At 39.5% G+C, this 66,289-nt stretch overlaps 1 protein-coding gene across 1 annotated transcript; it reads left to right on the top strand.

Moving 5' to 3' along the window:
• The first annotated feature begins 17,699 nt into the window (after positions 1 to 17,699).
• Positions 17,700 to 31,986, top strand: LOC133651585 (arrestin domain-containing protein 2-like). The gene is made up of 5 exons (XM_062049563.1): positions 17,700 to 17,800; positions 17,874 to 17,934; positions 17,996 to 18,267; positions 30,645 to 30,901; positions 30,965 to 31,986. Exons 3-5 carry the CDS (start codon positions 18,000 to 18,002, stop codon positions 31,085 to 31,087), a joined length of 648 nt encoding a protein of 215 aa, XP_061905547.1. The 5' UTR covers positions 17,700 to 17,800; positions 17,874 to 17,934; positions 17,996 to 17,999; the 3' UTR covers positions 31,088 to 31,986.
• Positions 31,987 to 66,289: the final 34,303 nt, after the last annotated feature.

The raw sequence follows: 66,289 nt of genomic DNA, 5'->3' as shown, positions 1-66,289 counted from the left end.
ACATACACTACTGAAACACTCTTATAAACACTACTGAAACATTCTTACATACACTACTAAAATGTTTTTGTCTCACGCACACACACACACCTGGAATTATTTTTCACTAGTATGTATAAACAGGTTTCACCTGTGTGTGTGTGTGCTTTTTACATGTGTGTGTAAGGGACAACAGTTTCAGTAGTATGTGTGCAAAGATTTCAGTTATGTGTATGAGCGCATCTTACCATTGTGTATACGAGCATTTTACCACTATGTGTAAGAGCATCTTACTAGTGTGTGTGAGCGATGTTGCATTCCGGTTCCGGTATAATCCCCGCCCCTTTTCAGACAAGTTTATTTTTATTTTTTGTAAAGCCAAGTTGTGGACAAAATGTCTGCCGACAAGTAGCTTAACCGCGGCGGGAGCTCCACTTCATAATTTGAGGGCTTCAGCGGAGAATATAATAACACTTTCAATGCAACAAGGGTCGGACTGCCGCCATGGGTCTCCCCCGCAGGACGCGGCACCTGAGCGGCCACACAGCGGTGCCTTTCTCCTCCCGACAGCCGCAGCCTGGAGCACTCGTTCCATTGCGAGTTTGCACCGCACACATGCAACGTTTCAGTTCATGGACATCGGGGCAAAAGGAGGAAAAGGTAATTAGACATTATTTATTTCTAAATGATTGTTGAATCACACGAAATGTAAGACAACATGGCATTGTAGTGAGCTACAATGGTAACATGTCGAAATGTGAGTCACGTCGTGTTACGTCAGTAGCTAATCATATACTAATGATAATGGATTGCATTTATTTAGCGCTTATCATCGACTAGATAAGGGGTCCCCAAACTACGGCCCGCGGGCCGGTTACGGCCCTCCAAAGTCCAACATCCGGCCCGCTGGGAAAAAAAAAAAGTTTGTTTTATTATTTTCAATCTGTCTTTTCTAATCTAATCCATTTTTTGGTGTTCCCTAGCCGCTCAGGCAAATCATATTGTCTACAAATGCATTTCCCTGCATGACTTATATTGTCTTAGCTGTTTTCATGTGATCTGATTGTTACATTCTTATTTCAGAGTCACCACAAAGCTGCATGACCATTTCAACAAGGACGGAATAAACAACCTCTGGATTCATGGAACTTCTCTGCACACAAATATATTAATTGGAATATTCAATACATTTCTCATAAACATATTAAATATATTTTTCTTTTTTTTCTCAAAAAAGGTTCCCTATGCCTTATTATTTATATACTTTTCAATGCTTCTTGTAGTCAGACAATAGATATTGTTTGTCTAAAATTATAGTTTAAGTTAATGTGTTAATATTTACACTTAGCCCCTAACCTAAATAAAATAATCATAAGACAAAAAAATTGTGTATCACAAGCGTTTGGGACAAGTTTGGGGAGATTTTGACAAAGTGTGTGTGTGGGTGGGGGCTGGATGACATTACTAGTCAGAACATAAAATAACTTAAAAACATCAACCGTAGAAACATAAATGTTCACAGCACAAACGTATTGTGGTGTTATTCTGATATTTGCAATAATAAAGTGGGCAACTTCATACAGGTCTGTATAACAGGTTCCTTATTTATTTATTTTTTACAAAATGTTTAAACAAAATGTTAATTTGCAGAATACACTGCACAAGTGAAGAAAACATTTTAACAAACCTTATTATTCCCATGTTGTCCACTGAATAAAGTGCAGAATTGAAGTGAAAATGTCTATTCCATAGTTGCCATCATTTTCAAGTGGGTTCACTTGTTGAAAAATGTTCATTGTTGTCTCATTAATGTTTACATCTATGTCTGGAATTACACACCGACAAGTATTGAAAGGATATGAATAATGAGACATAAGGAACCTTTCTGAGCCAAAAAAGGTTGTTTTCAACACACTGTTGAAAATAATATTCACGATGTTTCTATGTGAAATTTATTGAATATTCCAATTAATATATTTGTGTGCAGAGAAGTTCCATGAATCCAGAGGTTGTTTATTCCGTCCTTGTTGAAATGGTCATGCAGCTGTGTGGTGACTCTGAAATAAGAATGTAACAATCAGATCACATGAAAACAGCTAAGACAATATAAGTCATACAGGGAAATGCATTTGTAGACAATATTATTTGCCTGAGCCGCTAGGGAACACCAAAAAAATGGATTAGATTAGAAAAGACAGATTGAAAATAATAATACAAAAAAATTGTTTTTCCCAGCGGGCCGGATGTTGGACTTTGGAGAGCCGTAACCGGCCCGCGGGCCGTAGTTTGGGGACCCCTTATCTAGTCGATGATAAGCGCTAAATAAATGCAATCCATTATCATTAGTATATGATTAGCTACTGACGTAACACGACGTGACTCACATTTCGACATGTTACCATTGTAGCTCACTACAATGCCATGTTGTCTTACATTTCGTGTGATTCAACAATCATTTAGAAATAAATAATGTCTAATTACCTTTTCCTCCTTTTGCCCAGATGTCCATGAACTGAAACGTTGCATGTGTGCGGTGCAAACTCGCAATGGAACGAGTGCTCCAGGCTGCGGCTGTCGGGAGGAGAAAGGCACCGCTGTGTGGCCGCTCAGGTGCCGCGTCCTGCGGGGGAGACCCATGGCGGCAGCCCGACCCTTGTTGCATTGAAAGTGTTATTATATTCTCCGCTGAAGCCCTCAAATTATGAAGTGGAGCTCCCGCCTCGGTTAAGCTACTTGTCGGCAGACATTTTGTCCACAACTTGGCTTTAAAAAAAATAAAAATAAACTTTTCTGAAAAGGGGCGGGGATTATACCGGAACCGGAATGCAACATCGCTCACACACACTAGTAAGATGCTCTTACACATAGTGGTAAAATGCTCGTATACACAATGGTAAGATGCGCTCATACACATAACTGAAATCTTTGCACACATACTACTGAAATTGTTGTCCCTTACACACACGTGTAAAAAGCACACACACACACAGGTGAAACCCGTTTATACATACTAGTGAAAAATAATTCCAGGTGTGTGTGTGTGCGTGAGACAAAAACATTTCAGTAGTGTATGTAAGAATGTTTCAGTAGTGTTTATAAGAGTGTTTCGGTAGTGTATGTAAGAATGTTTCAGTAGTGTTTATAAGAGTGTTTCAGTAGTGTTTATAAGAGTGTTTCAATAGTGTATGCAAGAATGTTTCAGTAGTGTTTATAAGAGTGTTTCAGTAGTGTATGTAAGAATGTTTCAGTAGTGTTTATAAGAGTGTTTCAGTAGTGTTTATAAGAGTGTTTCAGTAGTGTATGTAAGAGTGTTTCAGTAGTGTATATAAGAGTGTTTCAGTAGTGTATGTAAGAGTGTTTCAGTAGTGTATGTAAGAGTATTTCAGTAGTGTTTATAAGAGTGTTTCAGTAGTGTTTATAAGAGTGTTTCAGTAGTGTATGTAAGAATGTTTCAGTAGTGTTTATAAGAGTGTTTCAGTAGTGTTTATAAGAGTGTTTCAGTAGTGTATGTAAGAATGTTTTAGTAGTGTTTATAAGAGTGTTTCAGTAGTGTATGTAAGAATGTTTCAGTAGTGTTTATAAGAGTGTTTCAGTAGTGTTTATAAGAGTGTTTCAGTAGTGTATGTAAGAGTGTTTCAGTAGTGTATATAAGAGTGTTTCAGTAGTGTATGTAAGAGTGTTTCAGTAGTGTATGTAAGAGTATTTCAGTAGTGTTTATAAGAGTGTTTCAGTAGTGTTTATAAGAGTGTTTCAGTAGTGTATATAAGAGTATTTCAGTAGTGTTTATAAGAGTGTTTCAGTAGTGTTTATACGAGTGTTTCAGTAGTATGTGTAAGAGCATTTCAGTAGTGTTTATAAGAGTGTTTCAGTAGGGTGTGTGAGAGAAAAAGATTTCAGTTGTTTATGTGAGAGCATTTCAGTAGTGTATGTAAGAGCATTTCAGTAGTGTTTATAAGAGTGTTTCAGTAGTGTGTATAAAAGAAAAAGATTTCAGTTGTTTATGTGAGAGCATTTCAGTAGTGTATGTAAGAGGTAATTCTGAATAATGTTCCTAACGGCCCCTCATAGTGACGTGCGCATTTTCTGCGCATGCGTATTAGGAGGGGGTCTTAAACGACCATTGTGTGTGTGGAGAAGGATGGGGTTAGGTGGGATTTACCCTGGATAACCTTAGCCGGCCTAGTGTAGAAGGGGCCTTAGTCACTTCTCGTGTGCCTTTTGTGTGTTTTCTCCCTTTTGACAAGTTTTGTCCATTTCTGTAATTCAATGAGAGTCCCAAAAAGGCAACAGACCAGCATGGAAAGGAGGGAATCGCTGTGGAGTCGAAAAAAGTTATCTTTTCGAGGAGTACACAATGGTGCTCACAATTATGGAAGAATCATCGATCAAGTTTAATCTGTGATGAGACCGGACTATTCTGTAAACAAATTGCCAAAGCAGACTTATTTCACTGCAGAGAAAAGAGCTGCTCTCATTTAGCACTGCGTCTTTCAAGACACAGTGCTCCTCGTTCTCCCTCCGTCTGCTGCTTCCTTTCTCCTCACCTCCTCCTTGCCGATAATAAAGTACGTTAATTTTACTTTTTAAAATGTTCATAATGGTAACAATATGGTTCTTAAAGGTACGGATTTTTGTGATTTCTGATTGTTTGTGAGGTCGCCATAGTGACTTCTGTGTGTGTGCGTGTGTTGGCAGAGCAGCGCATCCAGCACAGTTCAGCCTGTTGTTTTGGCTTGTTGATAAAGACATAGTTGATTCAACACATGCTTGTTATTTTTGTTTGATGTACAGTACTGTATAACACTTTATAATGTGTTCAATGAGTACAAACTTTCACTAAAATATGGAGTTTTGTCGAGGCTGGAACCCATTATTCATATTTACGTTGTTTCTAATGGAGAAATTTGCTTCATTATACAAATTGTTTCATTTATGAACCCTGTTCAAGAACCAATTAAGTTCGTAAATCGACGTTTCACTGTACTAAAAGAGATGTTGAAGTAAAGTGTCTCATTTTATTATCAAATTGTCATTATGGGACAAGGTTGGACTCAAATAGACTTTTGAACTATTTGCTTTTCCCTATCTCTCACTACACTATGTCCCTCTAGCAGGGGTGACACACTCACTTTAGCTCAGGGGCCGCATGGAGGAAAATCTATTCCCGCGTGGGGCCAAACTGGTAAAATCATGGCATTAAAACTTAAAAATAAAGACAACTTCAGATTGTTTTCTTTGTCTTACTTTGGCCAAAAATAGAACAAGCACATTCTGAAAATGTGGACATTACGAATAATCCTCTTGGAAAAACACTTCAAGTCAGTTGAAAATTCTGAGGAAAAAGATTGGGCAGTTTCAAAAGCCCCATGAAGACCACAATGAACTTAGACTTTCTCTGAGTGTTTTTACAAAGTCATTAAACTTTAAGCACTTCCTGTTTAGGATTCTCATGTTGGCAGTTCACCAATAAAAACGTTTGGAAAAGTGTTTACTCAACTCGCCGCATAGGTGACATCCACAACTGCCACAACGCATTCATTTATCCATCCATCCATTTAATATCATTCAAATATTACAATTATAATATAACCAAAACAATTATCAAAATGACACCATAGCTGAAATCAGGGTAACATAACTACAAACTTAACCAATGTGAACATAGTAGATTTAAGCACAAAATAAAATAGAACACACACAACAAATGTAGAAACACCTTTTTACAATGGAGTTAAGGGTGCACATCGTACATTCAACCAATTGCAAGCGTTGCATGGAACTCTAACTAAAAAGATGATGGTTAAGTTGACTTAAGTTTTTGTTATTTTATCCATTGAGTAGATAATTTACAATGAAAGAAGGTATTGTGTGTCACTACTGCATCAGTCTGCCGCCATCTGCCAGCCAAAACAGGAGCAGTTGATTGCTTGCACCTGCGTTGACTGGAGTAGCGACAGCCAATCCACAGGGCGCCTAAAGTCAGCTGACACATCATCTTTCAACACTTTCATGTGGGTTACAATTGAATTGCTAATGCGACATCTAATGGACACATTTAGAACAGCAGTTAATTTCCTTAAAAAATGCAGCTCATTCTTATATTTAGCAAACTCATCTTGCATGCCGCCGGCCGGGTTAAACCGTGCCGTACGTTTGACACTCCTGCTCTAGTCTCTCTCTCTCTCTCTCTCTCTCTCTCTCTCTCTCTCTACCCAAGTAGTCAAGACAGACGGCCACCCCACAGAGGTGGCCGTCTGTGCACGGTTCCTCATGTGGGGTTCAGTTGCTTTTTTCTTTCTCTTCTTTTTAGAATGCTGCTTATGGCACAGGGGTGGGACGAGATAAGCTGTGCTTCTACCCACTCTTTTTCAACCGTCGATCACTTGAGCAAAAATGTGTGCTTGTGAACTTTCAACATGTTCCAAATAAAATAAATTAAAGTGGTCATATTATGATTTTTTGTTTATACATCTAAAACCATTCCTTGTGGTCCACATAACATGTAATGGTGGTTCTTCAGTCCAACTTTTGCATTGATTTTGTTTTACAGACCGTTTTCAAGCTGCTTTCTGAACCATCGTGAAGTTGGCCACACGCATTGTGCTGTTTTTGTTTTTGAGTTAATAAAGATTACTTTGGAGGTCAATCAAAGTTCACCCATCACCCCTATTTTCTCCAAATGAAACAAAAGTGATTTCACCAGTGGAACTGGTTTTCTGTTGTTGCTGCCTGTTACTTGTTGCGCGCGACCTGTCTTCCTCTCAGGGAATAAAACACACTGGTCAATCCCAAGTTCTTTTGGATGACATATATGTTGAGTAAAAAGGACCCCAGAGACAAAATGGTACCATACCACGTTTTACTGAAGCTTCAGGAGACCAGCCCTTACAACAGACCTGGGCATTCTGCGGCCTGCGGGCCGCATCCGGCCCTTTGTGCGTCCCTGTCCGGCCCGCGTGAGGCCAATTATAAATTACAAAATACATTTTAAAAAGTATCTATGTCGAGTGTGCAATACAACGGTGCTGCTTTTGTTTTGAAAATCGTTATTTGTATTACTTCCGTGTGGACGTATGCGTGTGCGTGATTGTGAACAGCTGCAATCATTAATTACAAAATAAAGTTGAAAAAACATCTATGTCGTGCGCGCAATACAACTGTGCTGCTTTTATTTTGAAAAGTATTATTTATGGGTGTGTGTCCGTGTGTAACCTGCGAGTGAAGGTGCACATGCAGCGACAAGTGATGCACGGTTTACACCCGAGACGCTAAAAAGAGAAAAGTTGATGAAGAATGGCATGTTTCCAACAAGACATGGACTGCAAAGCAACGTCCCCTCTAAGGTGCGTGCCTGCGCAATTGCGCACTGCTCAAGCGTCTGCTGCGCGCAGCAAATATATGCCGCGCACCAAATCAAATCCCATCTGAATTCTAAACAAAATAAACATATTTATTCTATGCAATTTTGCAATGCAACTTTGAGTGACAGTGACAACAAGCGGCCCTAACGGTGTTCGTCAACACCGTTCAATTGAACACCGTTCAATTATTGTAACGTCTATCGAGATGCTTCGAGGACAGGAATTATATCGATCACTTTATTGAGCAAAACTGTTTATATTCGGACATAACCACACCAAAAACATGAGTAAAACAATTCTATCTCGAAAAACTACTCATTTTCTGCCGTACAAACCAGGCCAAAACCAACTTGTCATCTGTCACCAACACGCATAGCACTAAACCACTGGTGCGTTTACGGCCACACAAAAAGTCGGACAACTCAAACACCACACAAAGTTACACTATGACTCCTCAGTCATACGTGTGCTTATTTTACTGTCATTTATTATTAATGTTAATTTATTTATATTAGTCATGGAATGCTGTTACACACACTATGTTGAAGTATTACTATTATTATTAATTACTATTATTATTATTATTATTATTATTTATCTTACGGTATATATAAAAAATAATATTGAGCAAAATGTAATTGAAATATTGTCGATGTGGCCCTCCAGCAGTGCTCGGGTTGCTCATGCGGCCCCCGGTAAAAATGAATTGCCCACCCCTGCCTTACAATGTTACAATAGCATCAGAAGAGGTCTGAATCCAAACAACAATAGTCAGCTTATGTAGAGTGAAAACATACCCTCCCGCCCAGAAAGGATCACAGCTGCTTCTTCAAAACAGATAAGGAACTGGCCAAAACAGCTCTATGAGCCGATAAACAGGAGACCTTAAGAGCAGACATAAGATCAAAGCAAGGAGGTCACGAGAAGACGCACTACATGGGAAAATACTAGCTGCTTTAAACATGACTATGGAATGAAAAAGAACACTTAAAAATATGTCATTCTCACACACTACACGATCGGTACCGGAAAACACGATTGGTCCACGCATGCGCGAATCCTACATCACTTCCTGTCAACCTATTTTATGTCAGTTACGTTCCTGCACGTCTCTCTTTTTTTTTTTTTTTTTTTTAGTAATCTTTATTTCAATAACAATGTAAAACAAAACATTACATTCAAAATAAACATTATTAAAGATTAAAGTGTTTATTTCTAAACTGTACAAAAAAACGGAACAATCTGGACCCCAACCTGGACTTAGATATCGTGGTTGTTTTTATTTCTTCTTTTATCCTTTTTTATTTATTTATTACATTTTAGTATTTTAGGTGATATATTCTGCACTTCCTGAGATAGGCTCCAGCACCCCCCGCAATCTTGAAAGGGACAAGCGGTAGAAAATGGATGGATATTCTGCACTTCTTTTAAGGTATATTTTACTACTGTATTTTATTCATCCTTCCGTGTTACGATTTAAATGAAGTTAAAAAGTTAACGTACCAATTATTGTCAATGTGACACTATGTGCTCATTTTCTTATGTCTGTACAGCACTTTGGCCAACTGGGGTGGTTTTTTAAATTTGTTATATAAATAAATGAACTGAACTGAACTGAACCGAACTACTAGATTTACATTAAATACATCAATTCACAATACTGCTAATTGCAAATTCTATGTTTTGCTAGCCTCCAGGTATAGATTTAGATAAATAGCCTAATTAAAAAAATGAACATTTAATCAATATTACTCTCTGCGCCCCCATGCTTCATTCAGGGCAATGACAGTAGCGTGAAAGTGATTGAAATTGTGGCGATGATACTCCCTTTTTTTATTTACCCCTCATTTTCATATGATTGTTTTCTTTTCCTACTATTTTAGCTTTTTGTTTCATACAAAACACGAATTAACCATTTAATTTTACAATGGAATGGTAAATAAAATTAACCATTTAAATATCACAGCCCAGGTTGAAGAAGCTGTTTATCATTTAAAAAAAAAAGGGGAGAAAGGAAGTTGCATAGTTTTGGCGCTTGCGTGCACCAATCATGTCTTCTAGTACTGATCGTGTAGTGACACTGCCGTCATGCTCGTATACTATGAACTTTAATTTGCACAGGTGTACCTGTCCAGGATCGTGTATAAAGAGAGTATGGCCAACCCGGTCTCAGGCAATCTCTTTGCCGATCGGTCAAAAGGCTCTCACGTGACTACAGGGCGCCATTACTGCTACTAACTCTCAGCTGATGCTATGTGGTTGCAGAGCTTTCTCGTTAGGTTTTGGAGGTGTATGAATGCCCTGTTGTGCAGCACCTGAGTGAATTGTGGCACAACCCGGAAAGAAGACAAGTACGGGAAGTGAAGGTTTGTTATCGACACTGGAGAGCCACTAATAAAAATAATAAAAGAATAAATGAACAAATGAAAAAGATGGTTTGACAAAAACAGACTCTCTGAATCTCAGTAAAACTAAAATAATTATATTCGGTAACAGCAGAAGAGAAAGTCAAACAAATACAAATAGACTGACCTTGGAAGAGTAAAAGAAGCCAAATTGTGGGTGTAATAATAGATGAGAAAATGAACTGGAAATGTCATAAAAAACATAACATAAAATGGCAAGAAATATGTCAATAAGGAATAAAGCAAATTAAAAGTCAGTCCATATTCTCTACTGCTTGTCAGTGTTACTGTGATGGACCCGAGTGGTGGAATATTAAAATCTAGTAAAAATGTTGCTTAAAACCAATATAAATATTAAGAACCCAATGCAGTGAGAGCAGCTGTCCAAAATAAGGGAAGATGATTTTGCTCATTCACAATTTATTATAATCTGAATTTAAAAAAACAGTCCAGTTGACAACACTAAAAATACCATTATGGTGAGGGTACAGCCGCGACAGGCTTAGGGGGTCAGCGTCCTGGCTCCGCACCATACTTGCCAACCTTGAGACCTCCGATTATTCGGGAGGTGTGTGTGTGTGTGTGTGGGGGGGGGGGGGGTGGGGGGGGGGGGGGGGGGGGTGGGGGGGGGGGGTGGGGGGGGGGGGGGGGGGGGGGGGGCGGCGCGTCAGCGTGGGTCGGGGGGGGTGGGGTGGGGGGGGCGTGGTTAAGGGCGTGGTTAAAAGGAGAGTATATTTACAGCTAGAATTCACCAACTCAAGTATTATATATATATATATATATATAATACTTGACTTTCAGTGAATTCTAGCTATATATATATATATATATTTTTTAAATTTTTTATTATACATATAAATAAAATAAATACTTGAATTTCAGTGTTCCGGAGGCTATCCAGTAGATGGCAGCATTGTCCTGTTTAACTTCTCAGTTCATGTCTGAGTATATCATTTCGGCCACCGTGTTCAATGGAGAAGTCTGTTCTACAAAATGTACAGGCAACATACATACCCCTTCCCTTTCAAACTGTCCTGGATGAACTTAAATTCTTGTTTCCATTCGTTTTGGAACTTGCAAGCGTATTTCTTCATCTTGCTTGTCGACGGCGTCGCCATGTCTGTAACTTCCTCGTTCTTCTGCTTCGTCTCCTTGTTGTGTGCGCAGTTGTGCACTCTACTCTCTAAAAGCCGTAGATGTTATGACGTCATTGGGCAGGCAAGCTGTTTATATTGTGGGAAAGCGGACGCGAGAACAGGCTGTCCCCACTCAGGTCCGCATTGAGCTGGAGGGGGCGTGGCCTCTAGCTCCGGCTGAATACCGGGAGTTTGTCGGGAGAAAATGTCTGCCTGGAGGTTATCGGGAGAGGCACTGAATACCGGGAGTCTCCCGCTAAAAACGGGAGGGTTGGCAAGTATGCTCCGCACACTTCCACGGCGTCCTCCTGCACACAGAATTAAAACGGAGGCAGGCCACGGGAATACAATCTTCTGAAACCATGGAGACGCTCTCCGGGCTGACACCACACTTACACGCAAGGCAGGGTTTCCCCTGCCTCCGCGTCGAAGTATTGGGTACGCCCACTCTCCTCGTCAGTCGCCGGTCACTCGCGGGACCTACGTGGCCGTACCCGTCCCATCTCGCTCCGCCTCTTGGTCGCTCCCGGGGGTCGCCGCAGGTCGCCGCAGGTCGCCGCAGGTCTCCGGGTCCCAATCGCCCCCTGTCCACAGAACCACACAGCCAGCATACAACGCACAAGCCCGCAAGCCCACAGCCCAAGGCAGTTGGTTGCCCCCACAGATCCACAACACACGTCACTTACTTCGGAGGCAGAGTTTCCTCTGCCCCTGCGTGTTGTGGGCTTCTTGGGGTTCACTCCGGTAGCCTGCGGGGTCTGCTGTGTAGTCCGGGGGTTCCTTCCCACCCTGCGTGCGTCCACCCGGTCGCTCTTGGCAAAGCCTGTCGATCCTCTCCGGTCACTTCCTCCTGCTGTCGCTTCCCTCGATCCTTGCCTGTTCTCTCCTTTTAAATGTGCAGTCCTAATGCTCCACAGGTGCGTCTAATTTCAGGTGCCGTTCGATTGGGCACCTTGGTTACTAGGGGCAACAAGCTAAAAGGGGCGAGTCTTAAAATGCCAGCAAAGTCCACAAGGTGTAAAAACATGCAATTAAAAATACAATCAAATTCTGAAGTGTAAAAACATGCAATTAAAAATACAATCCAATTCTAAAGTGTAAAAACATGCAATTAAAAATACAATACAATTCTAAAATGTAAAAACATGCAATTAAAACCCACAGCAATAAAACACTAAGACATGCATGGCAATAAAACATAAAAAATAAAGTCCCATCACATTACCATATCTGAGTTATTGTGCAGAAATAAGTACAAAAGTAGACATATTCACTTAGCCCAGGAGTCTTATAATGAAGGCAACACATGACATAAGTGTCTATATCAGCTATAATAGCCTACTATCAAAATGACTATGTGTCGCAGGCTGAAGCAAATCTTCGTTGACAGAAATGTTGAAATTTAATATTTATTCTACACATTTTTACAACATTAGAAACCATTAGTAAATCAGAGGCGACTCAGAAGGTGAGATAACTCCTGGCAATTACTGTTTTTTAATGGCCAAAGGTATGGATGTGTGTGTCCAAGTTAAAGGAAACGGCAGGCTGTCTTCTTTTAATAGATTTATTACAATCTTTGGCAAGCTAGGTAATGTTTGTTGCGGTCTGGAACAACATGGCACACAAACAACTGTCTGAAATGCAGCCAATATTACATACAGATAATGTGTCATGAGACATGGAAAATTAAATTATATACAAAGAAGATAAAAGTAAAGGATATTAAATGAGCTCAAATATAGCTACAAATGAGGCATAATGATGCACTACGGACATACAGTTAGCCTAAATAGCATGTTAGCATTGATTAGCTTGCAGTCATGCACTGACCAAATATGCCTGAATAGCACTCCAACAAGTCAATAACATCAACAAAGCTCACCTTTGTGCATTCACACACAGTATAAAACTTTTGGTAAACAAAATGAGACAAAGAAGGAGTAGAAGATTTTACATGTAAACAAACTGTTGCGTCACAGTCCACACTATGGTGACTTCAAGAACCGCCGAAATTCGTAGGACACAATAATGTTCACCAAATACTCTCATCAGTGAAGCACACACACAAACATATTAAACAGTGGGATTTCTAACGATTGGGAAGGTTTGTGTCATGTTTGTCCTCAAACAAAAAACATACTAAAACAAACACAATTTTTTTTTCCATTTTCAATCCTTTTTTCAAAAATGTTCCAGGGAGCCACTAGGGCGGCACTAAAGGGCTGCATGCGGCTCAAGAGCCCGGGGTTGCTGACCCCCAACTTAGCCTGTTACAGAAAAGAAAGATCAGTTAGAATAATACATAATGTTAGCTATCAGGAACATTCAAACCCTTTATGTATTAAATTATTGAAATCCAATCATCTGGTGCATTTCCACACATAATAAACCTCTCAATTAAACAAGGCCAAGTACCAAAAGATTTCAAGATAGCAAGAGTATCTCCCCTTTTTAAAATAGGAAGCAAATTAGAACCTGGTAACTACCGACCTGTTTCTATTCTCAGTTACATTTCGAAAGTAATAGAAAAAATAGTTTATGAACAGGTCGATTGATACCTTGCCACTAAAAAACTCATGTACAAATTCCAAACCGGCTTCAGAACTAACCACTCCACTGACACATGCCTTCTCTATCTGACCGACCACATCAAACATGAGGTGGACGTGGGCAAATACTGCGGCATGGTCATGCTGGACCTTCCGAAGGCCTTTGACACCGTTAACCACGCTATACTGTTGGATAAGCTCAGAGCAAACGGATTTGATAAAACCTCATGGAGCTGGATGCAATCTTACTTGGAGGGGAGGGAACAGGTGGTAGAGGTGAACGGCACCGCGTCCCCCCTCTCTCAGTAAGCTGTGGAGTCCCCCAAGGCAGTATATTAGGGCCTTTACTGTTCCTAATATACGTAAACGACATGTCATCGGCATGCGACTGTGAATTGTTCTTGTTTGCGGATGACTCGGCCCTGCTGGTATCCGGCAAGGACAAGTCACAGGTGGAAAAAATCCTCAGTGCCGAACTCTGTAGTATTTGCACCTGGCTCGCTGACAATAAGCTATCCATACACTTAGGTAAAACAGAATCCATCCTATTTGGGTCCCAAATCAACCTTAAGAAAGTCAATGACTTCACTATAAAAGTGGGTGACATTGTTATCACCAGGAAAGATGAGGTCACCTACCTAGGTTCTATTCTAGAGGCTAATCTTTCCTGTGATAAAATGGCAACCAAGGTATTCAAAAAGGTCAACCAACGAACAAGATTTCTCTATAGAATCTCCTCTCTGGTCAATAAAAGCACCATGAGGATTCTGGCGGGAACTCTCGTTCAACCCTTTTTCGATTACGCATGCATCTCCTGGTACCCCAGCACCTCCAAAACCCTCAAATCTCGACTCCAAACATCCCAGATCAAGCTAGTCAGGTTACTTCTAGACCTCCGCCCCAGATCACACCTCTCTCCTACCCGCTTCTCCAAAGTGGGCTGGCTCAGGGTGGAGGACAGAGTAAAACAACTTGCACTGAGCCTGGTCTATAAAATTTGCTACACCTCCCTGATACCGAAGTACATGTCAAACTACTTCCATAACGTAAATGACCGCCATAACCACAACACCAGAGGGAGCTCCACAAACCACGTTAAACCCAGATTCCGATCTAACAAAGGTCTTAACTCATTCTCCTTCTATGCCACATCAATATGGAATGCCCTCCCAACAGGTGTAAAAGAAAGGGCATCTCTACCCTCCTTCAAAACCGCACTAAAAGAACACCTCCAGGCAACTACAACCCTAGACTAACACCCTCCCCCCACCACATCCCACCTCCCCGGATAGTAAATAATCAAATGTAAATAATCAAATGTATATACTTGTTCTTATGCTTTCTGAGCTCACTATGTTCACTGCTCGCTGTACATATCCTACCAAGTCAGACCTACACTGTTTCAATATCCATTTCTCTGATGATATTATTGTTGATGACTGAAGTGCTGATATCAACACAACTAATCATCATCATCAGACCCCGATAATTACACACACACTAAGGGTGGTGAAATTACCCTCTGCATTTGACCCATCCACTTGTTCCACCCCCTGGGAGGTGAGGGTAGCAGTGAGCGGCAGCGGTGGCCGATCATTTTAATAATAATACCTGGGATTTATATAGCACTTTTCTAAGTACCCAAAGTCGCTTTACATGTTAAAAACCCATCACTCATTCACACCTGGTGGTGGTAAGCTACTTTCGTAGCCACAGCTGCCCTGGGGTAGACTGACGGAAGCGTGGCTGCCAATTTGCGCCTACGGCCCCTCCGACCACCACCTATCATTCATTCAACGTTCATTCACCGGTGTGAGCGGCACCGGGGACAAGGGTGAAGTGTCCTGCCCAAGGACACAACGGCATGGTAAGAGGCGGGGAGCGAACCTGCAACCCTCAGGTTTCTGACACGGGTGCTCTACCCACTACACCATGGCCGCGCTCGGGGATCATTTTGGTGATTTAACCCGCCTCACCCAGTCTTACCAAGCCACACTCAACCTCTCACAGTTATCGGGCAGGCATTTTAGCAGTGTTGGGTTAGTTACTGAAAACCAGTAACTAGTTAGTTACCAGTTACTTTATTTCAAAAGTAACTCAATTACTAACTCAGTTACTTACACCAAAAAGTAATGCGTTACTGTGAAAAGTAACTATTTAGTTACTTTTTTTTTTTTTTTAAATGTTTTAAGGCTCCCATTAATGCCCTTTTAGCCTTCATTTCAGTACTGTTATTGCACTGGAGAATAATACAATGTGTTGATCAACTTGACATGCATTTGCATCACTGAACTCTGCTAAGCCATGTGGTCTACATACAACACACAAAGACAAAGATATGTTTATTTTAGGCCAGAACAAATTGACAAACTATTTTAAATAGCTGCAACATAACATACATAAGTAACCGCATAATAACAACATGTCACAACATAGCTGTAAACCTGGCTTCACCCAAGGAAGGCACACATGACATGATTATATGTCATGTCACTATATACCGCACACAAACTGCTATACACACAAAGCATAACCAGGCGTTTTTTTCCCTCAAGGAATTGTGAAATAAAATCATGTCTTAATGAGATCAACACTGTACTGAAGCCCAGAACACTCTACGCATTTCCCCACTTTTAGTTTAGAGAAAAATAAAGATTGGCCTGTCCCACTAAGATCCCTCTTTATGTTTGTGAACTTTATAGTCTATACATTTAGAGTGATGTGATAATCAAACACTCTAGAAGTCTAGAATGAAAGAGTATATAAGACAATTGACAGAGTGTGTATACCTTCAGTGCTGAATGATGAGCAGAGGCAGAGTTTGGAGTGTCTCCTTTAGCTTGCTTTCCATTTTTATGTGCTCACTGTCAACTGTGTCCAGGAATTTGGAAAATGTTTTCGTGCCATTTGCCGTTTGACGCCCAATATCATGTTAATTAGCTGCCTGAAAGCGGGTGACTCCACTGTAGAAATAGCCTGCATGTCTTCTAGCACATACGCTGCAATGGCTCTATCAATGGTGTCCTGGCTAGCAGTCCCTCCGTTAAAATCCTTAGGTAGTGGTGGAGGTGGAGGTGAAGTGGCACTGAAGTCTGTGTCTCTCTTTACTAGCTTTGTCGAAGCATGTTGCTTTTGTAGCTGTTTCAGCAGATTTGAATTGCTGTTTTGGGCAGTAGATAGGATCTTTGATCCAAGACACAACTTACATTTAACTAAAATGTTTTTTTGTTTGTGCTCGACAAAAGAAAAGTAGTGAGAATATCTCCATGTTAAGAAACTCGGCTTCAGCTCCGCCATGATGTCTTGTTAGTAAACACAGACCCCCCCTGCCACCCCACACCCACCCACACACAGCGTGCCTCTTCTCTTCCTTGTGACACAGGAAGAATCAGAAGGACGACACCTACTGAATATAGAAAATAACGCGTTAGACTACTAGTTACAGCCGAAAATAACTGTGTTACAGTAATGCGTTACTTTCTAACGCGTTAGTCCCAACACTGCATTTTAGTGACAGCAGATGTTATCTTGCTTCAGAACAACTTTATTAGTTGTTATATTACTTCCCATTTTTACTTTTTTGAGTGGAATTAATATTGGCCTGTGGATTACTGGATCACTAAGAGTACGTTTGACGAAGCGCGGTAGCGGCGGTCGTGATTAAAGAGTGTTCACTTCAAACTGACACTAACTCTTTTAGGCGTGCTTGACTTTGGAGGACTCAGAGGAAGAAATATTGTTGTGTTACAAACTTTATGTGGTGTTGCTTCCTTATTTGTGATTATTCAACGCTGACTATCAGATCCTACTCATGTCTTTTTTAATGCGGAGCATTTACTGGCACATGAAGTCAATGTGACAGAGTGTCATAACTACGACGGTCAGCTGGATTTTTATAAAAAATATATTATTAGTCCAGAATCTTAACATACCAAAAAATACTGGTACTCGGTATACATCCCTAGTATTCACAAAGTTTTAAAAGACAAGAAAAACTGGTTTTACGTTATCTGCATAATCAACACCGCCTGTTTATAGTGTGTCTGCGAGCTCCAAACTGGCAGTAGTTTACTGTTTGGATCAATCCGAGGCTTTCATAATTCGTATTTCTTTCGGGAAAATGACTATCAAAATTTTTTCGATTGAATATAATTCCATCAATAGCCAGAATATCTTCACAAATGGAGATACCATAACCGGAAGGATTATTTTGGAGGTCTCGAAAGACACAACAATCCAATCTGTAACTTTTATTGGAAAAGGAAAGGCTACGGTTCGCTGGTACGAACACTATGGACAACATTACAACCGTTACTACTGGTCTGATGAGAAATATTATGAAATCAAACAACGCATTTTGAAATATGGTAATGTATCGAATTAGCTCTTTTTTCATCATTGTTCCCAGCTTTGATTAAGACGCTTTAATTATACATCCAGGTAATGAAACATTTCCCAAAGGACAACATGCGTTGCCTTTTACCTTCAAGGTCCCTGACAGGTATGCATTTTGTCTTCTGGATGTTGCTGACGGATCATGAACCTGCTTTTTTACGTTGCAGAAAAATGCCGTCTTCCTTCAAGTCAGGGACCGGTAGAATTGTTCATAAGGTTAAGGCAGAGCTCAAACAGTCAATGAAACTGACAAAGGAAGCTAAAGTCCACTTTACCTTTGTCTCTAAAGCTGACATGGATATACACGGACTCATGTTGAGAAGTCTGTTTAGATTAATTCATGAATATAATCCTCATTTAATCGTTTTGTCTCTCAGGAACCTCAGCATGAGTGCACTGATAAAAGTCTCAGCGTCTTTGGCTCCGGAAATGTCACAATGTATGTTTACACAAGCAGAATGGGATACCAGCAAGGTGGTGATATTTTTGCAAACTTTTAAAAGTCATTAAAACAACGTTGAGAACTTGCTGAATTAGGTCTTGATTTTGAGCAACTCAAACATAACGTTGAAAGAACATGCTTTTTGATGACGTTTAATCAATGTTGGGTTCTGATGTTGATTTGACCATTGAAATTTGGTCATTTCCCAACCAACAACGTGGATCCAACGTAAGACATCAACGTTGTCTCAATTTACAAATACAACTAATTTGCGACGTCAGTTTTGAAGGACATGATCAGTACAGGCCAAAAGTTTGGACACACCATCTCATTTCTTTATTTTCATGACTATTTACATTGTAGATTGTCACTGAAGGCATCAAAACTATGAATGAACATATGTGGAGTTATGTACTTAACAAAAAAAGGTGAAATAACTGAAAACATATATATATTCAATATTATTTTATAACTCCACATGTGTTCATTCATAGTTTTGATGCCTTCAGTGACAATCTACAATGTAAATAGTCATGAAAATAAAGAAAACGCATTGAATGAGAAGGTGTGTCCAAACTTTTGGCCTGTACTGTATATATAATTAACATTGCATCAATGACTTGTGCCTGCTGGGCAGGTTTTATTGTGAACTGCAACGTGAACAATCCAATTGAAAAATATACCAAAAAAAACATGCCGACATCATTTGTTTCCCTTTTCTGTGCGTTCTAAATAGTGAAAAACTGCTAGCAAGAGGTGGCTAACAATGCCGGTAATGGGAAAGTGATCTATTCCGCTTATAAAGCCTTTTAAAAACACCCAGAAACCTCCAACACCATTTTATATACATGCTGTAAGTCTGTATATAATGTTGTGGCATTCATGAAAACATGTAATATTTACAGTATTTTGGTCATTTTAAGCATCACCGTAACTTCTTGGCTTACTTCAGAATACTCCTCACTACTCAGATTAAAAATATTCCCAGCAATATCTCAATGCTGCGTTCCTTTTGTGAGGAGCCAAGTTAAAAGAGTATCAAGTTTGGTAGCGTGTGGAATTTCAGCAACTTCCCAGTTTGGTGCCGTAACCTTCCACTACACAGGTGAGATGCATGATTTATAATCTGGCATGGACTTTTCCGAACTCAAATGCAACACAGCAGCAGCAGAAGCATCTCATGCTCCTTTTTGTTCTTTATTTCATGTCGGGTCACAACCAACGTTTTTAGCAGCTTAAGCTAGCTTGTAGATGGCTACTAGCTCATGGTCAGAGGAGCCGCCAGAAAAGTAGTTCCTCTGTGTTAGCGCTTACAATAACAATGTCGTTATTTGCTGTAGCTTTGTTAGTATGCAGGTCACAGCATGTAAATAGAGCGTTGTTGGAGGGTTTTTTTAGAGCCCTTTGTAGGCAGAATGGATGGATCCCGATTACCTGCCACGTACTAGCAGTTTTTCACTATTTAGAAAGCTCAGATATGGGAAAGATGTATTCTTTAGGGCACAAAATTCCCCACAAAAGGCAATTTTCTTAACTGTTTAAAAAAAATTCCACTCTCAGGCATACACCGGGTGTAATTTGGGTGCATAGCAATTACACAACATTTCTGGCACAGCTTTGGATTTTGTCTTGTCACATGTTTGATGTCATCACAGCCTCACATCACGGGTGATCAACACATTTCAACATAGTTGTACTTTTCCATCACTGCTGTTATCACTATTGTCGCTTACGTCACGGAAACCTTAAACGTTTCCTTCACTTACAAGGCATCACTTTCGAAAGACATGCCGCGCAAAATGAAGGAAATCTCTGCTTTTTGTTTGTGATATTGCTAATCTCATGCTCGAAAGGCATAATAGGTCCCCTTTTATGAAATGTTCAAATCAGAAAACAAATTCATAACACAATATACTAGAAAAATATTCATATTAATTTTATTTGTTATTGGTAATCAGCTTCCAAAATGAAGTACAGTGCTTCTCAATTATTTTCGGAAATTTTTGCGACCCCCGTTGGTGAATTACTGTATTTTTTGGACTATAAGCCGCTTTTTCCTACACTTTGAACCCTGCCGCTTATAAAACGGTGCATAACGTTTTGTATTCACCAAATAGTTTACAAAAACACAGACACGCAGTCTGAAAAGGTATGTTATTGTTTGTGCTATGTCGCCATCTTTTGGACGAGTTTGCTCACTGCAGGTGCTGCGAGTTGCACGTCTGCAGTACTTCCTTCTGTTTAGTGCCTTGAACCGGAAGTACAAGTGCCCTTCCGTCTACTAGTCATCCACAGCATTTGTAAGTTTTACAATACAACCGAAACAATTCATACGTGTTGGATTGTAGTGTTTTCATGCATATTTGTACGTGCTCTCATAATGTAATGAAGTTAGGATCGTTAGCATGAGCTAATATGCTAACAGGTGTACAAGCGTCTTATTATTAACTCATGATGGCATTATTTTTGTATCGTTTCAGTTTCACAAATTCCACAGTAAATTCACAAGAACGTCACCGCGGAGTTATTGAGTCTGTTTAGCTGATCTAGTGGGTCCATAACCATGACTTTTCTGTTTTGTTTGATCAGCCATTTTACTGCCGTGTAACAGGCACCGTTTGGAAACAATTAAGGTATGTAAATAAACATTAACAAAATCTTTCTGTGTAAATAACTCATTTCACAACTTATATATCTGCGGCTTATAGTCCGATTCGGCTAATTCACAGTTTATGTGGCTCCAAAATGACAACACAGGCACGGCTTCTTGAAGACGGGCTCTTTACTTGGGTTTATGCCGTGAAAACTACAGGACAAAACATGAAATACAATGCTTTAGACATAGTTCAGTCACAGGCAAATAAAGTGCTAAACAAAATAGCAACCTCGTGGCCGCCTGCCACTTCGGAGGTTCTTGGGCAGCAAATATTTCAGTCTTGTGCATACTAAATGAGCGTACAATAATTAAACCAATGTACTTTATAAATATACAGAACAATTTGACACAATATGACAAAATACCTTGTTCAGCTAGCTAAATGTTCTTGCTGCTGCCGATGGCTCGCTCAAAGTCTTTTGCATGTCTGGGCGAATGCAGGTCTCGCAACCTCTAATACTAAACCAAAACCTCGCGAGAATAGCGGTGTAACAAAAGGAATTAAATTGCCCTTTTTATAGTAAACAAAATGTGTCTTATTTACAAAAAATGTAACATGAATTCACAACCGTAATAATTTTCAACTAAAAATATTAACCCTTAAAACAAAAATATTAAGTGTACGTTTCTGTCACGATTTAACAAGATGGCGGACCCAAAAGCAGACAAGACAGGCAGATTAAAAGTCCAAAGGGTTTAATTTGGGCAAATGAGGGATTAGGGAAAGGCGTCGTCAACTGGAGTGGAGGTGTCTGGCAGGCAGGCAGGCTTAGAGGAGGTAGGCACTGGAGGCAGAGGAAACAATGGTGAGTCGAGGAACAAGATACCAGGAGTAAAAGGCACAAAAAAAAGATCAACAAGATCATCAAGACTACTAGAACTGGCGAGAAGCGTTACCACATGGAGAGCTGTGAAACGATCTGGCAGCGTCGTGTGAGGAGGCCAGGGCTTTTGTGGAGTGGAGGTGATTAGCTGATGGCAGGCAGGTGAGTAGGCTGATCAGCGCCAGGTGTGCCACACTGGGAAGCCAGGAACCCAAACTCCGCCCACACGTGACCACACCCAGACAGACAACACACACACACACACGACACTGCAGGGACTGTGACAGTACCTCCCCCTCACGGAACGCCCCCAGGCGATCCACCAGGCTTGACAGGGTGGTCACGGTGGAATTCCGAGATGAGGGATGGATCCAGTATGAACCGTCGTGGAATCCAGCACCGCTCCTCAGGACCATAGCCTGCCCAGTCCACCAGGTACTGGAACCCCCTACCACGGCGCCGTGAGTCCAGCAGCCGCCGGACGATATATGCAGGGTGGTCATCGATGACAAGGGGGGGTGGGGGAGGGACATCTGGAGGGGAAAGCGGACTGGTCACAACTGGTTTCACCTGAGAGACGTGGAAGACGGGATTGATCTTCAGGTGAGGGGGCAACATTAGCTTGATAGCAGTTGGGTTGACGATGGCAAGGATTTCATAGGGACAGACAAAACGGGGTGACAGCTTTCTGGATTCCGTTTTCAAGGGAAGGTCTTTAGAGGACAGCCACACATGTTGGCCTGCCTGGTATTCCGGGGCAGGAGTCCGGTGGCGGTCAGCAAAGCGCCGGTTTCGTTCCACTGAGCTGAGCAGGGCAGCCCGCGCATCCCTCCACACTTTCCGACAACGCCGCAGGTCACTCTGGACAGACGGAACAGCGATGTCGGCCTCTTCGGCTGGAAATAGTGGTGGTTGGTAACCCAGAGAACCTTCAAACGGTGACACACCTGTGGCAGCGGAAGACAGGGAATTGTGGGAATATTCGATCCATGCAAGGTGGGTGCTCCAGGTGGAGGGATTCTTGGCAGCGACACACCTGAGGGTAGCTTCCAGGTCCTGATTTGCCCGTTCTGTTTGCCCGTTAGTCTGGGGATGGTAACCAGATGACAAGCTTACTTTGGCTCCAAGGGCATGACAGAAAGCCTTCCACACCTGGGAGATGAATTGGGGTCCCTGGTCCGAAACGATGTCCAGAGGTATGCCATGGAGCCGAAACACATGGTTCACCATGAGGTCAGCAGTTTCAAGGGCTGAGGGTAGTTTGGGGAGAGCCACAAAATGAACTGCCTTAGAAAATCTGTCCACGATGGTAAGTATTACTGTATTGCCTTGAGACTCAGTGAGCCCCGTCACAAAGTCCAAGGCGATGTGGGACCATGGGCGACCAGGAACCGGCAAGGGACGGAGGAGACCTGCAGGCGGCTGGTTAGAAGATTTTCCACGTGCACACACCGTGCAGGCAGATACGAAGGCCCTAGTGTCTGCGGTCATGGTAGGCCACCAGAAGTGCCGCTTGAGGGACAAGGTGCGGTTGATTCCGGGGTGGCATGCAAAGCGAGATGTGTGGGCCCAAAGGAGGACTTCAGAGCGGACAGAATCAGGTACAAAAAGTCTGTTAGCTGGGCAATTACCTTGGTCTGCTTGAGTCTGCTGAGCTCTCCGAACCAGCGATTCGATCTCCCATGTCACCGCAGCCACCACACAGGAGGAGGGAAGGATAGGGTCAGGACTGTAAGAAATTTCAGGAGAGTACTGGCGTGAGAGGGCATCTGGTTTAATGTTGCGAGAACCTGGACGGTAGGTTAAGGTGAACCGGAACCGACCAAAGAACAGCGCCCACCGGGCTTGACGGGAGTTGAGGCGTTTGGCCGATTGAATATAGGCGAGGTTCTTGTGATCTGTCCATACGATGAACGGGTGTTCTGCCCCCTCCAGCCAATGCCTCCACTCCTCCAGGGCGAGCTTGACAGCGAGCAGTTCCCGATTCCCCACGTCGTAGTTGCGCTCAGCAGGTTCCAGGCGGTGGGAGAAGAAAGCACAAGGACAGGACGGCCCCCACCCCTGAGTCTGAGGCGTCCACCTCCACAATAAATTGTCGAGAACAATCCGGATGAATGAGGACCGGGGCCCTGGTGAAACGTCTCTTCAATTCCCTGAAAGCAGCTCCAGCCTCTGTAGTCCAAGTGAATCGAGTGGATGTGGACGTCAGCCTTGTGAGGGGTGCAGCTACCTGGCTGTAGTTTCTGATGAAACGGCGGTAGAAGTTGGCAAAACCCAAAAATCGCTGGAGCTCCTTCAACGTAGTAGGTTGAGGCCATTCCTCCACTGCGCGCACCTTCGCAGGGTCTGCTTTCACCTGGCCACTCCCAATTATCAGCCCCAGGAATGATGTAGAGGTGACATGGAACTCACATTTTTCAGCTTTGCAGTAGAGCCTGTTCTCCAGGAGACGTTGAAGCACCTGCCTGACATGCTCAACGTGCGCCTCCTTGTTGCGGGAGAAGATCAGGATGTCATCTAGGTAAACGAACACACAGCGGTTTAAAAGGTCACGAAGTACATCGTTTACAAGGGCTTGAAATACTGCGGGTGAATTAGTTAACCCAAAGGGCATGACCAGATACTCAAAATGTCCAAGTGGGGTCTTAAATGCAGTTTTCCACTCATCACCGGCTCTGATACGGATCAAATGATATGCATTACATAGATCTAGCTTGGAGAAAATAGCAGCTCCCTGAAGGGGCTCAAAACCAAATGCAATCAATGGCAATGGATATTTGTTTTTTATGGTAATGTCATTTAATCCACGATAGTCTATACAGGGGCGGAGTGATCCATCCTTCTTACCGACAAAGAAGAATCCTGCACCTACTGGGGAGGAGGAAGGACGGATAATGCCAGCTGCCAGGGATTCCTGAATATACTTCTCCATGCTCTCTCTCTCAGGACGTGACAGGTTGTATAGGCGACTTGCCGGCAGTGGCGCTCCAGAAATCAGGTTGATGGCACAATCATAGGGCCGGTGAGGTGGAAGTGACAGGGCACGCTGTTTGCTGAATACCTCTCTGAGATCATGGTAAACAGCAGGAACTCTCGACAGATCAGGAGGGTCAAACATGACGGGGGAGCTGGTGCCCTCCGATGGGGAACGAGCAGAGCGCAGGCATGTAGAGAGGCAGTAGGAGCTCCAGCTCATTACCTTACGTGCTGTCCAGTCGATATGGGAGTTGTGGAGCCGTAACCAAGGACGATGGGTGCAAGAGGTGAGGTTATGACATAGAATTGGTTCTGCTCGTGATGATTACCGGACACAATGAGGTGGACTGGCACGGTGCGATGGGATACTCGAGCAAGAAGGCTACCTGTGAGGGCGTTGGCTTTCAGAGGAGCGGGTAGAGGCTCAAGGGGAATGCCTGCCTGGGAGACAACAGCTAAATCGATGAAATTCTCATCTGCCCCTGAGTCAACCAGGGTGAGCAACGGCACAGACTGAGAGTGCCATTGAAGAGTGGCGGAGAATTGCATGCGATCCCGGGATTCAGGGGAAGAGACTCTTTGGCTCACCAGAACCCCCACTGCTACTAGTGAACCTCCTTTTGGACGAATAGGGCAGGAGGCACGAAGATGACCAGGTTGTCCACAGTAGAAGCACACCCCCGACCTAATCCGTCGGAGGCGCTCGTCAGTGGAGAGACGGGTCCGCCGTAGTTGCATGGGCTCCTCCCCTGGAGACCCGGAGGGCAGGGCTAGGGGTACAGGATGTCGGGGTGCATATGGCAGAAAATTATGGTCGGAAAAAGGGGTAGTCAACACGGAGGGAACAGTCTCACCTTGCCACTGGGCTATTTGGTCTGAAATCTTGATGGCGGTGGTAATAGCCTCATCTAGGGAATCAAGTTCTTGCCTTAGTGCGATCTCCCTGCCAATGGTCCGGTTGAGCCCACTCTGGAAGGCGGTGAGCAGCGCTTGGTCATTCCAACCAGACTCCACGGCCAAGGAACGAAACTCGCTGGCGAACTCTCTCACAGAACGTCGACCTTGGCAGAGTCTCAAAAGTTGCTGACCGGCCTGTTGTCCACGAATGGGGTGATCATAAATCTTCTTGAGCTCAGCGGCGAAGAGAGCAAAGGACTGAGCTGTCGGAGCATTCATCTCATGCAGGGCGTTGAAGTAAGTAAGTGGAGGCCCCTCAAGAAGGCTGGCAATGAAAGCTATCTTGGCTGCCTCATGGACAAAGCGGGTTGGTTGAGCCTTAAAGGTGAGACGAACTTGGGTGAGGATCTCACGGCAGGTGTTGGGGTTGCCAGAATATTTTGCCGGAGGTGGAAGATGAGGCTCCACAGCTTGGACAACTGGTGCTGGGGGAGGGGCGGCGCCATCGGCTTGAAGTGGTTCTGCTGGTGGAGCCTGTCGTGGAGCAGCACAGAGGGTATCAAGTTTAGTGGTAATCTTGGATACCTCTTTCACAAGGGTCTGAATGAGTTGTTGGTGATCTCCCAGATGCCGGCTTTGGTTGCTGATGACCTCCTTGACCTTTTCCAAGTCTGCTGGGTCCATTCTGGCCAGATCGTTCTGTCACGATTTAACAAGATGGCGGACCCAAAAGCAGACAAGACAGGCAGATTAAAAGTCCAAAGGGTTTAATTTGGGCAAATGAGGGATTAGGGAAAGGCGTCGTCAACTGGAGTGGAGGTGTCTGGCAGGCAGGCAGGCTTAGAGGAGGTAGGCACTGGAGGCAGAGGAAACAATGGTGAGTCGAGGAACAAGATACCAGGAGTAAAAGGCACAAACAAAAGATCAACAAGATCATCAAGACTACTAGAACTGGCGAGAAGCGTTACCACATGGAGAGCTGTGAAACGATCTGGCAGCGTCGTGTGAGGAGGCCAGGGCTTTTGTGGAGTGGAGGTGATTAGCTGATGGCAGGCAGGTGAGTAGGCTGACCAGCGCCAGGTGGGCCAGACTGGGAAGCCAGGAACCCAAACTCCGCCCACACATGACCACACCCAGACAGACAACACACACACACACAAGACACTGCAGGGACTGTGACAGTTTCAATGACACTTACAGTTTAGAAACATGTTTTTCTTGCAAAATTCAATGGGTTTATGATTGATTGATTGATTGATTGAGACTTTTATTAGTAGATTGCACAGTACAGTACATACTCCGTACAATTGACCACTAAATGGTAACACCCGAATACGTTTTTCAACTTGTTTAAGTCGGGGTCCACGTTAATCAATTCATGGTACAAATATATACTATCAGCATGATACAGTCATCACACAAGTTAATCATCAGAGTATATACATTTAATTATTTACATTATTTACAATCCGGGGTGTGGGATGTGGAGGGGTTGGGGCGGGGGTTTAATTTTGGTTGATATCAGCACTTCAGTCATCAACAATTATATCATCTGAGAAATGGACATTGAAACAGTGTAGGTCTGACTTGGTAGGATATGTACAGCGAGCAGTGAACATAGCGAGCTTGGAAAGCATAAGAACAAGTATATACATTTGATTATTTACATTTGATTATTTACATGATGTGGTGGGGGGAGGGTATAGGGTTGTAGTTGCCTGGAGGTGTTCTTTTAGTGCGGTTTTGAAGGAGGATAGAGATGCACTTTCTTTTACACCTGTTGGGAGTGCATTCCATATTGATGTGGCATGGAAGGAGAATGAGTTAAGACCTTTGTTAGATCGGAATCTGGGTTTGAGGTGGTTTGTGGAGCTCCCCCTGGTGTTGTGGTTATGGCGGTCATTTACGTTATGGAAGTAGTTTGACATGTACTTCGGTATCAGGGAGGTGTAGCGGATTTTATAGACTAGGCTCAGTGCGGTGTGGTTTATGTACCGGTGTGCTCTATAGTCCAGAAAATACGGTATTATTGACAACTTAATAATATTTAATCATTATTTTGTACAACACACTGTGTGAGTTACATTCTTTAAATTCAAGTAATCAAGGATATGTCTTTAATGACGACTACATTGTACACATGTTCCTGTGCACTTACCACTTCAACTAGGTAGAACAGGGAGCCTGATGGAGTACTGCCACCACCTAGCTGCAGGCATGAGTATTGCTCTAACATGAAAACTAGAGGGCGCACTCTGAAAAATCTGTGGATCGGGGTGTCATTTTGCTATACATGATTTTCAAAGCCAGCAAAAACTGTTTTTTTTCCTCTTTTTAAAGAATGAAACACAGCCTGCATGTCAGCTTTGGGTTTGTATTAGGGGTGCATGATGAATATCGGACAGATGAGAATTGTGCCGATATGAGGAGTTATGACATAAAACAGATAAATCAGATAACATTAACAAAAATAACAAAATGTTCCAATTATGTGAGAGTACCCATACTGTGCTGTTGGTATGTTACAGTGAGCACATTTTTATTCTCCCTAAAGGGGGCGTAACAGAAATATTTGAGAAGCACTGCTGTAAACAAACATGACGTCGATTGTGTGACACTTCTTCATTGTTTCAGATGAAAACACTTGATGTACTATTTTCACCAAATATTTTGCGACGAGGGGAAAAAAAACATCACGCATCAACACATTCAACCTTATCTGAAAAGCCAACATCGTAGGGTTGTACGGTATACCGGTACTAGTATAGTATCGCGGTACTAATGAATCAAAAACGGTACTATACTCTGTTTGAAAAGTACCGGTTCCCGGGCATGACGGCACGTCGTCACGTCGTGACATTGCTGGTTTTACAAGCAGAGGAGCATGTTCGGCAGCGCACACACACGGAGTACTTACAAGCAGACAGTGTGTAGACAGAAAATGAAAAAAAACAACTAAAAACTAATGATAAAGGTGAAGTTATAACACTGTAACACCCTCAGGAAGAGGTGCTTTAAGACAGTGGTCCCCAACCACCGGTCCGCGGACCGGGACCGATTGGTACAGGGCCGCACAAGAAATAAAATAAAAAAATAAAAAATGTTTTTTTTATTTTTATTAAATCAACATAAAAAACACAATATATACATTATATATGAATATAGATCAATACAGTCTGCAGGGATACAGTCCGTAAGCACACATGATTGTATTTTTTAATGAAAAAAAAAATAAAAAATTTAAAAAATTTTTTTTTTTTTAATTTCACCCCCCCCCCCCCCCCCCCCCAGTCCCCCAGTCCGTGGGACACATTTTCAAGCGTTGACCGGTCCGCAGCTACAAAAAGGTTGGGGACCACTGCTTTAAGACATGGCTAGCGACATAGCGGCTAACATCCATCCGCAGTCTGCAGTGTTTTAGCTACTTCTAAATCACTAATCCTTGCCTCCATGGCGACGAATAAAGTGAGTTTCTTACAAGTATCATCCCTGCAGGACGAGGAATAGCTAAACATGCTTCACTACACACATAGGAGGATACAATAGCTCAGCTGCGTCACCGCTAACAAAAGCTAGCGCGCCTGAATGTAAACAAATGCCATTGGTGGATCTACACCTGACATCCACTGTAATGATACCAAGTACAAGAGCGTATCTAGTCGATACTACTATGATTACATCGATATTTTTTATCGTCACAAAAAATGTTTCCCTTTTTTAAAAATGTATATTATGTTTATAAACTCAGGAAATACGTCCCTGGACACATGAGGACTTTGAATATGACCAATGTACAATCCTGTAACTACGTGGTATCAGATTGATATCTAAATTTGTGGTATCATCCAAGACTAATGCAAAGTATCAAATAACAGAAGAATAAGTGATTATTACATTTTAAAAGCAGTGTAGATAGAACATGTTAAAACAGAAAATAAGCAGATATTAACAGCAAATGAACAAGTTGATTAATAATACATTTTTACAGTTTGTCCTTTATAATTTTGACAAAATAATAGAATGATAAATGACACAATTTGTTACTGCATACGTCAGCAGACAAATTAGGAGCCCTTGTTTGTTTACTTACTACAAAAAGACAAGTTGTCTAGTATGTTCACTATTTTATTTAAGGACAAAATTGTTCTTCGATTGCAATAATAAACATATGTTTAATGTACCCTAAGATTTTTTTGTTAAATTAAAGCCAATAATGCCATTTTTTGTTGTGCCCTTTATTTAGAAAAGTATTGAAAGGTATCGAAAAGTATCAAAATACATTTTGGTACCGGTAAAACAACCCCACAGCATCGCTATGATGCTGTTTTGAAAGCTTCCAAAGACGCCTGCTGCTAAAGAAGCTGCTCCAAAGACAGCTGCAAAGAAAGGGGTACACAAACTAGTTGTATTTATATTTTAAAAAACAATAGATATAAGTAAGTTAATCGGTTATTGGTGTTAGCTAGGAAAAAAAAATCTTGTACATCCCTAGTCTTCAGTGTCAACATTTTAACTTTCACTTGTCACTATACTTCTATTTACTCTTTTGTTCCACTTTGTTTGTACTTCTTGATAATAGTTAAGTAAGTAAATTATATTTGTAAAGTGAGTATATTTTATTTATAAAGTGCTGTACAAAACATAGGTGGATTAAAACAACAATACATTAATAAAAAGACAGGGGCAGCATCATAAAAAGGCTAAAAAGTGTATTAAAAAAATCTAGTTAAAAGGTTGATTATCTAAAAACTTTACTAAAAAGCGAAGTTTTCATAGTTTTTTAAAAGAGTCAAGACAGTCAAGCTGACGGACCCCGCTGCCCTATTTGAGAAACACTGCTGTAATGTAAAGCCTAACAATTACAGTTTGTTTTCAATGAAGTTATAGAGGTTATAGTTGAAATGAAATTTGGAAAAAGCTCTGAATGCATTTCTGTCTCATTTATTTATCTCATAAAAGCCTGGCATTTAACAATATGGGCAACGACACGTGTGATTTTTGTGTGTTGTGCCTCCTTGCAGGTGAAGATCTCCGGGTCAAAGTTGTAGTCCATAACCAATCGTCTCGTGCGGTGAAGCCCAAAATGGTGTTGTACAAAAAGAAGAGCTTCTTTGCCCAGGGTGAAAGGAAACATTCCACCATGGATATTCTTGAGGAAAAAGCGGAGTCGATCAACGCGTACAGCAAAGAGACGGTGAACATGGTGATAACCATCCCCAGAGAGCTGCCGTCATCCATTTTGAATTGCGGCATCATCAAGCTGGAATACAGGCTGAAGGTAAACCACACAGACTGCTTAGATCCACGACTAGAGGAACTAATACAGTTCTGTTTTTTATAGATCATTCTGGATATCAAATATGCAATCAACCCAAAGATCAAACTTCCAATCGTCGTCTTACCCGCCTTGGATGTTCCTGACATTAAACAACCACCAGGTCCCGCAGCTGCCTTTGGATTTTAAGCATTTGGGAACTCAAACCAACCAACCTGGAGTCAAACACCCTGGTGTTTAACAACAACAACTCAACCTCTGGACCTCCCTCCACCATATGAATCACACGCAGCGTACCCTTTAGGTGATGCTGACAAATATGAACGTTTTTAGTAAATCTCCTTCAATTGACCTACTTCTTTTAAACAAAAGACCTGAGAGGCGCCAACGAACACCACAACAGACTAAAGAACAGCTCCTGACCTCTGATGATGCTCTGGAGCAACGGATCCTAATCCCACCAGCTCTCGTCCCCATCCCTGCACGGGGAAGACTTAACTTGCACACCTGTACCAACTGTGCCGAACTGGGCTTTTATTTGGTTTGGTTTGGTTTGCTGTGACTGTTTATCAATTCTATTTGCATTACAGGATCACAATTCATTTTAAACGATCTGTCTAGGGTACACTTTTTAATGATGAAAAATTATACCTACGTGCGATTATCACGATTAATTTTCACTTAACTATGAACAAAATGCATTAAATCGCGATTAAATAATTTAATCGTTTGACAGCCCTAATAATTATCTATAACCTACTTACAGTTTCCAACCTTGTCAAATGATATGAAACCATGTGTTAAGCACAAAGAACATTGTTTATTTAACACATAAGTCTCAGACTTACTTCAGGCTGATTAGAAAACACTAATCAAATAGAGTGCATAAGAAGGGACTCATAAATAACTGACAAAAAATAAATATTAATATAATTTTGTTGTGGTAAAACAAATACATTTAATTTATAATGAATATGTTTCCTAAATAAACAGTCAATGAAATTTAAGTGCAAATAAAAATAGTGTTTAACCACTGTAGTCATAATTTTTGAGCTCAAAAAACGTTTAGCTCCAGACTTTTTCTGCTGTGAAACAGATATTTTTTGGCGGACTTCGGGGAGGCGTTTGCAGCCCTAAAATGAGCCCCGGCCCTATTGGTTAAGAAACACTGCTCTACCATATATGGAGATATCCTCTAACATCGGCAAAATACATCACTTAAGTCTCAAATCCCAAACAGCTTGTTTGTTGCAGAAGGCAGAAGGCAAGGTTGTTCTATAAATATCTCTTTATTATTATAATCGCATTAATCATGTATTTACGCAGATTCAACACACAGTTCATTTTGCTCCTTCACCTTAACTGTGGATGATTACCTGGGTTTTTATACGGTCAGTGATCAGGTCAGTACGTGTATATGCATTCTGTATGTCAGTGCAAAGATGAGTAAAGTCACCCCGACTGGTGTGCTTGCTGGTAAACTTCAACACATCCTGACTGGACTAGAAATGGAAACTCCCGTTATTTACTGTTTGAACATACAGTACAGGCCAAAGGTTTGGACACACCTTGTCATTCACAACACAACTGATGGTCCCAGCCCCATTGATAAAGCCAGAAGTTCCACTAATCTACCCTGAGGCACAGGCACACCTGTGAAGTAAAAAAAACACTTCAGGTGACTACATCTTGAAGCTCATCCAGAGAATGGCAAAAGTGTGCAAAGCAGTAATCAGAGCAAAGGGTGGCTATTTTGAAGAAACAAGAATAAAAAACATGTTTTCAGTTATTTCACCTTTTTTTGTTAAGTACATAACTCCACATGTGTCCATTCATAGTTTTCATGCCTTCAGTGACAATCTACAATGTAAATAGTCATGAAAATAAAGAGAACACATTGAATGAGGTGTGTCCAAACTTTTGGACTGTACTGTATATACTAACTATTTGAACATATACAGTAAACAGTTTTAAAATGATACATAAATACAGTTGTAAAATGATACATCACATTTTTACATTTTCTTAACATTTAAAGAAGCTACGCTCATTTAATCCTACCCCTTTTTTATTGCATTTCAATTATTAACACGTGTACTTCCTGTACTCAGTTTGTACACATTTCAAATCAATGCAGTCTAAATACAGGAGTTTTCTTTTTTCATAAACAGGTATGTCATTGATGATTAGATTAATGATATCTTTGTTTTCATTAAGTTCAAGACATGGGACTCAAAAACATGTCAAGGTGGTCATTTTACAGAGCGATGAAAGCTACATTGCACTCTTGGTAATTGTAATGGTTTGGTTTATTTCGAACACGCTTAAGAAAGCTACATTGAATGCATTTGCATGCACAATTCAGCACGTCTGAATAAGGGTAAGAAGAAGCAGAGCTTAGTGTATTAAATTCTAGTTTTTTGTTTTTATTTACCAGATTTCAAATGTCTTATTGGAGGGGAACATTCATAAATAATGTGTAATAGTAAACCACTAACTTTGCATTAAAAGTTATGCATTTTATGCTCCTAAAATCTGGAAAAATATTCCCAATAATGTGAAAATCTGAAAACACTTTTACTTAATTGAGCATATGACAACTAAATGAATTTTATCCAGACTCTTAGATTTTAATTTTAATTGTATCAGCTTTTATGATGATTTTATTTTAGATTTTTCATTTGGAATTATGATGACTTTCATGTTTATTTTATTTTTGGTTTTGCCTGCTAGTGATTTTTTTTGTACAGCACTTTGATGTGCCTTGTTCACACATTGTGCTCTATAAATACATTTGCAGGGTTAGTGGAAATTTACTGTACAATTTACTCTAACACACGTTTACTTTCTGACTCCAATTGCATTGTAATCATTGCGCTCCTCCCTTAACGGAATTGTACAGAGCACACACCTGTTTAAAGTCACTTTAAACAGGTGTGTGCTCTGTAAAAATTAAAGTCACTTTAAACAGGTTCTACATGTTCCCAACTACATACCAAGATTCAAAGGCTCATTTGTGCAGTAGTCCACACGAGAGGTTTTGGTTCGGAGCATTTTGTCAGTTTTCTCTTCGGACAAAATGGCCATCACAGCATTTTTTATTGAACAAGATACTCAAAATAGCTTCACAAATGGAGATACCGTCAAGGGCAGAATCATCGTGCAGGTCTTGAAGCAAACTGAAATCCAATCAATAACTTTTTTTGCTAAAGGAAAGGAAATGTTTGCTTCGCCAGTGCATGGCTCTAACTACCCCTCTCAGGCAGGGCCGGCCCGTGGCATAGGCTGTATAGGCAAATGCTAAGGGCGCCGTCCATCAGGGGGCGCCACGCCAGTGCCACAAATGTTGGAGGAAAAAAATAAAAAAGTTGGTACTATTATTTCTAAATACATAAAATAATCCCACGTTAATTAAAATGCAAAGTAAAGCCTATTTAATAGAAATATTATTTGTTACAACATTACACCCCCCCCCCCCCCCCCTCCCCCCGCACGGTGCGCCCCCTCCCTTCCCGTATCATGACTCTTTTTGGACGTCACCACATAAAAAAAATCAACACAAGATGTCAAAACGGCCAAAACTGTCAGGTGCCCAGGGAAGAAAAAAGAGAAAAGAAGAGGAGTAGAAAGGAGAAAAAGACAGAGGTAGCAGGTAGGTAACGTTAGCCTACATGAAATTATTTGTCTGTTACAGAATGTGATAGTAACCTTTAGCATTAAGCTAATGTTATATGATTCGGCAATTCCTAATCAATAAATAGCTAGTTCTGTTTTAACTTCGGGTTAATATTGTGGAGGGGGCTAAATTGTTATGGAAAATAATAATGTAACGTTAGGTAATTACAGTACTTCCTGGTGCACAGTAATTTGTAAGTCATTTTAGCTAATGCAATATTAAAAAGCACAAATAGAGAACTCTGTTGGATCCCCTTTTTTTGTAATATAGTTGTTAAAGTCATACTGGTTTGATATCTTGTTTTGTGCAGTGCCTTATTTATATTGTATTTTTAATTTATTTTATGCAACTTGTTGACACGTTTTATTTTGTGTTAATGTATGTAAAAAATATTGTATTTCATATATTCATTTTTTATTTTTTGTATTCATTTATTTATCCATAGTTTTTTTTATCTTGTTAACTATTCTGATTGTTAATTTGCTTTCTTTAAGTAAAAAAAAAAGGTCAAAGACAAAGCTATTCGGTGTGGGGGGGCGCCACCTAAAATCTTGCCTAGGGCGCCAGATTGGTTAGGGCCGGGCCTGCTCTCAGGAGACAGTTTTCAACGTCAAACAAGATATCTTGAAAAGGGGTAACGTATGAGTGACTTTGTTCTTACTTCCCAGACTTCTTTCGATTGCAACTGAAAGGGAACCATTTTTTAGGTCCCAGAATGATTGATGAAGGAAGACATGCATTTCCTTTTTCTTTCAAGATCCCAAACAGGTAAGATACTGTATTGGATTGTCCTTGTTCTTAAGTCTTTTACCTTTTGTTTTTTCTCATTTAATTGTGTTGTTGTTCTTCCCAGAGAAATGCCATCTTCTCCACACTGGGTTGATTATAAGTTAAAAGCAAAGCTCAAACAAACAATGAAGCAGGAGAAAGATCTTGACATTGACTTCACATTCTTTCCAAAAGAAACCATGGAAGTCCCTTCACTAATGGTGACATTTTTTTGTTTTATTTTTTTTACATTTACATTCAGGATTGCATCCACCTACACTTATTGAGATTATTGAAACAACATCAAAGATTGTTGAACAAGAAAATATGGAACTAAAACAATTCTGCAACAAAGATCACAAAAACCAGGATTTGGAAAATGATATAGATCCAGATACAAATTTTTTCTCCCACATTAGTAATAAATGTTTTTATTATACGGATGATCAATATAATAGCAACATTACATGCGATAACAAATTGTCAATTATTCATTTTAATAGCAGAAGCTTGTATGCAAACTACAGCAACATTAAGAACTTTTTGGAACACATCAACGAACCCTTCAAAGTGATTGCTGTCACAGAAACATGGATTGATGATAAAAAAGGAATAGATTTTGATCTGGAGGGATATGAACTAAACTACATCAACAGAACCAACAAAAATGGAGGAGGAGTAGCTGTGTACGTGATGAAGAACCTGAACTACAAAGTGGTAAAAAACATGTCATTTGCTATAGATAATATCTTAGAATGTATAACCATTGAAATATGTCAGGAAAAAAGCAAAAACATTTTCATCAGTTGTATATATAGATTACCTAAGTCAAGTATAGAAACATTTGAAGAATGGATCAAGGCTACTTACATGGACAATGGTCAAAGAATAATGTTCTTATGTGGTGACTTTAATATTGACTTATTGAACCCTAACAAGCAAAAGTCTATTGATGACTTCATTGATACAATGTACAGCATCAGTTTATATCCAAAAATCACAAAGCCAAGCAGAATCACAGCACACTGTGCCACGCTTATTGATAATATTTTTACCAATGAGTTTGACAATAACACTACAAGTGGTCTACTTATAACCAACGTTAGTGATCATCTGCCAGTTTTTACAATATATGATGGACACTACAAGAAGAACATGGAAGACAAAAGGACATTTCAAAGACTGTGCACAGAGAAGAGGATGACTGCTTTCAAAATTGAGCTACAAAAGCAAGATTGGGACAATGTGTACAATGAAAAAGAGGTTGATGAAGCATATGAACATTTCTTAAACAAGTTCATAATACTTTATGACAAACATTGTCCATGGATACAACTCAGTAACAAGCAGAGAAAGAATAATCAACCATGGATGACAAAAGGATTAAAAAATGCTTGTAAGAAGAAGAATACACTATATAGAAAATGTATAGCACAAAGAACTATAGAGGCAGAAATTAAGTACAAAAAGTATAAAAACAAGTTAACAGACATACTACGATCATGTAGAAAAGAATATTACAGTGAATTATTGGACAGGAACAAAAATAATATGAGAGCAACATGGGGCATCCACAATAGCATTATTAAAAATGGCACAAAGAGGGACTACCCTCAATACTTTTTAGACGGAAATAAAAAAAAATGACAACATAAAGGAAGTAGTTGAAAGCTTCAATAATTATTTTGTAAATATTGGACCAAAATTGGAAGAAAGGATTCCAGACCCAGTTCCAATTGAGGACTATAATGATACCATAGAGCGAAATCCCAACTCCATGTTCCTCAGTAATGTGACACAGGAGGAAATAGTTACAATCGTGAAAAAATGTAAATCCAAGACTTCAACTGATTGTAACGGAATTGATATGGAAACGATAAAAAAGGTTATAGAAGAGATCTCAGGACCATTAATGTATATTAGTAATCTATCATTTCAAACAGGTACATTCCCAAACAAAATGAAAATAGCTAAAGTTGCACCAATTTATAAGACTGGAGATAAACATCAATTTACAAATTATAGACCTGTTTCTTTACTTCCACAATTTTCTAAAATCATTGAAAAACTGTTTAATAACAGATTAGAGAGTTTCATAAATAAAAATAGAATACTCGAAGAGAACCAATATGGATACAGAGCTAATGTCTCAACTTCAATGGCTTTAATTGAAATTACAGAAGAAATTACCAATGCAATAGACAGTAAAAAATGTGCAGCAGCAGTTTTTATGGATCTAACTAAAGCATTTGACACAATTAATCACAATATTTTAATAAAAAAACTAGAACGATATGGCATCAGAGGGTTAGTCTTAAACTGGATAAGAAGTTATCTAACGAACAGGAAACAATACGTGAAGCTAGGCGAACACATGTCTACAACGCTAAATATATCCTGTGGTGTACCTCAGGGATCAATACTAGGACCTAAATTATTCAATCTCTATATAAATGACATTTGTAAAGTTACAAAAGATTTAAAGTTAGTATTATTTGCGGATGATACAACAGCGTTTTGTTCAGGAGAGAACACACAGGAGATAATACAAATAATAACAGAAGAAATTAACAAATTAAAAAGATGGTTTGACAAAAACAGACTATCGTTGAATCTTAGTAAAACTAAAATAATGCTATTTGGTAACAGTAGAAGAGAAAGTCAAACACAAATACAAATAGACGGAATAGAAATTGAAAGAGTAAATGACACCAAATTTCTAGGTATAATGATTGATGATAAATTGAACTGGAAATCTCACGTAAAAAATATACAACATAAAGTAGCAAGAAACACGTCAATAATGAATAAAGCAAAACATGTTCGAGACAAAAAATCACTTCATATTCTATACTGCTCACTAGTGTTACCATATCTGAGTTACTGTGTAGAAATATGGGGAAATAATTACAAAAGTACACTTCATTCATTAACGGTGTTACAAAAAAGATCAGTTAGAATAATACATAATGTTGGATATAGAGAACATACAAATCCTTTATTTATTGAAACAAAGATACTGAAATTCCACGACATAGTGAATTTGCAAACAGCTAAAATTATGCACAAAGCAAACTATAACCTGCTACCCAAGAATATACAACAATTCTTCTCAACAAAAGAGGAGAAATATAATCTTAGAGAAAAATGTAATTTAAAACATTTGTACGCACGTACAACACTTAAGACCTTCAGTATATCAATATGTGGAATTAAATTATGGAATGGATTAAGCAAAGCAATCAAACAATGTACTAATATGATCCACTTCAAGAAACTCTTCAAACTTAAAGTGTTTACAAAGTACAAAGAAGAAGAACCATGACAAACATTCTCAATTTATTTCATCCATCCATTCATTCATTCTTAAAGTAATCTTACTTATCTCATCATATTAAATATGACTTACTTCACCAATTATTATTATTAAATTCTTACTATTATTTATTTATTTATTTATTTTTATTGTGATTACCTATGGAGTTTATTGTGAATAAATTGAGAACAGGAAGTGAATAAAAAAAGTTTCAGCAATTGTTATGTAAAGAAAAGGGGTAGGATTAAATAAGCTCTCCTTCTTCCTACTCCTTTTCGAACATGTTGAAAAGAGAAACTGGAAATTGTGATGTATCCTGTTGTATGCTTGCATGTTCGAAATAAACTCAAACTCAAACTCTAACATTGTCTTTATGCAAATTAAAATGGATATCGATAAATATGATTTTACTAGAATACTACTGTGATTTAAAATGAAATGTGTTCCTTCAGGAACTTCAGCATGTTCACGTCCAGAAAAAGATCCCAAAAATCTTAGGTTCTGGAAAAGTAACAATGGAAACTTACACCCAAAGGATGCCATGTAAACAAGGTTTGCACACATATACATTGTGTTATTATATACATGCAAAGATTATGTGAAAATAATACTTTATAATACTTTTTTGTGCTTCCACCTTGGTCACGACGTAGCCAGATTGCAAAACCCACCGAACTGCGTGCAAGCTTACGCCAAAATGCTTGAACCTTATGATTTGACGCTTTGACGTTGTTTATAGGAGCCGTATGTAAGAATCTGGCCAGAAATCAGTGACGTGCAGTCACTATAGGCAGGGGAGGCGGGGCCTCACCTGCCATCATGGAAAGAAAAAAAATGTAAAAAGAAAAAAAAAAAAATTAAATTGTTATATGTATCCAGTGATTATACTAAAGTTATTTTCCTTTTAACTTTACCAGTTTTAGATTATTTTTATTTTTATTTTCACATTTGCCGTTCAAATACTGAGAAGAGACGGTGCGGCGATCAGCATCCAGTTGAGGCACGTCACTCAGTTGTGCCTCAACATGGATTGTGCGCAATGACTCGGCTAACTGCTGGCCTGCTGTGCAGTGAGACTGTATTGCTGTATGAATTATATCAGCTAACTAAACTATGGCATAGTTTAGTTAGCTGAGGTATATAATGTACAGTGTATTTTGTCAACAACTGTATGTGTGTAACGTATTTCTTGTGCTGAGCATTCATAAAACTGCTGCAAAAGACGTACTGGTTGAGGCTCGCAGTAATCCGGCCTCCTGGTGGTAGAGGGCGGTAGTGATCCCAGAGATCATTCCTCGGCCGCAGAAGAAAAAAAAAAAAAAAAGTTTGCAAGTCAATTAGTGCAGCGATTGTTTATTTCCTCTCGTCTGGACTTTTATTAAAAACATGGAGGATTACATATGTAAAATAAAACAGTTTTCTAAACTGGACTTTCAATCGAAGCAGGAGGTAATAATTAAAGGTAGACCAACGCCGGAGCTAAAAGGTTTGCTTTTGACTTCGGGACAGAAGACCCGTTCTTTTCAAACGGCGTGGTACACACGCAAAGGCTGGCTGTGTGGATGTCCAGCAAGAAAGGTAAGACCATAGTAATGTTTTTTTTATTAAATGTGCTTTTTTGTGTGCTACAGTTTGTATGTGTAAGGAATGCTGGTATGAGCTTTTAAACATAACCCGTTAACTGCTGCCAATCACATGGTGAATAAGATACTATTTAGGGTTCATATGTTTGTAAATCTGATTGTGATGATGCAGTCGTGCCTCACCAGACATTAACCTCACCGCACGCCACTGCCAGAAATGGTACTGCAATCACGGTCAAAATTATGTAGTCCCCTCCCTGTCTGAGGTTGCCAGATACCAGCTCGACCCAAAACTAAAGAGGAGAAATTTTACCAAGGTATGCCTAGAGGCTATTGTTTCAAACGTTTCAGATTGCCATATAACTTGGTACATGTAGTCCACAATATGCAAACACAAATTAAGAATTATTTTATCATTGTCATGATGACAGCCGTGCTAATGTGGGAACCTATTTCCTCAGCGTATCAGCATAAATTGAGAACAAAATAGGCACTGACACTTAATATCCAACATTATACAACTACTTTTTATCTAGTATGTTTCATACTCCATTTAATCTTTTTAATCCATTTTAACTTCTGTACAACTAATGTTTTAAAGTGCAAACCTCTAGGCCAGGGGGCCATACTGTATCTGGGCCACCACATCATTTTATGTGGCTCGCAAAAACCTGGAAATGTGTGTCAAAAAGGCATTACAGCATTATTGCTAAATGTGTTTTGATTTTGACAGAAAAAAATTGTACCACATGCAAAAGCAATTCTTAACGCATAAAATATTTGATGCAAAAAAAAAGCCCAAGCAAATGTACTTACACAAATTAGTTTTTGAAATTTAATGATCACAAGGTTTGCTGAAATGGTATGTAAAATTTTAACTGTACGAACTCTTATGCACTGAGATCCAACGATCAGCTGTTGCTCTCTGTCCCTTTTTCTCACACTGATGCTATGGAAAAAAGCTTTTGTCTATGCATCTCCTTGTCCATGGAACATGTTACAAAGGGACTGGAAGCTGACTGAATTGTTCTCTCTTAAATGCTTTTAAACCTAAACTGAGAACATTTGACGGAGCCTCAGTTATCTGTTTTACTTGATGTCCATCCTGTCATTTTAATGTGTAATGTGAATGTAATGTTATGTGTAGCTTTGTTCCTCTTGGCCAGGACTCCCTTGAAAAAGAGGTTTTTAATCTTAATGAGATTTTTTCCTGGTTAAATAAAAAAAAATAAAAAAATAAAGATTTACAATAGCGGAAATTTTACCCGCAAAACGGAAAAAGTAATATTTCTGTAATTGTTTTGGAAAATCATCGCTCCATAGTTCACTGCAACTCAGCTTTCAGCCCTGAACATCATACTGTAAACTTTGGGTACATTCTGCAGTGAACTGCATGATATAATGCCAAATTCCTATTTTTTTCTAGTAAAATTTGATCTTTTTATGTAGTCATTCACATTTTTAAAAAAAAGTGATTTTAATGTGAAGGTAGTGGCATCCTACACGCTGCAGTATGCGTAGTGTTTACGGGAGTAAACATGGCTCCAAATCTACTGGGTAGGTCTCAGTCCTGGCATATTTGTGGCAATTTTCAAGGATTTTGTGCAACCGGAGAGAACATTTTCTTAACCCAATTATTTTGCATAGGAGATTAAGAAGGAAGAGGGCAAGAGTTTTTGGCTCTCGCAGTTTGTGGGCTAGCAGTCGGAACCAAGAGTGGTGAGACATTGACGTGAGTTCTAAAACATCTTACTTTTGCTTGTTTTCTGCTCATTCTGTTATGTTTGTTGGGTGAGTTGTGACGGCACAGAACCAGAAGGGGGTTGCTCTATGTTTTATTATATATATATGCACAATATATATAATAATACACAATACTAAATATATATATATATATATATATATATATATATATATATATATATATATATATATATATATATAGAGGTGATGACTTGTCCAGGGTGTACCCCGCCTTCCGCCCGATTGTAGCTGAGATAGGCTCCAGCGCCCCCCGCGACCCCGAAGGGAATAAGCGGTAGAAAATGGATGGATGGTATATATATATATATATATATATATATATATATATATATATATATATATATATATATATATATATATATATATATATATATATATATATATATACACTACCGTTCAAAAGTTTGGGGTCATCCAAACAATTTTGTGGAATAGCCTTCATTTCTAAGAACAAGAATAGACTGTCGAGTTTCAGATGAAAGTTCTCTTTTTCTGGCCATTTTGAGCGTTTAATTGACCCCACAAATGTGATGCTCCAGAAACTCAATCTGCTCAAAGGAAGGTCAGTTTTGTAGCTTCTGTAACGAACTAAACTGTTTTCATATGTGTGAACATGATTGCACAAGGGTTTTCTAATCATCAATTAGCCTTCTGAGCCAATGAGCAAACACATTGTACCATTAGAACACTGGAGTGATAGTTTCTGGAAATGGGCCTCTATACACCTATGTAGATATTGCACCAAAAACCAGACATTTGCAGCTAGAATAGTCATTTACCACATCAGCAATGTATAGAGTGTATTTCTTTAAAGTTAAGACTAGTTTAAAGTTATCTTCATTGAAAAGTACAGTGCTTTTCCTTCAAAAATAAGGACATTTCAATGTGACCCCAAACTTTTGAACGGTAGTATATATATATATATATATATATATATATATATATATATATATATATATATATATATATATATATATATATATATATATATATACACTAAACAAGAGAATGGAGTGTGACTAATCCAAAAGGGGTGTATGGTGGGAGACTATGTGTATGAATGATTAGCTGTTGAGTATTACCTAATTGTTGGATGAGGAAGCAGACAAGTCCAAAGGGGCGAAGCAGAAGAAGGTTTTTGAGACAAGCGGGAGGTCCGTGGGGCTGAGAGAGGCGTCAAGGGGTCCGTGTGCAAAGCAGGGGTCGAGGATCGAGGATGGCAGTCCAAAGTCCAAAGGGGAAGTCGAGGCGCACGGCTCGATCACACTTGGATGAAGGCAGACTGCTGGGGAGGACAACAAGGAAGAACAATGAAACACGGAGGGGAAACGCAGAGCGAGAGAGCATAAAGCTGGGTTAGTCGGCTTACAGTACGCGACAGAAGATTAAGTTCCAGCGAGGATCCTTGGGTCCACTGGTCTATATACAGCTCGCCCTCATCCGTCCCAGGTGTGTGATTGCTGATCGCCCACAGCCTTGCTGGCATGTGGGCGTGATGCGGCCAGTGCGAGCAGGGGCGTGTCTCGGCTCGCTGCCAACGGAGGTGCTGGCAGACCCAGCTGCCGGAGAAAAGCGGGTTTGAGCCCGCGCCGTGACACATTCGTTCACTATTTCGTTTTGCAACCATCTATTTTGCAGAGTAATTACAATGTTTTCCGTGTTTTTATGACGTACGAGTCAGAGGAATTTGACCCAATGGTTCAGAATGCACTTGCATCAGATACATATCGGATTTATATCCACATGCTGAAGCGGCCTGGGTCAGATATAAGAGAAATCGAAATTGTACTGTTCACAGCGACATGAAAAAAAACGACATAGATATGGTTAAAAAAAATGTAATTGTATTTTTCACACTGTTGTGAAAAAAAATTGATGCATGTCAAGTATAGGTAATAAAACTGAACTGCAGTGTGAACATACCCTTAGTTCTGTATAGGGTTGTACCGTGTACCAGTACTAATAAAGTACTGCTGTACTAATGAATTCAAAACGGTACTATACTACCTTTGAAAAATACCGTTTTTTTTTTTTCCAAATACCAGTATTTTTTTTTTCAAATACCGGTATTTATTTTTCATCCGCATTCTGTCGTGCGGCGGCGACGTACAGAGTGGAGGAGCATGTTGAGTATGTCACCGCGCGCACACTCAGAAGGAAAAACAGCGTGGAGAAGAAGAATGACAAATAAGGTAAATTATACCGGGGAATAAAGAGGATGCGTGAAGCGCAATATGAAGGTCTTTGGGCTTCAAAACTATCAATAAAGATGCCGCTTTAAACAAGGAAGCGTCACGCTGCAAGTGCTACTTGAACACATGCCTCGCCAAAGGTAGCATGATTAAAGTATGACCGCCTTTGCTTTAAAATTAGCTAAACAAATATTAGCGGAGTTAAATCCGCCCACATAGCGTAAAGTAATGCTTGTGAAATGACTATTTTGTAAGAAATTCCTACAATCTGTGTTTTATCTTTAAACATGTGTGTTTTACCTGCTACATGTCTTATCTGTGTACTTTTAGCTATGTATTGTTTTGTAATATTTACTAATTATAGTATTTGACCAGAATGGCAACCATAAATCATGAAATATAATATCAATAAAGCTTTCCATTCTATTCCTAACCTAATCCTAGATTATGGCAAGATATATGTACAAACCCCATTTCCATATGAGTTGGGAAATTGTGTTAGATGTAAATATAAATGGAATACAATGATTTGCAAATCCTTTTCAACCCATATTCAATTGAATCCACTACAAAGACAACATATTTGATGTTCAAACTCATAAACTTAATTTTTTTTTTTGCAAATAATTAATTTAGAATTTCATGGCTGCAACACGTGCCAAAGTAGTTGGGAAAGAGCATGTTCACCACTGTGTTACATGGCCTTTCCTTTTAACAACACTCAGTAAACGTTTGGGAACTGAGGAGACACATTTTTTAAGCTTCTCAGGTGGAATTCTTTCCCATTGTTGCTTGATGTACAGCTTAAGTTGTTCAACAGTCCGGGGGTCTCCATTGTGGTATTTTAGGCTTCATAATGCGCCACACATTTTCAATGGGAGACAGGTCTGGACTACAGGCAGGCCAGTCTAGTACCCGCACTCTTTTACTATGAAGCCACGTTGATGTAACACGTGGCTTGGCATTGTCTTGCTGAAATAAGCAGGGGCGTCCATGGTAACGTTGCTTGGATGGCAACATATGTTGCTCCAAAACCTGTATGTACCTTTCAGCATTAATGGCGCCTTCACAGATGTGTAAGTTACCCATGTCTTGGGCACTAATACACCCCCATACCATCACAGATGCTGGCTTTTCAACTTTGCGCCTATAACAATCCGGATGGTTCTTTTCCTCTTTGGTCCGGAGGACACGATGTCCACAGTTTCCAAAAACAATTTGAAATGTGGACTCGTCAAGACCACAGAACACTTTTCCACTTTGTATCAGTCCATCTTAGATGAGCTCAGGCCCAGCGAAGCCGACGGCGTTTCTGGGTGTTGTTGATAAACGGTTTTCGCCTTGCATAGGAGAGTTTTAACTTGCACTTACAGATGTAGCGACCAACTGTAGTTACTGACAGTGGGTTTCTGAAGTGTTCCTGAGCCCATGTGGTGATATCCTTTACACACTGATGTCACTTGTTGATGCAGTACAGCCTGAGGGATCGAAGGTCACGGGCTCAGCTGCTTACGTGCAGTGATTTCTCCAGATTTTCTGAACCCTTTGATGATATTACGGACCGTAGATGGTGAAATCCCTAAATTCCTTGCAGTAGTTGGTTGAGAAAGGTTTTTCTTAAACTGTTCAACAATTTGCTCACGCATTTGTTGACAAAGTGGTGACCCTCGCCCCATCCTTGTTTGTGAATGACTGAGCATTTCATGTAATGTACTTTTATACCCAATCATGGCACCCACCTGTTCCCAATTTGCCTGTTCACCTGTGGGATGTTCCAAATAAGTGTTTGATGAGCATTCCTCAACTTTATCAGTATTTATTGCCACCATTCCCAACTTCTTTGTCACGTATTGCTGGCATCGAATTCTAAAGTTAATGATTATTTCCAAAAAAAAAAAAGTTTATCAGTTTGAACATCAAATATGTTGGCTTTGTAGCATATTCAACTGAATATGGGTTGAAAATGATTTGCAAATCATTGTATTCCATTTATATTTACATCTAACACAATTTCCCAACTCATATGGAAACAGGGTTTGTAATATATACAATTGTGAATTGTTCTTTAGTGCAACAAGACAATACCAATGTTTTTCATGCCTTTTAATCATTATTTTAATCTTCTAAAATTGTTTTCTGAGTGCAATAAGAACTATATGTTTAACATATCCTAAGATTTTCTGTTCAAATGAAGCCAAAAATGACATTTTTTTGTTGTCCTAGTACCGGTATCTAAATACATTTTGGTACCGGTACCTGTGTACCATCTGTTACACAATTGCATACTTCGTGGTCTCACAAGTAACATATGTTCTCATCCTATAGGCGAGGCTCTCCAAGTCAGAGCCAAAATCATCAATCAGTCAAATCATTCAGTGAAACCCACGTACATATTGTACTGGAAACAAACTGGGATTTTTCCGGGTCAAAGGATGATTTCCATGATTCCGATTCTTGTGGAAGAAGCCAAGCCTGTTGCCGCCCACAGCAGAAAGACTGTGACCAAGATGATCACCATCCCAAGAGGGATGCCTCCCTCCATCTCAACCAGACCAGCAGTCAAGAATGAGTACATCCTGAAGGTACCTAGGAAGTGCACAACACAAAACAATGATCCTGCCCTGACTGGCTTATAAAGAAGCCTGATTGGCAACCACCTACTCAGTAGCCTAGTGCAGTGGTTCTCAAATGGGGGTACGCGTACCCCTGGGGGTACTTGAAGGTATGCCAAGGGGTACGTGAGATTCCCTCCAGGTACTCCGGCTTCCTCCCACCTCCAAAGACATGCACCTGGGGATAGGTTGATTGGCAACACTAAATTGGCCCTAGTGTGTGAATGTGAGTGTGAATGTTGTCTGTCTATTTGTGTTGGCCCTGCGATGAGGTGGCGACTTGTCCAGGGTGTACCCCGCCTTCCGCCCGATTGTAGCTGAGATAGGCTCCAGCACCCCCCGCGATACCGAAGGGAATAAGCGGTAGAAAATGGATGGATGGAATACTTCAACAAAATATGAATGTAAGTTCATAAACTGAACATAAAATCAAGTAGGCTATTCCATTCATTACCATAAACCCAGAATTTCCCCCATGCCATGATGGTTTGACCCTCACTAAAATGTCTGTCAAAGAGAACTGTGAAAATAAATGCAACAATGCAATATTCAGTGTTGACAGCTAGATTTTTTGTGGACATGTTCCATAAATATTGATGTTAAAGATTTATTTTTTGTGAAGAAATGTTTAGAATTAAGTTCATGAATCCAGATGGATCTCTATTACAATCCCCAAAGAGGGCACTTTAAGTTGATGATTACTTATATGTGTAGAAATCTTTATTTGTATTTGAATCACTTGTTTATTTTTCAACAAGTTTTTAGTTATTTGTATATCTTTTTTTCCAAATAGTTCAGGAAAGACCACTATAATGAGCAATATTTTGCACTTTTATACAATTTAATAAATCAGAAACTGATGACATAGTGCTGTATTTTACTTCTTTATCTCTTTTTTTTCAACCAAAAATGCTTTGCTCTGATTAGGGGGTACTTGAATTAAAAAAAATGTTCTGGCCTAGTGGTTAGAGTGTCCGCCCTGAGATCGGTAGGTTGTGAGTTCAAACCCCGGCCGAGTCATACCAAAGACTTTAAAAATGGGACCCATTACCACTCAGCATCAAGGGTTGGAATTGGGGGTTAAATCACCATCATGATTCTTGGGCGCGACCACCGCTGCTGCTCACTGCTCCCCTCACCTCCCAGGGGGTGAACAAGGGGATGGGTCAAATGCAGAGGACAAATTTCACCACATGTGTGTGACAATCATTGGTACTTTAACTTTAACTTAAAGGCCTACTGAAACCCACCACTACCGACCACGCAGTCTGATAGTTTATATATCAATGATGAAATCTTAACATTGCAACACATGCCAATACTTATAAAGTGCAATTTTAAATTTCCCGCTAAACTTCCGGTTCAAAACGCCTTTGGAGGATGACGTATGCGCGTGACGTCGAGAGATCCACGGAAGTGTTTGGACCATATTGGGCAATACACAGAGCTCAGTTTTCTTCGACAAAATTCCACAGTATTCTGGACATCTGTGTTGGTGAATCTTTTGCAATTTGTTTAATAAACAATGGAGGCTGCAAAGAAGAACGTTGTAGGTGGGATTGGTGTATGCGGCTGGCTGTAGCAACACAACAAGGAGGACTTTGACTTGGATAGCAGACGCGCTAGCGGCGAACTCACCTTGCCTTCCTACGTCTCCGGGCCGCCGACCGCATCGTCAAACGCTGGAACGCAGGTGAGCACGGGTGTTGATGAGCTGAGGAGGGCTGGCTGGCGTAGGTGGAGCGCTAATGTTTTTATCATAGCTCTGACGAGGTCCCGTTGTTAAGTTAGCGTCGTTAGCAACAGCATTGCTAGGCTTCGACAGGCGTCGAATACACATCAACCGTGTATTTACATGTCCAGTGTTTGGTTCGGTGTCTCCTGATAGTAGTATTGTTGATCTTCTGTCTATCCTTCCAGTCAGGGATTTATTTATTTTGTTTCTATCTGCATTTGAGACAGATGCTATCACGTTAGCTCATGCTAAGAGCTTCGTCGATGATGGGTGTCCTTCGTCGCGCCGCCGATCGCTGGAACGCAGGTGAGCACGGCTGTTGATGTAACCGTGTAGTTACATGTACATGGTTTAATAGTATTGTTGATCTTCTGTCTATCCTTCCAGTCAGGGGTTTATTTCTTTTGTTTCTATCTGCATTTGAGAACGATGCTATCACGTTAGCTCAGTAGCTAAAGAGCTTCGCTGATGTATTGTCGTGGAGATAAAAGTCACTCTGAATGTCCATTTCGCGTGCTTTACTCTCATTTTCAAGAAGATATAGTATCCGAGGTGGTTTAAAATACAAATCCGTGATCCACACTAGAAAAAGGAGAGTGTGTGGAATCCAATGAGCCAGCTTGTACCTAAGATACGGTCAGAGCGAAAAAAGATACGTCCGGCACTGCCTCTAGTTCTTCACTCTAACGTGCCTCATCCACGAATCGTTCATCCTCGCTCAAATTAATGGGGTAATCGTCGCTTTCTCGCTCCTAATATCTCTCGCTCCATTGTAAACAACGGGGAATTGTGAGCAGCACTACCGCTTGTGACGTCATGCCAGAGGCTGTTCACCTTGGAGACCTGCTGCGGATATGGGTACGGCCTGGCGCGAGATTTACACCGTGTAAATAGTAGTGGACTTAAAGTGGGTGTGGCATGGATGATTGTTTGGCGCCCAATAAAAGACTTGATGGAGGATTCTTCAAAAGCAAGGCTTCAGTCAGCAGATGTTAAAGCAGCATAAATCTACTGGAGCCTATCCCAGTGCACCTTGACACTGGACAGGTGAAATGACAAACAGGTGTGTGCATCAGTCGCGGCGCGGCGCCAGGGCCTCAAAGGTGTTGGCGCCAAGGTGACCGGCGGCCTCTCCACCATTTCCCAAGCCACTCCTTGGCTTGGGAATATATGGTAGGGGCAAGGTTTTTTTTATCAGCGAGCAAAAGTTGCAAACTTTATCGTCAATTTTCTCTACTAAATCCTTTCAGCAAAAATATGGCAATATTGCGAAATGATCAAGTATGACACATAGAATGGATCTGCTATTCCCGTTTAAATAAAAAAAAATCCTTTCAGTAGGCCTTTAACTTAACCAGAATCAGGTGTGTCCCAGTTGCCAATTTAGGGATAGGTGTGGGAGCCAGCACTCTGTGGTAGACATGGGACGTGAGACAACAAATTAAGACCACTGGACAAGAACTTAAACACAAACAGGGAAAAAAAAACACAACACAAGTCCACAACTGTCAAAAAGATCATGAAAGCGGACCACATAAAATGATGTATCGGATCACATACGATGATGTCACAAATCACATAAAATGGCGTGGCACATAAAATAATGTGGCTGACATCATAAAATAATGTGTCAGGCTTTTTCTTTATAGGTTTCCTCCCACATTTCATAAACATGTGTAATGGAAATTTTATTTTTAAGTAGTCAAACAAAATAGTCTTTCTTAGATTTATTTGAGAAACTCGAGCATCTCAAAAGGCACAGGTGGCATTCATAGCAAAGTATGCAAGGAGTGCGCAATAGGAAGAGAGATGTGTTGTTCTTTATACACTGAATACAAGATGAGAGGGAGGGAGTAGGCTCAGTATGGAGGGGGGGAGAGAGCATATGAGGCAACTCAGTGCAAAGTGCCCACACTGGGAACAATGGTGCATTCTTAAATGACCAACAAAAAGGGAGCATAAATACTTCCGCAGTCAGTCAATGTAGACAAGCAGTATCAAAAATGGTTGGATGTTATAACAGGCAAATTAAAGATTTATAATATGTTTCTGTGTACCTTCTTTTATGTATGAACAGTAACATTTTTTGTGGAAAATACTTTTAAACATTGGTTGAAAATATCGAACAAACCCCCCAAAAGAGTCATGTCGTTCCTCCTGAGGAATTTAAACAAACCGTTCTATCTCACAAGCTACTAAATGTGTGTGATAACATTGCTTCATGTCATACAATAACCAAACATGTATTTCCACAGGTCCATCTTGATATGAAGGGGACGAGCGTCACAAAAGTCAAGATTCCTATATTTGTCCTTTCCAACAGTCTCGACTCACAACGACAACAATTACTAGATGAAGTTGATCCTGGATTTCCTGGACCAAGAGTGATGGGAGACAGCCAAAAACAGGATCCCGGTCTTTAGACGTGCCCCTTAACTTCAAAGACATTTGAAAACAAGAGCTACCTTTTGACTTGATGAAGACTAACTAAGGATGGTATGTTTTTTGTACGTATGTTTTTTTTAAACAAACAGTCAGGGGTAGAGGATGCGTCTGTGGCATTGTACGGGTCTTTTGTACGGGAGCACTTTGGTAGACCTGCCAACTGTGCATTCAGTCCCAACCACAGACAACTGGAACATAAGACCTCTGCTCATCAAAATAGTGATAAATTAGACGTGTGGAGTTTGCATGTTCTCCCCGTGACTGCGTGGGTTCCCTCCGGGTACTCCGGCTTGCAGCTGACATAGGCTCCAGCACCCCCCGCAATCCCGAAAGGTACAAGCGGTAGAAAATGGATGGATGGATATACGTGCAATGACGTGTATGTTATCTTTCTAATTGGCGCATAAGAGTTGTCTCACAGATGGACACCTGCTGCAACCCATTCTGAGAATCTCAACAGCGCAGACCTTTACCCATAACAAGTATCAAGCGCAGACAAGCGTGCATGGTAGAAGATCCACTGGATTTCAAATACCAAATATTGGCAGATCTGTTACTAAATATAATTTAATGGATTTTATAAATAATTTTAAGATTATTGGGATTTATGGTATTCTGGGGTGTTAAAAATAATAACAATGATGAACACAAACCGTTTGTCAACCGTTCCACCTCTGAGAGAAATGTGAACGTTTATCGTGAAGCTACTCATTTATTTATGGGGCGCCGTGGCTCGGTTGGTTGAGTGCTCGTGCCAGCAACTTGAGGGTTCCTGGTTCGATCCTCGCTTCCGCCATACCAGCCACTGCCGTTGTGTCCTTGGGCAAGACACTTAACCCACCTGCTCCCAGTGACACCCATACTGGTTTACATGTAGCTTAAAGATGTAGATAATGGGTTTCACTATGTAAAGCGCTTTGAGTCTCTAGAGAAAAGTGTTGTATAAATATACTTCACTTCACATTATTCTGAAATATTAAGTTATTTCGTTATTCATTATGGTAGATTTTTTTCTGTTATATTAATGTTTTGTATATTTACCGTACAGATATTTATCATCTTCATGAGATTTCTTTACTTACATATTCTACTTTATTCTTGCTCTTGTGATAGTGTTTCATCACCTGACACCTCTGTACTCAGCATTATATATGTGTTTGTGTTTGTGTGTCTGGTGATTGGGTGAATGGGGAACGGTGGGTCATCAAGACATTGTTTTTAAGTCTGTAAAGCACTTTGGGGTGTTGCATTTTTTATGAATGTTTTAATAAATAAAGTTGGTATTAATTTGTCTACACCACCTTGTTTAAAGAGTTTCCTAATAAAAAGGTTGCATCACAGCAGGAATACTGAAGCCAACCATATTGTATGAACCAGTGTTTCTTGCCATTGTTGGGCCGCAAGGGCCTCGAAATAATATCTGTTTCTCAGCGGTGGTCCGTATGGGCTGCAGCGGTACACTGTTCTAATACACTTTTCCACCACTTGTGGCAGTAATGACTATCAAATAAACAAGAAGTATGGAGCTAAAGTCATAGATACGTTTCTTAAGTGCAAAAATTATGACTAAAGTGGTGAAGCTGTAAGGATTTCTAGCAATTAAAAAATAAATTTTCATTTAAATTATTACATTCATACAAGTATACATGTATATGACAAATAAGGTTAGAGTCAGTCCAAATCTAAAAAAAACCTAAAAAATAGATTATTGACTTACTTTGTTGGAGTTTCATCCTTTTAGGATGAAGGAAGATAATTATTCTACAGCAGGGGTGCCCACTCTTTTTCTGCAGGCGAGCTACTTTTCAATTGACCAAGTCGAGGGGATCTACCTCATTCATATATATAATTTATATTTATTTATTTATGAAATAGACGATTTTGTTAACAAGTTAAAGGTGTTTAATGATAATACAAGCATGTTAAACACATATACCGGTAGATTCCTTTCTTTCATGAAGACAAGAATATAAGTTGGTGTATTACCTGATTTTGATGACTTGCATTGATTGGAATCAGAGAGTAGTGATGATAACGTCCACTTTTTTAAATGGAGGAGAAAAAAAGTCATCTTTTCTCTCCAATACCACATGAAAGTGGTTGGTTTTTGGCATGTTATTTGTCCAGCGTCCATACTTCTTTTTATACACTTTACAAGAAAATACATTGGCGGCAAACTCCGTAGCTTGCCTAGCTTTCTGAGACTCTTATTTTGTTAGCGCAGGCAGGATGAAGCAGAGCTTTTATTGTGAAGACAGGAACTGTGCAGTCGGTCTTTAAAGAGTTTTGAGTTTGAGTTTGAGTTTGAGTTTATTTCGAACATGCAAGCATACAACATGATACATCACAATTTCCAGTTTCTCTTTTCAACATGTTCGAAAAGGAGTAGGAAGAAGCAGAGCTTATTTAATCCTACCCCTTTTCTTTACATAACAGTTGCTAAAACTTTTTGTTCACTTCCTGTTCACAATTTATTCACAATAAACTCCATAAGTAATCACAATAAAAATAAATAAATAAATAATAGTAGTAATTTAATAATAATAATTGGTGAAGTAAGTCATATTTCATATGATGAGATAAGTAAGATTACTTTAAGAATGAATGAATGGATGGAAGAAATACATTGATAATGTTTATCATGGTTCTTCTTCTTTGTACTTTGTAAACACTTTAAGTTTGAAGAGTTTCTTGAAGTGGATCATATTAGTACATTGTTTGATTGCTTTGCTTAATACATTCCATAATTTAATTCCACATATTGATATACTGAAGGTCTTAAGAGTTGTAAGTGCATACAAATGTTTTAAATTACATTTTTCTCTAAGATTATATTTCTCCTCTTTTTTTGAGAAGAATTGTTGTATATTTTTGGGTAGCAGGTTATAGTTTGCTTTGTGCATAATTTTAGCTGTTTGCAAATTCACTATGTCGTGGAATTTCAGTATTTTTGATTCAATAAATAAAGGGTTTGTATGTTGTCTATATCCAACATTATGTATTATTCTAACTGATCTTTTTTGTAACACCGTTAGTGAATGAAGTGTACTTTTGTAGTTATTTCCCCATATTTCTACACAGTAACTCAGATATGGTAACACTAGCGAGCAGTAGAGAATATGAAGTGATTTTTGGTCTAGAACATGTTTTGCTTTATTCATTATTGATGTGTTTCTCGCTACTTTATGTTGTATATTTTTTACATGAGATTTCCAGTTCAATTTATCATCAATCATTATACCTAGAAATTTAGTTTCATTTACTCTTTCAATTTCTACTCCATCTATTTGTATTTGTGTTTGACTTTCTTTTCTACTGTAACCAAATAGCATTATTTTAGTTTTACTGAGATTCAATGATAATCTGTTTTTGTAAAACCATCTTTTTAATTTGTTAATTTCTTCTGTTATTATTTGTATTATCTCCTGTGTGTTCTCTCCTGAGCAAAACGCTGTTGTATCATCCGCAAATAATACTAACTTTAAATCTTTTGTAACTTTACAAATGTAATTTATATAGAGATTGAATAATTTAGGTCCTAGTATTGATCCCTGAGGTACACCACAGGATATATTTAGCGTTGTAGATGTGTGTTCGCCTAGCTTCACGTATTGTTTCCTGTTTGTTCTTATCCAGTTTAAGACTAACCCTCTGATGCCATATCGTTCTAGTTTTTTAATTAAAATATTGTGATTAATTGTGTCAAATGCTTTAGTTAGATCCATAAACACTGCTGCCGCACATTTTTTACTATCTATTGCATTGGTAATTTCTTCTGTAATTTCAATTAAAGCCATTGAAGTTGAAACATTAGCTCTGTATCCATATTGGTTCTCTTCGAGTATTCTATTTTTATTTATGAAACTCTCTAATCTGTTATTGAACAGTTTTTCAATTATTTTAGAAAATTGTGGAAGTAAAGAAACAGGTCTATAATTTGTAAATTGATGTTTGTCTCCAGTCTTATAAATTGGTGCAACTTTAGCAATTTTCATCTTATTTGGAAATGTACCTGTTTGAAATGATAGGTTACTAATATAAATTAATGGTCCTGAGATCTTTTCAATAACCTTTTTTATCGTTTCCATATCAATTCCGTTACAATCAGTTGAAGTGTTAGATTTAAATTTTTCCACAATTGTAACTATTTCCTCCTGTGTCACATTACTGAGGAACATGGAGTTGGGAATTCGCTCTATGGTATCATTATAGTCCTCAATTGAAACTGGGTCTGGAATCCTTTCTTCCAATTTTGGTCCAATGTTTAAAAAATAATTATTGAAGCTTTCAACTACTTCCTTTATGTTGTCATTTTTTTAATTATTTTTTTAATTATTTGCGTTTTGACGGCAGGTACGGCGCGAGAGTCTGTTGAAATAAAAAGTGTTTCTCGCCTTCCTGTCGGTAATTTTTTCTTAATAATGATCCTGCAGCAGCCAACGTCATTTCACAAGACCCTCGGGTGCCGTGAATGTCAATCAAGTGACGAAACTGACGCCTTGCTGAAGATTGATGATCACTCATTTTTAGGTCTATTTTTTTTATGCCTGGCTGGCGATCGTCCGGTAGCTCCCGATCGACGTAACGGGCACCCCCCGTTACACCATGTGACTCATTTGATTCAAAATCTAAATTATACCAAAAGTTATTGGTCCGCCCAGTGGTTAGCATGTAAGCCCAACGGTCAGTAATCAAATCTTTGTTTAGGCTTCTCGGTGCAGAGTTTGCATCTTCTCCCTGTACATATGTGGGTTTGTTTGTTTTTTCGGGTACTCCGGCTTACACCACCATTAAAAAAATAGCAAATAGTTGACAGCAAGCGATTAACGCGCCAGTTTCCAGCTAGTGATTGGCGCGTTAAGTTGTCAGTAACCATGACATGAATTGATTTACGTGGACCCCGGCTTAAACAAGTTGAAAAATGTATTCGGGTGTTACCATTTAGTGGTCAATTGTAAGGAATTTGTACCGTACTGTGCAATCTACTAATAAAAGTTTCAATCAATCAATCAAAGTAATTAGCGCACTAGTTGCCAGCTAGCGGTTAGCATGCTCATTGCCAGCTAGCTTTTAGCTGCGCAATACTGTTATTATTTGCATATTGTTAGTATTGCACAACAGGGGCGTCACTAGCTTTTAAGGACAGGGGGGGCTTAGCCCCCAGGAGATGCACAGGATGCGAGCGAACGTAGCGCACAAGCACAAAACTTCACAAACGGCTAACAAAGACTTAGAAATTAATCATTGTTATTATTATTATTTCAGTCGGTTTTTTTTCAATCTGTGTTAAGTACAACAACAAACATGGGTTTGTACAGTGACATTTTGTTTACAGCATCAACAAGAAACAATTACTTGCATGATCCTTCAAGATACACTGAAACACAATGAAAGTCATGGCATTAGCCTCTATGTTCTTCATTCACAACATAGAGACTAATGCCACGACTTTCGCTCACAATACAATAATTGTTTGTTCCCAAATATTTTGAAGTTGCACAGATTACATTTTGGGCACATATGTGACTAAAATGGTTGTAAATTCAAGCCCTAGAAATATTACTTAATTACTTGAATTAAAGTAATATCTGGATCGGGATAATTTGGCTTGTATATAATATATTTATATATATATATATATATATATATATATATATATATATATATATATATATATATATATATATATATATATATATATATATATATATATATATATATATATATATATATATATATATATATATATATATATTATGGCAAGCCGTTAAGGAAAGTAAATATATATGGAAGTCTGACTAAAAATGAGAAACGTTTATATATACTGTAAATAAGAAAGACTTAGACTCCGTCTGCTGATCTGCCAAAGCTGTCAAAGAGCTGAGGGACCATCTTCAAAGTGCAATGCTGAAACAAATAACGCAAACAATAAAATGTAACTTCCAGGGTTTGAGAATAACGTAGTCCCGTCGTCCCGGGGACGGTAAAAAAAATGCACGGGACGAAATGAAATGCTCCCCGGGATGATGGCTTTTAACCATTTTTTTTAAATCTTGTGGCAGCGACTCCTGCTGCCACGACGCCGTGGCAGCAGGAGTCGCTGTCGTCGCCGTGGCAACAAACTCAGGTGCATAAACAGATACTAAAAAGGAGTCCAAGACTAGCAGAAAAACACAAATGACTAGAAAGCGTAAACAGAAATATGATCCGGGCAGCGGATCATAACAGCAGGGTCAAAAAAAAGTTTAGGATATTTTAAATGAGCTAGCTAACTTACAGTCTTTCTGAATGAAATAGTCTGACATTCTCCATCAATTTTAATTATATTAACTTTTTATGAACTTTACTATAAATTCCTCACAGGGCTGTTGTCAACTAGAAAATAAATATAAAATCTATGAACTTGAATATAAATATTATAAATTATGAATACATTTTCCCAGGGGTACACTTTCCTCAAGAGAGCTTTATTTTTGAAAACCTCATGAAAACACATTTACACACAAAAGTGTATGATGCTGCAGGTACTTAAAAATGTTACCGTGCTCCCACTGATGTGCTAACCTGGTGCAGAAAAGCAAATAAACAATAAGAAACAACTTTCAAAACCCAGTCCAGATTAGCAGCAGGTACAGTATAAAATCAGAGACAGTTCTTGTTTAGGAAAATGACCATATCCGCCTTCTCAGGCAGGATGCGTGAGCGTTCTGGACAGATAGTGTCTCCTGCTGTGGAAAATACACGTTCGCTGGGCGTGGAAGAAGCTTGAACGCATACATAGGAGAAAGCGAGATATGACAGCAAAGGATAAGTCTTTTGTTGGTTCCACCGGACCACCACCATGCAGCAGGGTCGTCAGACATAAGTATCGGTGGAACGTCCTGGTACATCTGCAGCTCTCTCTCCACTCGTTTCTTGATGGACATGGAGCTCTGTTATTTTGCGGTTATTTCATTTTTTTTTGTAAAGTAAAGCCACACTTTCGACCGCCGATGCCCGCTATCCATGCTTGAGCTTGACTGACTCGCTCGGCTATGCTAACACTTCCGGCGGTGGGCGCTTCTTCGTTGGTGTTCAGCGGCTTCTTCTTCCTGTTCGGCGGACATATTTTTTTCCGGTCGGCGGACTGGTATCGAAAATAGGAATCGAAATTTAAACTTTTGAACGATTCCGGGAGAATCGGAAAGTTAGTCCCGGTTCCAATCGATACTCGATACTCGATACCCAACCCTAGTCATGATGACATAGTAAGCGCCAGTCTTGTAAAACAAGTTGCTCCCTCTATTTTTGAATTCCTTACACATGTCACTCAATTAATCAAACTTTGTTTACATAACACTTTTCATGCACTGGCAAATGGCAAACACAAAGTGTTGTACAAAACAAAACAAAACAAAACTAGAAGAAGAGAAAAACGCACACACACATACAGCATTATTAACAAAACAAGAACAAAATGTGGCATGGCACTGAGTACTTGAGGAAATACACCCTATTTGAGGCTTCCACACTGGAGAATAACTAAAATTAACAAAAAAAATAAATAAATAAAATAAAAGAATACAAAAAAATATAAAAAATATATATATATATATATATATATATATATATGTATATATACTATATATATAAATATATTGTATATATATGTATATATGTATGTGTATATATATATGTATATGTATATATGTATGTATATACTGTATGTATATATATGTATATATACTGTATATATGTATACATTTGTATGTATATAGATCAGTGGTTCTTAACCTGGGTTCGATCGAACCTTAGTGGTTCGGTGAGTCGGCTTCAGGGGTTCGGCGGAGCCTCCGCCACGGAGGTAAAGACACATCCGACTTATCGTGTAAATAAAAACTTCTCCCTATCAGCGTATTATGGATACCCCCAAACAATGTTCCCTCTAATTTTCCATCTGATTTGCAGGTTGTTTGATTGATCAATTGGAACTTTTACTAGCATATTGCAAAGGAAGAGAATACATTATATGAAACAGTACAGTTTACACAGTACAGTACATATTCCGTACAATTGACCACTAAATGGTAATGTGTGTAAAGGGTGTAATTTGTTGTGAGTTCAAGCACTGTGTTGGTTTTGTTCTTTGAACAAGGTGATGTTCATGCACGGTTCATTTTGTGCACCAGTAAAAAAACATAACTTTTTCTTGAATTTGGAAAAAAACTAAACTTTATTTTTCACTAAAGAAGGATTCGGTGAATGCGCATATGAAACTGGTGGGGTTCGGTACCTCCAACAAGGTTAAGAACCACTGATATAGATATAGATATGTTTGTATATATACATATAAAAATAAAATGTAAAAAATATAAATATTACATTAATAAGTTAATAAAAACATAACATTGAGATAATAATAATAATAATAATAATAATAATAATAATAAAATATTAATTAGGGATGTCCGATAATGGCTTTTTGCCGATATCCGATATTCCGATATTGTTCAACTCTTTACTTACCGATACCGATATCAACCGATACCGAAATCAACCGATACCAAAATATACAGTTGTGGAATTAACACATTATTATGCCTAATTTGGACAACCAGGTATGGTTAAAAAATTATAAAATAAAATAAGATAAATAAATTAAAAACATTTTCTTGAATAAAAAAGAAAGTAAAACAATATAAAAACAGTTACATAGAAACTAGTAATTAATGAAAATGAGTAAAATTAACTGTTAAAGGTTAGTACTATTAGTGGACCAGCAGCACACACAATCATGTGTGCTTACGGACTGTATCCCTTGCAGACTGTATTTATCTATATTGATATATAATGTAGGAACCAGAATATTAATAACAGAAAGAAACAACCCTTTTGTGCACTAAATTGGCCCTAGTGTGTGAATGTGAGTGTGAATGTTGTCTGTCTATCTGTGTTGGTCCTGCGATGAGGTGGCGACTTGTCCAGGGTGTACCCAGCCTTCCGCCCGATTGTAGCTGAGATAGGCTCCAGCTCCCCCCGCGACCCCAAAGGGAATAAGCGGTAGAAAATGGATGGATGGATGGAGTGTGAATGAGTGTAAATGGGGGAGGGAGGTTTTTTGGGTTGGTGCACTAATTGTAAGTGTATCTTGTGTTTTTTATGTTGATTTAATAAAAATTTTTAAAAAACGATACCGATAATAAAAAACCCAATACCGATAATTTCCGACATTACATTTTAAAGCATTTACCGGCCGATATTATCGGACATCTCTAATATTAATGATTCAGATAAAAAACAGTAAAACCAATAAAATAATAAAAACAAACAGATGATTAGTAAACATCCTGATTAAAAAGGTGTGTCTACTCTTCAGCCTCTTTTTTTCTTTTTTTTCAACGCTCTCTGCAGTCCTGAGGCTTCCTGGCAAGCTGTTCCCCAGGTGGGGGCCATAGTAGCTAAATGCTGCCCCCCTGTGGGTCTTTGTTCTGGTATTTGGTAAAGCTAAAAGGCGGGTGCCAGAGGACCTCAGGATCTGCGAAGGCTCATACGGTAAAGGCAGGTCAGATAGATAAGCAGGCACAAGGCCATTAAGACATTTAAAAACTAATAATAGAACTTTAAAATCGACCCTGCAGCGAACAGGGAGCCAATGCAGCGATTTTAAAACTGGTGTAATGTGCTCTGTCTGTCTCTTAAAACTGGTGTCTAACTGGTGATTAAAACGTTGTTTCAATCCGGGGATGGCAGTTTATTCAATAACTATTGTCCTATTTCTGACTCACCTGTCTTTTCTAAAGTGATGGAAAATTAGTTTACACAATAGTTGTAAAACTTGTGTCTGATAAAGGTATTTTGTAATACCTTTACATCAGTACGGTTTCAGAAAAAAAACGTCTACAGAAATGGTGCTGGCGGGAATTGATGGCAACCATATTTTGAACGTCCCAAATATCCCTAATTACCAGGAATTCCAGGTTTTTAGAGGAAATGTTTCCCATTGAAAATGTATTTTCAAACTTGCATCACTCCCACATTTCTCCCCCTAGTCGAATAGTTCCAGCATCTACACACCCCACTCACCCTTCACATTCAAGCCAACATTTTCCCCGGGTTCAAAATTTCCAAGATTTCCAGGAATTCCTGATTTTAAACACCACTGTTTTTGCCCTTTTCTCTTTTGACTTCTTCACCCTAAGTTTTCATCCGATTGGAACCGTTCAAGCATGAAAAATTTGGCTCGGCCAGGAATCGTTTTCAACCATATGTTTTTTCTTCCCAAATTTCCCTAATTACCAGGAAGTCAAGGTTTTCCAGGACATTTTTCTCCGCTATTTCTTGCCGGATTCAACATGTTTCCTATTTCCAAAAATTCCCGGTTTTGCCGGAATTACGAGGAATGTCTCCTATTGAAAAAGAATGGGCAATATACACACTTCTGCATATCCCACATTTCTCATTCAATTTGAACCGTTCCAACATCCGCACACTCTACTCACCCTGGACATTCAAGTCAACATTTCCCCCGGGTTCAACATTTCCAAGATTACCAGGAATTCCTGATTTTAAACGCCACTCTTTTTATTTATTTTTTACTTCTTCACCCTAAGTTTTCATCCGATTGGAACTGTTCAAGCATCAAAACGTTTGGCTCGGCTGGAAATCGATGGCAACCATATTTTTTTTCTTCCCAAATTTCCCTTATTAACAGTAAGTCAAGGTTTTCCAGGACATTTTACTCCACTATTTCTTGCTGGATTCGAATCGTTCCACCATCAACACACTCTCCAAAAACATGTTTCATATTTCCAAAAATTCCCGGTTTTTCAGGAATTACCCGGAATTTCTCCTATTGAAAATGAACGGACAATATACAAACTTCTGCATATCCCACATTTCTCATTCAATTTGAACCGTTCCAACATCCGCACACTCTACTCACCCTGGACATTCAAGCCAACATTTTTCCTGGGTTCCAAATTTCCAAGATTACCAGGAATTCCTGATTTTAAACGCCAATGTTTTTGGTTGTTTTTTTTACTTCTTCACCCTAAGTTTTCATCCGATTGGAACCGTTCAAGCATGAAAACATTTGGCTCGTCCGGAAATCGATGGCAACCATATTTTTTTTCTTCCCAAATTTCCCTTATTACCAGTAAGTCAAGGTTTTCCAGGATATTTTTCTACGCTATTTCTTGCCGGATTCGAATCGTTCCACCCTCACCACACTCTCCAAAAACATGTTTCCTATTTCCGAAAATTCCCGGTTTTCCCGGAATTACCAGGAATTTCTCCTATTGAAAATGAACGGGCATTATACAAACTTCTGCATATCCCACATGTTTCATCCGATTTGAACCGTTCCAACATCCGCACACTCTACTCACCCTGGACATTCAGGCATGTCGGTTCGGCTCCCGCGTATTGGCGGCTTGTGCACATACCGGAATTGCATATTCCATTTTGTTGATAAGATTGCAACCGATTTAGATCATGAAAAATATACTCTTGGTGTCGCGACAGCTATCAATAAAAATGCCGCCGAGTATGGAGCCATAACACTGCCAGTAAGATTTGGTATCGGAAAAAAAATAAATCGAAAAACATCGATTGGCACCAAAACAAGTGTTGGCAACAAATAAATACAAACATAGAAAACAATTTTGGTAGATATTTTTTTTAATCATGTCATGTTTTCAATGCCAATATAGATATTTGTGTTCACTTTTATTGTGTTTGTGTGTTTAAATGTTTTTATGATCTTTTTTTTTTTTTTTTACATTTGTTTATCTTTTTTTACATTTTTTTCGTTCGTTTTAAGTAATAACGGTAGCTCACTATATTATTACAACACACATTGACCTACTCAAGATAATAGTCAAAAACAACGTTTGCTACGTAATTTCATATTTTGAAGCTTTGTTTAACTTACTTTAGATGCCCCTCGGTTCTCCTTTCTTCTTCTACGGTCTTATACATTCAAGCCCAAATCTCGTAAAACTGCTTCCGGGTAATCTTGTTGTGAGCCCCGCCCACAAGCACTCGCCTCTCACGCTAAAACGCTGCAATTAGTTTGAAAGCGTAAAGAAATAAAAATGAAACCGTAAAAAAGACAAGCGAATTAGCGAATGTAAAATAAGTTGATCATAAAAACCTGTGAAACACACGAAAACAATAAAAGTGTACAACAATATGAATATGGGTGAGGGCCGACATCCGGGCAACTGAGCTACATACGGGTTCTTCGAGCCATAGCAACCAGACTGCCGTTGAAAACAAACCGTTGCCATTACTCTTTAACCTGTCGACCTACGCTGGTTAAACCCGTCATTCTGCCTCCAAAATGCCGAAAAACTGTGGTTTTTTTGGTTGTGCTAACCACAACTGGAAACAGGGAAAACAAAGGTTGTATTTTGTTCTGCCAAAGCGTGATAAAAGCCCACAGAGACGAGACAAATGGCTCGCAGCTTTACACTGGGAAAACGAGGACGGTTCTCACTGGAGTCCCCCAAAGTCCCGGGTCGTGTGTTCGGATCACTTCGTTTCTGGTAAATATAAGGAACAAAAATCCACCTTCTTAACCACAACTTGGCTATACGTCCGTGCTAATGTTGTACTTGTTGAATTTGTACCTTATAACGTTCGACAGCTGAAGTTGTTGTTGTACAAAAATAACATGCGGTATATACTATATAGTCTATAGCCTAGCTAGCTATTTTCGAAAACCGGACAACGAGAGGATACCAAAGGCAGCGTTAAGATGGACACCACCGGGAAAACGTAAGCCAGGCCGGCCAAAGAACACCTGGCGAAGAACAGTTGAAGGGGAGCTGAAAGAGATGAAGCTTACATGGGGCGAGGCACAGAGACGAGCACAGCAGCGAGATGAATGGCGTCGAGTCGTTGAAGCCTTATTTCCCATCCGGGAAGAAGAGGATTAAGTTAAGTAAGTAATATACTATATAGTCTATAGCCTAGCTAGCTATTTTCGAAAACCAGTTTCGTTTAAATTTGCACTTAACAGTTGGGTTTTTAAAAACCAATAAACCCTATAATTTTCATGTTGCCAAATCTCTCAATATTTTATACACTAACACTTGATCTTGTTGTTGATAACTTCCGCGTCTCTTTCTTAGTAGCGCGCAGGCTAAGCTAACTAGCAAGCTAAGCTAAGCCTGAGAAGCTTTAAAGTTCACTGAGACGAGTCTGACGCAAATAATACATTTTCGTTTTTTCACACGATATGCGAATAAGTAAAAATGCGTAAATGAAGGATTTAACGCCGACTTCCAAGCCACAACGCTCGTTAAATGCTTTTTCTGTCAATGCTGTGTTCGCTGTGAGCTGGTTTGTTTTCAACGAATTCCCGGTTGCTAGGGGATTGGTAGGCGGAAGTGACGTAGGTCCGCCCTCACCCATAGGCATCGAAACCATGTCATGATTGAAACAAATACCCACCAAAATTATTATATATTTTTAATGTTTGCATTTATTTGTTGCCAAAACTTATTTTGGTGCCTATCCAACGTTTTCGAAGTTTTTTCTTTTTTTTCCGATACCAAATCTTACTGCCTTCTCCCTTTCCGCCAGCTGGCTTAAATAATTACCTGAAACCACGCCCACGTGTCAACCACCGGATGTTACGTGCTGTACATACATAAACATTAAGCAATATTTATTTTTTGGCTCTTACATTTATTTTTAGACTTACAGTATCTAAGGCTTTTGATACAGTCAATTTGAAAGTCTTCTAACCAATAAAAAAACAATGTGAGTGTGAATGTTGTCTGTCTATCTGTGTTGGCCCTGCGATGAGGTGGCGACTTGTCCAGGGTGTACCCCGCCTTCCGCCCATGTGCAGCTGAGATAGGCTCCAGCACCCCCCCGCAACCCCAAAAGGGACAAACGGTAGAAAATGGATGGATGGATGAAAATGTTTAAAAATGGCTATTTAATAACCTTCATGAAAAAGAACAGTATGTTTCTATGAATAATTGTAATAGAGCTAGATTACTTTCTGGGGTTCCTCAAGTTTCCATTTTGGGACTTCTTTTATTTCCGATACATATCATCAATGATTTAAAAAATGTTTGTAAGAATGTACTGCTTCTTGTGTTTGCAGATGAGCATTTTTTTATTTTAATTATCGTATTTTAATCTTTACTGCACGACATGAGGAGCTAATGAAGAACTGTCAAATATTTCTGAATGGTTTAAAGTTAGTAAATTGTCACTTAATGTTAAGAAAAAACTAATTTTATGATTGTTAGTACAAAAAACACAATTTATAAGAAGACGTGAAATTGTTCATTGATGGCATCAAAATTGTCAGATGAGGTGGTTCGGGAATCTGGTCAAGATGCCCCCCAAACACCTTCCTGGCGAGGCCGCGAAGAAGACCCAGGACACATTGGAGGGACTATGTCTCCCAGCTGGCCTGGGAACACCTTAGGATCCTCCGGGAGGAGCTGGAAAAAATGGCTGGGGAGAGAGAATGCTGGACTTCTCTGCTTAGGCTGCTGCCCCCGCGACCCCACCTCGGATAAGTGGAAGAAGATGGATGGATGGTGTAATTGGACCCCAAAGCAGAGACTCACTGAGAGGTCAATACCAAATTATTTATTAACAAAAGGAGCACACAGGTGTGAAAAAAAAACTACCGGTAAGTCCAAAAGAGCAACAAAAGCCTTTGTTGCCATGAAAACAAAAAGTGTGGGAACAATAAGGTACGAAAAAAGGGGCTAAACCACTGAACAAAACCTGGCAAAAGGTCAGAAGAGCCAGAAGTAAAAACAGACAAGACAGGCAAAGAGAGAGATAGAGAGAGAGAAAGAGAGAGAGAGAGAGAGAGAGAGAGAGAGAGAGAGAGAGAGAGAGAAAGAGAGAGAGAGTATATATATGCTCCCATATTTTTACAGAGAATCCTACTCATCCTAAATGTACAGTATATAATACTCATTATTTCATTATTTAAAAAGAGATGGCATGCTTATCTATTCTTGAGTGTGTGTGTGTGTGTGTGTGTGTGTGTGTGTGTGTGTGTGTGTGTGTGTGTGTGTGTGTGTGTGTGTGTGTACATAAAACTAACTAATTACTTGGTATCGGATCGATACCCAAATTTGTGGTATCATCCAAAACTAATGTAAAGTATCCAAACAACAGAATAATAAGTGATTATTACATTTTAACAGAAGTGTAGATAGAACATGTTGAAACAGACAATAACCAGATATTAACAGTAAATGAACATGTGGATTAATAATCCATTTTGTACCGCTTGTCCTTCATAATTTTGACACAATTGAATTGAATAGAATGATA

Source organism: Entelurus aequoreus, linkage group LG06, assembly GCF_033978785.1.
Source record: "Entelurus aequoreus isolate RoL-2023_Sb linkage group LG06, RoL_Eaeq_v1.1, whole genome shotgun sequence".
In the NCBI taxonomy this organism is placed as follows: domain Eukaryota; kingdom Metazoa; phylum Chordata; class Actinopteri; order Syngnathiformes; family Syngnathidae; genus Entelurus; species Entelurus aequoreus.
The sequence above is the reverse complement of the archived record's forward strand: the minus strand, read 5'-3'. Positions and strand labels throughout refer to the sequence as shown.

Coding starts and splice junctions, on each gene's coding strand:
- LOC133651585 (XM_062049563.1), top strand. CDS start 18,000: ATGCCGTCTTCCTTCAAGTCAGGGACCGGTAGAATTGTTCATAAGGTT. Junction 18,268..30,644: donor GGCTCCGGAAATGTCACAAT/GTATGTTTACAC, acceptor GCCTCCTTGCAG/GTGAAGATCTCCGGGTCAAA. Junction 30,902..30,964: donor AGCTGGAATACAGGCTGAAG/GTAAACCACACA, acceptor TGTTTTTTATAG/ATCATTCTGGATATCAAATA.